At 43.9% G+C, this 60948-nt stretch overlaps 3 protein-coding genes across 4 annotated transcripts; all 3 read right to left on the bottom strand.

Annotated features, from left to right (window-relative positions):
* Positions 1-5047: 5047 nt before the first annotated feature.
* On the bottom strand, positions 5048-13327 carry ripk4 (receptor-interacting serine-threonine kinase 4). Its single transcript, XM_087847048.1, has 8 exons — positions 12951-13327; positions 10572-10863; positions 9718-9866; positions 9338-9387; positions 7855-8013; positions 7552-7667; positions 6796-7036; positions 5048-6703 (listed from the first exon to the last, which is right to left on the bottom strand). Exons 1-8 carry the CDS (start codon positions 13136-13138, stop codon positions 5454-5456), a joined length of 2445 nt encoding a protein of 814 aa, XP_087703174.1. The 5' UTR covers positions 13139-13327; the 3' UTR covers positions 5048-5453.
* A 16392-nt stretch (positions 13328-29719) lies between these two features.
* On the bottom strand, positions 29720-39247 carry LOC148100774 (uncharacterized). The gene is made up of 2 exons (XM_087847049.1): positions 38954-39247; positions 29720-37073 (listed from the first exon to the last, which is right to left on the bottom strand). The coding sequence occupies exons 1-2, from the start codon at positions 38991-38993 to the stop codon at positions 36433-36435; spliced, it is 681 nt and encodes a 226-aa protein (XP_087703175.1). The 5' UTR covers positions 38994-39247; the 3' UTR covers positions 29720-36432.
* Positions 39248-40138: 891 nt separating this feature from the next.
* On the bottom strand, positions 40139-59350 carry prdm15 (PR domain containing 15). Of its 2 annotated transcripts, none has more exons than XM_087847051.1 (24): positions 59282-59350; positions 58666-58705; positions 58473-58566; positions 57531-57684; positions 57294-57446; positions 57095-57203; positions 56925-57008; positions 56470-56679; positions 52966-53175; positions 52781-52872; positions 52609-52696; positions 52363-52530; positions 50112-50206; positions 49898-50029; positions 49218-49358; positions 48950-49113; positions 48535-48614; positions 48088-48207; positions 47848-47979; positions 46361-46444; positions 44754-44929; positions 44580-44660; positions 42362-42583; positions 40139-41178 (listed from the first exon to the last, which is right to left on the bottom strand). In XM_087847051.1, exons 2-24 carry the CDS (start codon positions 58694-58696, stop codon positions 40642-40644), a joined length of 3357 nt encoding a protein of 1118 aa, XP_087703177.1. In that variant the 5' UTR covers positions 58697-58705; positions 59282-59350; the 3' UTR covers positions 40139-40641. The 2 variants fall into 2 exon arrangements, with proteins under 2 accessions (XP_087703177.1, XP_087703176.1); XM_087847050.1 differs by having other exon boundaries at positions 52778-52872.
* Positions 59351-60948: the final 1598 nt, after the last annotated feature.

Below are 60948 nucleotides of genomic sequence, written 5' to 3' on the forward strand. Positions count from 1 at the left end.
ATGCTGCTGAGTGACTGCTGCTCGTCAAACACATTTCATTGCAATGTTGACCCTGTGCTAACTTGCATATGACAAATAAAACTGAAAACTGAAACTGAAATGATTTAAGTGACAGCAAAGTTTATGTGAAGTTTAAAGGAACTAATGGATATAGTCACACAAACTGTGTGAAACAAAAAATAATTTGACAGGAAGAATCATTAAATCCAAGTAAAACTACAATTATGCGATTCTCTAATTGTAACACACAAGTTCAGATACATATAGATGACGGGGACAGTGGCATAAAATAAGCTTGAAGTTTCATAAAACATCCATAAAGTTCCAAAAGGCATTTCAATATCAAGTTATGGACTAAAGCAAAACACATTCTGGAGCACAAATCACTCACGTTTTCTGTTTACCGGTTTGACTGCCTGAATTATTGTGTATTTTTATCTATTTCCTCATAATTTTCTAAACTCTTTTAAAGCAGATGCTTACGGAAGAGGATTAGGGCCACTGGGAAAAAAAAAGAATTCTGACTTTTTTCTCAGAATGCTGCAGCAAGAGTACTGACAGGGACTAGAAAGAGAGAGCATATTTCTCCTGTTTTGGCTTCCCTTCATTGGCTTCCTGTTAAATCCAGAATTGAATTCAAAATCCTGCTCCTCACATACAAGGTCTTAAATAATCAGGCCCCATCTTATCTTAATGACCTTGTAGTACCATATCACCCTATTAGAGCACTTCGCTCTCGCTCTGCAGGCCTACTTGTTGTTCCTAGAGTATTTAAAAGTAGAATGGAAGGCAGAGCCTTCAGTTTTCAGGCCCCTCTTCTGTGGAACCAGCTTCCAGTTTGGATTCAGGAGACAGACACTATCTCTACTTTTAAGATTAGGCTTCAAACTTTCCTTTTTTCTAAAGCATATAGTTAGGGCTGGACCAGGTGACCCTGAATCCTCCCTTTGTTATGCTGCAATAGATGTAGGCTGCCGGGGGATTCCCATGATGCATTGAGTTTTTCCTTTCCAGTCACCTTTCTCACTCACTATGTGTTAACAGACCTCTCTGCATTGAATCATATCTGTTATTAACCTCTGTCTCTCTTCCACAGCATGTCTTTATCCTGTCTTCCTTCTCTCACCCCAACCAATCACAGCAGATGGCCCCGCCCCTCCCTGAGCCTGGTTCTGCTGGAGGTTTCTTCCTGTTAAAAGGGAGTTTTTCCTTCCCACTGTCACCAAAGTGCTGCTCATAGGGGGTCATATGATTGTTGGGTTTTTCTCTGTATCTATGAAGCGTCTTGAGGCGACTTTTGTTGTGATTTGGCGCTATATAAATAAAATTGAATTGAATTGAATTGAATTGAATTGAATTGAATAGAATTCTGACTTTTTTCTCAGAATTCTGACTTTAATCTCAGAATTCTGACTTTTTTCTCAGAATCTCAAAATCTCAAAATTCTGAGATTAAAGTCAGAATTCTTTTTTTTTCCCAGTGTCCCTAATCCTCTTCCGTAGATGCTGGATACAGTTTGAGAGGGAAAATCAATCTAAAACACAGCGTGTCCTTACTTCACTAAAAACTTTGCATCTCTGTGTGAGGAGTGAAGCTGTGGACCAGATCGAGTGATAAACTGAAGCGTGTCCAAGCCTGACCCAGTTTAAAAGCAGCACAAATCTTTCTTTTTGCAACGTAGAATGACCTTTGACCCACTACTTACACACTACATGTGTGTATATCTGTAAATACAGGCTTTGCTTTGGTTTTGGTATTGATTTAACATGTTCATAATTAAACCTCATATCTATATTTAGCGATATCTAAACTGGTGTACCCAGTAACACTATACCGGTGCTGCGAAGGCTGTCCCACCGGTTCATAAAGAAGACAACGATGAGTCAGAGACTTCTTCTTCAGAGACTGCTTCTAGAAAAACACGGTCAAAGCTCTTTGCCTGTGAGTTTCCTGTCCAGGCCTGTGAACAGGAAGAGGTTGAGCACAACTCTCCTCAGAGCTCTGATTGTCTCCTCTGTTTGAGCAATTCAACTTAAATTCAGAGGCAAAAAAATTCCCAAAAACCAATAATGCAAAAGAGTCAAAATTCACAGTTCAGCCAAGTATCCCAATAAAGTAACACAAAGATGGATAAATATCAATCTTCCTATCAGTCGTCCTTGTTTGACTGCAAGTGTGTCATCACTGAGATGGATTTGGTTACGATCTATCTCGGCGTTCTGTCTCTGACAGTTAAGCGGCATCCTGCCAGTTCATAATCTCTGTTTAGGGCCAGATAACGTTCTAATCTTTGGATTTTAGTGTCTTTTTTCCTAGTATTTCAGATAGCTTTCTTTGGATTGTGAGGAAACCGGGGTGTGTCAGACTGGTCAGGGGATATTTGAGGGGAGGCATTTAATCAGTCAGGCAGTTAGTTTCTCTTTTCTGGGCTCGACTGCAGCGTTTTGAGGACTTTAGACTGGAGGGTGCACTGGGACAAGATTTAAGGTTAAATAAAAACAAATCGAGGGCTCTCCTTTGAATGTAAATGATCGCTGTGTATCTGCAGGTTATGTTAGGAATTTGTTGGTGTTGTTATTTGCAGAATGCTGCTTCTTTCTTTATTGCTCGCTCTTTAACCTGGAGTCAGCTCGTACGGTTTGATTGCCTCGTCAGCATTCAGTAACACCAACAAGAATAGAAAGCTTATTGCTGTTAAGTAACTGAACATGAACTAATTTAGATTAAACACACATTGCTTGGGCATCATGAAGGTTACTGCCATTGCCTCAGTCCTAGTGTCACAGTCTGGCGAGGGCAGACTGTAGGGGTTGACAAAAGGACCCAAAACGCAGACTCCAAGGAACAGGGAACAGAACTTGAAATGTTAACTGAAAGCGAGACGTTTAATATGGCTGGTAAAAAAGGTACAAACAAAGGGCAAACTGAAGCAAAATTAACACAAACCTAAACTGGGAAATCTAAACCAACAATAAGAAAAACCTAGACAAGAAACTTGGAAGCGTGGCATAGGAAACATGGCGTGGACAACAGACAACCTGACAATGACACACTGAAAACAGAGGACTTAAATACACAGGAGGTGATTAGGGGAAGTGGGGACACATGGAGGAACAGCTGACTGACATGAGCCTAATGACAGGACAAGGGAAGTGAAACTAAATACAATGAACAAAGAACACACGACTCCTTCAAAATAAAACAGGAAACATGAGACAGACATGATAATACAAACTTGATAACATAAGACACGCAGCATGAAATAAAGGGTGAGGGAAACTTAAACACAGGGGAAGAAAACACAAGGAGTCTAATAACCAAATGAACTTCGCTAATCTAATGAACTTAAACATAAACAACATCCAAATAAACTAAAACTTAAAACGCTGGGTCAACAGACCCAGGAACCTGACACCTAGTTTGAATCTGCCGTCTGACCAGCGCCGTTCTGTGTGGAGTTTTGTGTGTTCTCTCCACGTACTCTGGCTTCTTCCCACTGTCCAATGACATGCAGTTAGTGGGGTTAGGTTAACTGGTGATTCTAAGTAGATAGGTCACATAGGTGTGAATGGTTTCACACAGAAGCCTCTTGGCCTTTGGCAGCTGGTATAGGCTTCAGCTCCCCTGCATCCCTGAACTGGATGAGCAGAATAAAGTGGATGGCTAGACATCTTTCTCTGATCTGAATTTGTTCTGAATGAACACAATAATATATGTTTTAGTGCCGTAGATGCTTACAGGTCAGACAGTTTTGGGTAGTGTAATATTATTCCTCGTCCAAACATTTGAAGCTGGCTTTCCTCACATTTGATGTCACCTTATGAAATTTCTGCAAACCTACTCGGGGTCACTTCTTTGAACAAGTTGAACACGCTGACAGCCACAAAGCTCAATTCAGCGAGTTATATTCTTCACATAACTACACACATTGCTTAATGCATGGGCCAACAGAGAACACCTACAGAACAAACTCAGCTAAAAATAGCCGCTCATTGCTAATAGTTATTTTGAGTGTTTTATTCTGTACTGCAGAGTGGGTGAAACAGCAATACTGTAAGTTATCGTCTGACACAAACCTAACTGGATGCTGCGACAACAAGAGAAGATTATCTGAAGATGCGACGCATCACCAAGCAACGCATAAGAGAGTGCTATGTACACAAAGCAGAGACACCATATTGCAGATATTTAACATGCTCATTTCCTGGGTCTTTAAAAAAAACAGAACAATTATAAGCATCAGCCGCCCGCACTGTTTCTCTGGTTACAAAAAGCTGAGCCCTTGAGGCATCAGCAGTGGCATGTTAGCTTTAGAGTACGATGAAAAGTTAAAGTGGTCTGAGGAATTAGCCAACAGGCTGGAATTGCAGGTAGCACATCAGCGCCCCATCTCACTCATTCATCATCTAGGAGCCTGTGATCCCCCTCAGGGGCAGTTCCCATGGTCTGCGCCAAGCTGAACATGCTCCTCAGCAGAGCTGAGGCATAAAAATAATAATAACACTCCAGGTGAGGCTGCAGATGCAGACACGCCAACTGCGCCTGACATAAAGGCTTACAATGCCCGCACACGTGCAGCCGGAGCAGTCGGCAGAGACACGCCGGCTGCGAAACACGACACGAGCTGTCGAGAGAAGCTTCTCAGAAAGCACTTCTTGAATTTTGCTTTAGAGGAACAAGACTGCACAAAAGATAAGTTGTGGCGAGGAGAGTGAAAGGACTTTGTTGCACAAACACTCGTGTTGATGCTATCACAGTTTCGTTCCCATTTTGAGTGAACGAGTTAAATCTGTGCTTTCTCTCACTGCAAAACATTTAAGAACATGGAGATAAATTGGGCTATTGCACAAGCATTACCTTGAAAATTATGCACAATTTAGCTAACCATTAAACATGAGGAACTATAGTTAGTTTGTTCTTACCACGTCTGACTTTTCATGTCGTTTTCATTTGATCTTCTTTCTTACAAAATGCAAAAAGGAAACGAAAACTTTTGCACACCAACATCTTTGAAACAAACACCAGGGTCCAACGAAAGATTTTCAGATGTTTAATGGATGTTGCACTGATATGTAACAAGTTAAAGAACACTGAATGCTTTTTTCCTAAAAGCTCGACGAGTCAGTTTTTGTGAATCTATTAAAAATAACTTACAGGCATGCCAGCTGCAGTAATGATCGTGTAAAAGGCTTCCAGGAGGACACATGCTTGTTACGTACAAAGAAAACAAAAGAAACCAAAATGTGTTTGATAGGTACAAAAGAAGTAAACAACATTTTTAATTCAAACACAAAATGGTATTAACACTTTCTATTTACAGTTTGTATTTACAACAATTTTACAGTGCTTGTAGGGCACAATTAAAAAAAATAAAAAGACTGCCTATTGGTGAGGCAGCAGAGGATTAGCATGGAAACAAACCAAAACAGTCCTGTACAGTGTTTTTGCTGCTGTTAGCAGGGAGCGGAGGCACAGTGTGCACTGATGGATTGTGGGCAGTCTTTGTCGCCGTGCTCCGTCAGTTTGAGGATGACAACTTTCCTCTGGAGGTGCCTAGCTTCTGCTGGTGCGGGCTCTTCGGCTGCTGGTTGCACAGAGCTCTCTGTAACTAAGTCCTGGCAGTCCTGCGGCAGCAGCATAGTAATGATGTTCGAGTGTCCGCCCTGCACCGCCAGGTGTAAAGGGCTGAGGCCCTGCTCATCTGACAGGCTGCCACCGTCTGGACAGTGATTGAGCAGCTCTTTCAGGACTTCACAGTGTCCACCCTCTGCCGCCATGTGGCAGGGCGTGCGTAGGGCGCCGTTAGCTTTGTAGGGGTCTGCCCCTTCTTCTATCAGCATCTTGACTGTGGGCAGGTGGCCCCGCTGGGAGGCTAGGTGGAGGGGAGTGAGTCCATTGGCGCTCTGAGCATTGATATCTGCCTGGTGTTTGACCAAGAGCCGAGACGTGCTGGTGTGACCCGTTTCAGCCGCCACATGTAGCGGCGTCTTTGATCCAGCTGATGTCATGTGCACGTCGGCTCCCAGCTCAATCAGGATCCGTGCCACTCGATACTGCCCCCTCTGAGAAGCCAGGTGCAGCGGCGTGCGCCCGTCTGTCGTTTGACCATCGACGTCGGCGCCGGCTTGCTTAACCAGCAGTTTGACGATGCCCAGATGGCCTTGCCAGGCAGCATAGTGCAGCGGCGTCCAGTTGTCCTTGCCCTTGATCTGAACGTCAGCACCACGGCTCAGCAGCACCCTGAACACATTTTCCTGGCCGTGCTGGCAGGCCACGTGAGCTGGCGTGCGTCCCTGTCCGTCGGTCTCGTTGATGGCCGCCGCCCGGTCGAGCAGCAGGCGCGTGATAGCCTCGTCGCCATTTTGGGCTGCCCAGTGCAAAGCTGTGTACTGGTCCTCGTCTTTGGCGTTCACGTTGGTGCTGCGCCGGCCGAGCAGAAGCTCCGCCAGCGACTTCAGGTGCTTCTCCGTGGCCAGGTGAAGGGGCGTGGAGCCGCGGCCGTTGGCGAGGTTAGGATTCGCGTTGTTCAGGAGGAGGAATTTGACCGCCTCCTCATTACCCAAGTTGATGGCATGGTGGAGCAGACTGTCTCCTCCGTCGAGGAGAAGGTCGACATCCTGAGGCTGGAGGATCTTCATCAGCTTGGCCGTGTCTTTGTTCCTGATGGCCTCACACAGTTTTCGTTTCTGGACCTCAGCAGAATCTGAGCAGTAAGGAGGAAAAGTGATAAATAACGATACATTTTTTCGTGTTACTTTATAAAATCCACAGGAGAGGTCTTTGATGCACGCTTACCGTACGTGCCTTCTTTCTCAAAAGACAGCGTGATGGAGTCTTGGGACGAGAAGGCAGAATCTGCAGAGGAAATCCCAGACAGTCGCTTGCAGGTGCTCTCTTTGCTGTGACAGCTGTCCTCCTTCACGCGATCAAAGCTCCTAGAGATCCCAGAATCCACCTGGCTCAGGAGCTCAGACAGGCTGTAATCCTTCTCGGGCAACATGGCTGACTTTGGACGCACTGGCTTGTTGTCATTAACCTGTAGAGCAGAAAAGCCAGGTAGGGTAGTGCGGTTTGACACAATGTTACAGTATCACAATGTTACAGTATCACAATGTTACAGTATCACAATGTTACAGTATCACAATGTTACAGAATCACAATGTTACAGAATCACAATGTTACAGTATACAGCGTGTAACACAAACGAGATGGGTGTGAAAGTTCACACAGCTGATTTATCTAAACACTGCTGATAGGAGCCATCACTTCCTGTGAACAGGATGTTTGTTTCCAGTCACGTACACAGCAGCACAGAGTTGTAACAATGCCATCAGTCTACATTCCTCATATGTGATGCAATGATTGGTCAGGATCAAACATACGAATTATGTCTGGAGCTCTGTAAAGATAAGCCTCTCATTGTCTGGACGAGTAGTTAAATATTAATGGCAGAACACGTCAGCTGAGAGAGACTGAAGTATAGAACCACTGAGTGGTCACATTTTAGCTTTGTCATGTAAAAGCAGTAAAAGCTTCACCGTCGTATCGTACCTGGTCACCCGTGAGTGCTTTAGGGGTCATGGGCTCTGGGTCAGATGTTGATAACCTGGGTGATTTGGGTTCCTCCTGAGGTTTAGAGCAGAGCTCCTCGGCTTCAGATGTGATTTCTGGAACAACAACGTCTCAAGGTCAGGTTGCGTTAACAGCAGGGATGGGATTATGCAATACAAAAAGGAAGAAGAGCGCCATAGCGCTGCCTTTCACACAGCCAGTGAGGGAACAGAGCGTGCAGTTCAAGGGACAAGCTCGTTCCTATAGTGCTAACGACGGTTAGCAGGTAGAGGCACAACCTACCCTGGAAGCTGGGTCTGGCTTCGGGCTTTGTGGCCCAGCATCGCTGCATGAGGGTCAGGAAGCCTGTGCAGGCTGAAGGTCGACATCGTGGCACCGCTCCCAGGTCTGGACGCACCCCTTTCACCACCTTCACCATGATCTGCAGGATATTGTTCTCTCCTGAGGGGCAAAATCATGCACTTCAGTTTCTAAAAGTCCTTTTTGTTTCACTCAAAAAGCACGTGGTCAAAAGTCTGAGTCTGCTATAGTGCTTTTTACGGTAATGACACATAGAACCAGCGTCTATCGTTACGCCATCATCGCTTCTTTATCGTCGCCTTTCTGTCTCCTCAGAAAGAGAAGTGCGTGGTCTGTTGTTTCCCACGGAAGCACTCCGAGCTCCTCGCCATTTCTATCTGAATGTGGGATCAGCCAAGTCAGTGATTCAGAGCAAACAGGTGGAGGCTTTACAGCTACTTCACCTCCTATTGTAGCCGTAATACCCTTTGCAGGTGGAGGAGGAAAACGGGAAGGGATGGTAACCAGGCCACTTATCACTTTTTAATTATATCTGGATCAACAGAGGCGGTGCCAGTGCCAACCCAGCTACCTCACCTTGGCACCGGGCTTCAGAAAGTGAACTGCTACCTGATACGCCTGGGAAAAAAACATCGTGCTTGCCAGTCCGGCCCTGTCCACCTGCCTCCTCTGGAATTTACAGAATAAACACACACTACAGCTTCTGTGTGCAGAGCCCCACACACACAAACACGCCTTGAAGGGTGCAACTATTTTTACCTTGTGTTAACTGGAAATTTAGAAAGTCGATTCCAGCAAGTAAAAGGATACAACTGGACTGAGTCGATTTATTAAGTAGAAGATTGTGTAGAATTTAGAGCTTCTTTAGCTTATTTAGCCAGTTCAGCCATCTCTTGTGGCCAAACTACAGAAAAAGGTATTTCTATTGAGTACATTTATGGCCCATCTGTCAAGCAGAGCCACTCCAGTGGAAAATGGGGAGACACTAAGTTAAAAAAAAAAAGGTTTTGGTAAATGGACTGGTTCTTATATAGCGCTTTTCTACTCTGTCCGAGCACTCAAAGCGCTTTATACAGCTAAATCAGTCACCCAATCACACAAGCACTTCTAAGCTTAAGTGCTAAGTATCTAACATTCAAACACACTCCAGTGGATGCTGGAGAGCAACATGGGGTTAAAATCTTGCCCAAGAATATTTGGCATGCAGACTGGAGCAGCCTGGGATTGAACCACTGACTTTCTGGTTAGTGGCTGATCCGCTCTGCCACCTGAGCTACAGCCACCCCCTGATTTCTGATGATAACTCATCATGGACCTTTTATTTGTTACTGATTGTTTACAGATGTTACAGAGGTAGGGGAGGCATGCCACACGAACTATTAGAGCTGCTGTTCTAGCTAAACTATCAGACTGACATTGGTGATCATAAAAGACGGTTGGATGGACATCTTGTTGGCTGGCTCACCTTGATAGGGTTTCTTCTGTGTGAGAATCCCCCAGATCACGATAGAGAAACTGGAAAACAGGCAAAAATATACATATAAATATAAATATATATATAAATCTTTCATGGAATAGGTCTGAGATGTCAGGTTGTGCAGCAGTCTGTAGACGACAGTGTGTAAATAAAGTACATTTATCCTACTCTACAGGTTCTACGTTAGGGAATGAAATTTGCATTTCCACTGTAGGAATAAGTTACTTATTTCCTTTAACAGACAAAGTATCATACCAAATCCATGTGATTAATCTTAGTATGAGTCAGAGCTTAACTGAACACACAACAAAAAACCCCTGCGTTCACACAAAAAGCTTGCATGCAAAGTGCATGAAAAAAAGCCCAACCTGTAAACATCGTGCTTGGTGTCCGACACTCTGTCCTTCTCTATGATGCTCTCAGGGGGGAGGTAGGCAATAGTGCCGCAGAAGCCGTCTCTACTGATGTCATCAGCCCGTGACAAGCCGTTCCAGCGGGCCAGCCCAAAATCAGATATCTGAGACAGAAAGATCAGATAAGACCCTCCAACAGAGCAACCCCTCTGCCTTTCTCATGAAACGCCGCGGCAGTGATGACTAACTTTGCCCGCTGACTATGACAGGCTGCTAAGCTCTTATTATGTGCACTCAGCGGTATGATGAGGGCAACCCGGCCATGTCCCAGCCTGCAGGAGAGGAGAGGCCCTTCAGATTTGTGTTGGGGAGTGCACACCCACACACACACACACACACACAGACAAGGAGATTTAATAGGAGCTAAATTAATCCTGTTGGGACAAGCCCAGGTGAGGTGTTTACATCCAGGTATTAAACACTAGAAATGACGGTTCCCACCCATTAGTCTTAGTACAGCTTAGCTGTTTTGGTTGGACAGAGGTTGGAGACACCTGTAGACAGAAAACATGTGCAGGACTAATTTAAGAACATGAAGGGGAGCAGAAAAGCACCTCGTGACTGGGATTCCTCCAGTTTGAAAACAAAGAGGGCTGTGGTTTGACTTCATGTCTGATCTTTCTTCTAGCATTAAAACATGACATCATCACATTTCCATAAACATATTGCTTATCCCATTACAACTTACAGAAAGCAAAAGGATCGTGCAAACAACTAAAAACAAACACACACCTGGGCCAAAACTAAAGATCACAACAAACGGTGTGCGTGTGTTTCCTCCCTTCTAAGCTTCATCACAAACTCTCTACCTTGACGTGATAGTGAGCATCCAGCAGGATGTTGGCCGGCTTCAGGTCCAGATGGAGCAGCGGTGGGTTCATGCAGTGCAGGAAGTTCATTCCCACCGCGGTCTCGTGGATGATGCGAAAGCGGAGCTCCCAGGGCAGCGGCTCATTGGCCAGCAGGGTCTCCAGTGAGCCGGTCTCCATGTACTCCATGACCAGCCCCTGGGGGTCTTCGCAGATCCCGTACACGGGCAGGATGTATCGGAACTTGGCTGCCTCCATCTTTTTAGCTTCCTCGAGCAGCTCGGAGCGATCCCTGTGTTCAAGGAGGGAAATAAAAATATAAAATCACGGACTGCACAACACTGCATTTTATTGCGTTTCCTGAACCAGGCTCTGTCGCTGAGGGTGACCCTGCAGTTTTTAACAGTGCAAAAAAAAGCGGAGGGTGGGGTGCTGCAGCTGAAATCTGTTTTGTTATTTGGGTCATCGCTTTTTTAAAACAAAGGCTCACACATTCCTCGGCTCATGGTTATCTATCAAACCTCCCATAAAACATTAACATGACTTTGCTCATTAAGCTGCAATCGTTGGCATAACTTTTTGTCCTAACCTAAATTCCTGCACATCACACATCATCCTTACTGAGCTCTTCGCTATGCCAAATATGTCTGAACATTAACCTTGAAGGGTGTCGAGGCGTGACCTCTGTAAACAACTATAATCCGGGTCTTCCCCGGCTGGTGGTTCTGCTCAAGACAGTCCACCTCGGTCTGCAGAGCAGCTCAAACCCAGCTCTTGTTCTCTGTCGCTCAACCTTTGCGCACAGTGCCCCTTATCAGTCTGCCGGGCCTGCTGACATACCTCAAACACAATCGTGTGGGCCATTCATGACCTCACTGCGTGCCTTAAGCAAAGGTTGCTTTTAAAATGGAGCCTCTTGATGAGAGAGAGATAAATCACTGTTCATGAGTTTATTTGTAGGAATGTGCTCCAGAGGCACCTGGAGTAGGGCTTCTGTTTATCTATCATCAACGAAAAGAAATTAGACAAACATAAGAAAGTTTGAAGCGTAGTTTGTCATTAATTTAAATATATATATAAAGAAGTGTGTGTCTGGTTATAATAGTTCTTTGTGGCAGGACAAGTGAAGGAGGTACGGACTCCCCGAATCTGTCTGGTAGGAATAATCAAACATGTCATGGAAGAATGGGCTAGCACTTGTTTGCTAAGCACTTCATCGAATCCAAAGTGCTGCTCAGCGGCTCCGCTGAACCAAACAATGTCCCTGTTTTAACAGAGAGGCCCGGTAAGACCGGTTCTGCGGCTTCTCGTATTGTCTGTGCCACACAGTGGCAGCCTGCGACACAGGCAGACAAAGGTGGCTTTGAGTCCTGGCTGCTGGATGTTATGTGTGGCTGAGCGACAGCCAAATGACTGTTTATGCGCTCTGCAGATGTTTGCGGGTGATAGGATCTTTGGTTCAGCCTCATCGGATGCTAGAAGTTGCACCACAGGTTTGGGGGGAAGTCGTCACAGTTCCTGTTTTGGTCGCGGCAACTAGATAAGAAAATCTGACGGTCTTTGTTGCATCAGTGTAGCTGAGGATTGATGTCAGTGATGATTTATATTTTTTTAAATGAAGCGGTCTTATCACCAATCAGCTGCTGGGCTAGGCTCCAGCCCCCCTGTGACCCTGATAAGGGGAAGAAAATGGATGAATGGATCTTGTCAGTTAATATTTCTAATGTGTGGCTGATGAAGTCGGTTTGTGTTTGCAGACTTACATGGAAATGGAAACTTCCATTCTTCCAAAGCTGGTTTGAGGCAGGTCAAACACACTCGAGAAATGTACAGCTCACTAACTTTCCTTTCATTTGTGAGATCCCGGCAGAGCAAACGAGGGATTTATCAGCCTGAAGTATGAAGGAGAATTCTAGATGGTGTAACTTGTAGCATTTCCTAGAGACCATTCTGCCCACCACACTGTTTATTGGGGAGATCAGCAGTTAAACTTTCATAGCAGGAAAAGCAAACAGCTCTCAGCTGCCCCAGAGATCAATCAGCGTGCCAGTGCTCCCTCCAACACAACTCAGAGTGTCGAAATATCCAAACATGCCCTCTTGCTTAGCGTTGAGGCACCTCTACAGCCCCCATAGTGTTTCTAGGCTGGCGTAGGATGAGTCACACGTTATCTGGAGCTCACTTTCTCATGCCTGCGTCTACCATTTGCCAGATTTCTTCAAACGATCACGCTGACATAAAAGGACCTGGTTCAGACTGATTTCTACATCCGGGACTTAGAAAGACCAAAAACACAGGAAACATCTGAACTACACCAGAGGACAATACTACTTTTTTCATCAACCAGGAAAAGATGAACACTAAACAGCTGAGACTTACTTATCATCCACATGAAGGCAGGGAGGGCACTTGATAGCCAGCCATGTTTTCCACTGTACATGCCGGACTTTGTATACTTGTCCAAATCCACCTGAGCCTATTTTCTCCCAGCTTCCAAACTCAGAGGAATCAAAGGTCCTTAACAGCCCCATATTCCCGTGTGGAGAATCCGGGATATCCATATCCATGTTGAGAAACCCGCAAGCAGGGTAAACTCCTTTTTCTTCTTTGACTCCAACCACAAAATCAGGGGAAGTGTACACTCACACACCACCTACCTACTTGTGGGCTCTTCCTTGTTTTTCCCGTCGTCTAGCTCAGCACAGCTCCTCCCTCTGTTCAGGTGAAAAGGAGGGGCTGGGCCTGTGTTGCTGCACTGTGACATCATAGCCTGGTTTTGAAACACAGGGCAGAGGTGGAAAAGTTCACCGGAGGAACTTGACAAGCCACCGAAAGGCTTTACACATGTGCTTTCCAAATGTCCCCACGCTGTCTCATGTATGCTCCAAGAAAGCAGGAGAACAGTCTCTGCAACAAAGCCATGAAGTCAGGAAGCCATGTCATAAACACACCTTTGTCCCGCCGTGGTCCATTTTACTGCTAAAGCCGCCTGAGGTACAATTTGTTTGAACAAAAGGTGATACGTGATATTGACCCAGCGGTTATAGAATGTGTTCTGTTACAGCTGAGGTAAGTTACTACAGTGACAACGATCTGTGTTATTTAATATATTTCATTTCCATGCAGGTCTTTAATCTCCACATTCACTGCTGCTCCATACACATACTTTCAATAATTCATATGTTCATTAAATGCCTTCAGTAGACAGTGTTGGGAAGGTTACTTTTAAAATGTATTCCATTACAGAATACAGAATACATGCCCCAAAATGTATTCTGTAACGTATTCCGTTACGTTACTCAATGAGAGTAACGTATTCTGAATACTTTGGATTACTTAATATATTATCATGCTGTTTACAACTACATGAATGTACTATTGCTGTGATTTATTACTGTTACTGAAGGTCCGCGGCTCCGAACCGTAGTAAAGGGACCTCTGGCTAATACGGTGGGTTCTGTGTCGGGCTCGTAGCTGAAAACTAGCTTTACTTTGTTGTCTGGGTCAACTTTGCTAGCAGAGACAGAGAGAGGCGTTGAAAGGCTGCTCCAACGGAACTTATTGTTTCAGAGGAAAACACGAACACGGTGTACAGTCGAGTCTTAATAGCTTACTTACAACTGGGCTCGTCAGGCTCTCTTCTTGGCTGCAGTGGTTATTATTATATTTACATGCTTCCAGCTCCCGTTTCTGCTCGATGACAGCTCGTACTTTTCCTTTTTCTCCCTCCCTCGCTCACAGACACATAACGGGTATGGCAGTCCATTCTCCCTGCAGCACGGACTACACTGCCCATGATGCTACATTCTTTAGAGCTATACCGGTAGCATTCTGCCTGTTAGCTTAGCACAACAGCAACAAAAAGGCCTCTCTCACCCAGGAAACACGCAGAGAGAGAGAGCGTCACCCTGTAACCATGACAACCGTAACGCTGCCGCCTGGAACAACAGAACGTAGCTGTCAAACAAAACCCAAACAGTCCTGACCCGCCACAATATGAAACAGGGAAGTACCGCCGTGTAATCCATTTATTTCAACAAAGTAACTGTATTCTAAATACCACCTTTTTAAACGGTAACTGTAACGGAATACAGTTACTCATATTTTGTATTTTAAATACGTAACGACGGTACATGTATTCCGTTACTCCCCAACACTGTCTGTAGATACACCGCATCGATCTAATTACGCACACACACAGGAGTTTTGTTTCATATCTGTTGTGTGCTTAAATTTAAATTGTATTCATTTGGGTTGCCAGTTAATGAGTGTGACACTTTTCCCTGTGTGCACCTGTCCTACAGGTGTGTGTTGGATTTGATACTTTTTAAGTTCAAGGTCAGAAATAAAATATCAGCTGTGGAGCTGACAGAGCTGCAGCATATCTATTCAAGGACACCTCCTGCACGCAGGAACCTGCTGGTAAATTATTAATTCTTGTGCTATCAGAAAAAGAACATTAGCCCGTTACCTGCGACTGCTCTGTTTTAAAAACGTTCTTACATATCGTACCTTAGACGGACTTTGGTTTTTTGAAATCATGGAATTATTTTCTGTGAGGTTGGTTCAGGGAAACATTTTGCCTCAAATCCCAAACGCCGGATTATAACGTCTCTCGGATTAAGACCTTTCTGCCCTCGTCCCCATTCTCTGTCCTCCCACCTCTCACAGCAGACGAGTGTCGTTCCTTAGCCTCATTCTGCAGAATGACTCTTCCTGTTTAAAGGGAGTTCTTCCTCACCGCTGTCACCAAGTGCATCCTCATAGGTGACATCTGATTGCGCTCTCTCTCTGATATAGTAGCTTCTTTACTTTACTATATAGACCAGCGGTCCCCAACCCCCGGGCCTCGGACCGGTACCGCTCCATGAGTCGTTTGGTACCGGGCCGCGCGAGTTGAGGCTCAGGTGTGAAATGTATAGTTTTCAGGGTTTTTATCGGTTTTCAGCGTTATTTTGTTATCGTTTTTATCATCAACTTGGTTTTCCTGGGTCTTTTCACGTGTGTTATGAATAAATCTTCTTTTTTTCGGTACCGGTACTAGTTTTATTTTGTTGTATTTATCCGCGACGCCTTAAAGGCCGGTCCATGAAAATATTGTCGGGCATAAACCGGTCCGTGGCGCAAAAAAGGTTGGAGACCGCTGATATAGAGCACCTTGAGGCAACTGTTGTTGTGGAAAACTAAACAGAATAAACATAACGAGCCCCTTCCTCAAATTATTATCTAAACTGTTAGATAATAAAGATGATTAAGCTCTCAGGCAGCCTCACAGAGTGGACAGAAGGTGCATGGATGGGGAGGAGGGCTGAATGTAACAAATACAAATAAGACACAATTTTCCTAAAACATGTATTGAATTCATGACAGCGTAACAAAACGAAGACTGTTTCAGCCACTTCAGTTTTGTCACGTAAGTCTACCTCTGATTGACCTCAGCACTGCAATATTTTCAGTCCCAGAGTCCTGCCAAATAATTATGTGTGAGCTAGGTTAAACTGGAGCCCGACACGTCGTTGTAGTTGAACTATTCCAAAATTCCCTCTCTTGGACTTTACCAAAACAGTGCTCTTCGGCTTGTGTGGGCGACGGTACGCGACTGTAAAAGCATGATTTCTCCAAACGTGTGAATTTGTTCTGTGTTGCCGTTTGCTGTTAGTGTCTGACAAACCAACCTCTCTGTTTACCTCTGCTTAAGACGTGATATCACCTCCCTGCACCCCAGAGTTAATGAGAAAACTGGAATGACCAGGTAGGAGGTATAAATATGTTATCTGGGAGGCTGCTGGGACAATAAGCAGATCTTAGTGGTATGTGAGGAGCCAGGCGGCCTGCTGGCTCCCATCACTGCAGCAGTTATCAGTGTTCAGCTCCCTGAGGCTACAGCTCTGCAGAAAGACCAGAGGAGCAGTTACTGTAGGAGGGGAAAGCTGCAGGGCCTTTTGAGTGCGTGTGCACTCTGTCTTGGTCATTAGACTCAAAGACAAACACGTATGAAATGGTATTAAACGTGTCTTTTTACCTGCTTTTATTTATCTGATTAAAACCAAACCAATCAGGACGTCTTCTGTTAATTACAAACACAACTAAGCCTAAACGATCTGCAACAGGGAGCGCGAGGCAGCGCCAACAGTGTAGGAATACAAATGATTGTCTAATTGATATTAAAACATATTAATGACTGCAGTCTTATGGTTTAGGAATGCCACAGAGGAAGTGTCAGCCTGCGACAGCCTGTGTGTGTTGGCATTGTGTTTGCTTCTGACATCTTTCCTGTATGTTTTGTTCTTCCCATCATGCACTTTGTCCCCTCGGGCTGTGCGTGGGCACACATATTACCATAGATGCAGAAGGTGGTGGCGTGTTTATGAATGTTTTAATGAGTGAACACAATGGGTGCGAGGGATTCAAAGTCGTGAGCGGAAAATCAACATCAAATAGTTGTCGGTGAGACTTTATCGCCATCTACTGGAGGTAGTTTCATATTAACCCATTAAGCTTGGGGATGAGATATGAGACCTCATGTAAACAGAACAAAACAATGGAAAGCAAAGCTGATTCGACCTTTCTAAATACTGGAGAATCTGTTTTTTGTTTTCTAGAAGCAGGTCAATAATCCTGTACCCACGTCAGCCATGTTTAAACAACATCTGTGTGCTCGTGATCCATGTTTATTAAAGTTTACATACTATAGCCTGTAAATTATAACCTTCCTCTCTAACCCTCATCCAACCAATCACACACACACTTGCTTCCTTCTGTATCTAAACATCTTGTCTAACAACCACGTGAAACTCGTACTCTTGAGTGCGAGTGGAATCGGGGCCAATTCACGGTTCAGTATCTTGCCCAAGGATACTTCGACGCAGTGTTGCCAACTCCTCAGTAAGGAAAATCGCTATTGGCTGTCCTAAAAGTCGCTAGAAGTCGCTAAATGACGTCATCACCTAATTTGCATAATTGGTCATGCTAATGTAATTGTAACCTACGCTGCTGGAGAGAGAAATAACATCGTGGACGAGACATAAAGTGAGCAAAAAACGTCCTAAATGCATTTAGAATTTATTTAGAACTACAAATTAAATTTCTTTTAGCAATTATTGTTTCTTGTAATGTCACGATTCCGACCCTGCTCCTTTATCCGGGCTTGGACCGGCAAAAGTGACCTGAAATAGGCACTCTGGTGGAGTTACTTTGTGTGTGTGTTTATAAGTAGTTTTAAACCTGATCCACAAAACAGCATAAGAGTAAAAGAAGAACTGACTGCGTTACAGCACCCGCTGCTTGTTGAGAGTAAAAGCGATATGCGCTTTCACGTCTTTTTTTAGCGACTTTTTTTTAGAAAAAACTTTTTTTTAGAAAAAAAGTCGCTAGGGGGTCTGAAAACTTGCTAAATATAGCGACAAAGTCGCTAAGCTGGCAACACTGCTTCGACGTGCAGACTGGAAGAGCCAAGGATCAAACCACCAACTTTCTGACTGGACTGCTCCACCTCCCGACACACAGCCACCCAGTGTGTAGGCCTTTTTTAGAAATTCAGAAAAGTAGAATGGAAGGAGAGTCTGCTGACAGACGTGCTCTTTTAAGATTAAGCTTTTAGCTTTTGATAAAGCATGTAGTCAGGGCTAATTCTATAAGCCACTCTGCATGTCATTAGCCTTTGTCTCCTGTAGTTTGTGGTCTCTACACTCCTTCAGTCTCAGGCAGCTGCCTCTCCTCAGATTGTTTCTTAGGCTACGTTCACACTGCAGGCGAAAGCGCATCAAATCCGATTTTTTTGACCCTCTGCGACTCATATCTGATCATGGTGTGACAGTGTGAACGGCACAAATCCGATATTTTCAAATCCGATCTGGGTCACTTTCGTATGTGGTCCTGAATCTGATACATATCTGATGTTTCAGAAAGCTGCTGTTTGATGGTCATGTCGCATTAAATCCGTCTTTTACGTCACCGACACAAGACAGACGCCAATTATCAGCGCTGGAGAAGACATCGTGAACGCTTCCTGGCCATCCGGTGAAACTGCTGGGAAGACAGCGTTGGAGAAACGTGAACATTTTATTTGTACTGTATAATCTACAGATTCTGACAGAAATCTGCAACTATCCTTTGAAGCAGCGCTCCTCTAAAACAGCAATAAGGATCATTATTAGGTTATTTATATTATTATGTAAATAACAAAATAACTTAAAGCAAAAATTGGGAAACGTGAAGTCCTAAGTCTTTATATTAACGGCCATCAGTCAAACAATACTGTTGCTCTGGGTCTAAACTGAGCGCGTTGTGTGTGACGTCTTCTTTTGCGCATGCGGCCGCTTTGAGCGTTCACACTAGAGCGCGTTTGCTGTCGCATTTTATTTGTAGTGTGAACGAGCAGACAAAAAAAATCGGATTTGATCAAAAAATCGGAATTGAGCATCAAGACCTGCAGAGTGAACGTAGCCAAAGTCTGAGAGGCTGGAAAGTGTGTAAACACTGAGCCAGTAACATGAGTGAGTGCTTGATTAATCTACTAACTACTGACAAAACATTCATATTCCACTGACTCTCAGTTTCTAAATAACAGTGAGTTAGTCTGTAAATCAAGAGTCAGAAAAGCTCAAACTAACCTGACTAACCCTGAACATAAGACTGAGTATTTATTTTAAAAAGAACATTTCAGAATCAGAATCGTGAGTATATGTGCAGACACATACAAGGAATTTGGTTCCGGTGGCTCTCAAGCACATTTAAACTTAACATAGTTCTGTAACACATAATTCTGTAACTCGTGTAAGTAACATGGATCTCACCGGGTGTCCCCAGGAAGTTGATTCTGTTGTATATTCAGCAGGAGAAATGTTTCATCACTGATCCAAGTGACTCCTTCAGCCTCTCCAGTGTTAAAAACAGTACATTTGCCTAATGATTGAAACTAACACCACTGACTAACAACGGGCCTCGAGGTCAGTTTCATGACACGATGTAAATTCATGTAAATTCATGTAAGTTGTCATGACAATCAATCAACGGCTGCAATCACAGCATTGCAAGATGATGAAAGAGGTCACCTTAGGTCCCCTCCTCGGTTCAGAGACGCTCGCTCACTTTTTGTGTAGGTGTTGTCTCTATCACCTTTTTTATCCCTTTGAAGAAGTGACACTCCATAAATGCTAAAGAGGTAAGTGTTATTTCTCAGTTGCAGTGAATAGATAGAAGAAAATAAGCTGTAGAAAACTGAGAAGAAAGAAGAGAAATAACAATTTAACATAAACCAGTGACACTCCGGGGCCTGATCAGGCAGGGCCTCCTTGGATGAGGGTGTCTAGTGATAATGGGCGAAACACCTGATGAATCCAAGGTCCACTACTGACGATGTGTCCCAAATTTAAAATGATAATGTAACACACCCAAAGAAAGATTCTAGGTCCGTCTCAGTCGTGGGCAAAAAGATGACAGTCAATACAATTCTAAAAGATAATTTATTGACAAAAAAAAAATATCAAGAGATAAAAGATAAAACAGTCCAGTGTCCCATTTATCAATCAAATAAAAACACACAGTCCCAAGGCCAGAGCGAGCTATGCCACACGGCCAGTTGCACTCCACGTGTTGCCTTCAACAGGGTTAGAAGTTGTCCTTGGAGACCCACCACCCTGCAAGCATATAGCCAGTGGTCACTCCAGCTTCTGCAACTCTGCTGCCTTTAGGCTGTGGTATTTAATAGGCCCTGGCCTGCACAGAGAGACAAAACGACACAGCAGTGTTTGTAGTGTGGGCTATAAGTAGACCAGTGTATAGTGCAATCAAGTACACCTGCCTCTAATTAGTCCAACCCCATTCCAGCCATTGGCTCACCAAAGATGTGACACACACACAAAACCACTCCCAACCCAGTGCAACTTCACACAATAATGTGGAGCTGAATTAACACAGGCACATTAGTCTACCATGTTACAATAATTTAGATCAGATCTCTAATCTGAAAGAGGAAAATGGCAGATTAGCCTGGGTAAAAGACCGAAAGTTGAGGCACACAACGATGTGTGCTGCTGATAAAAGCGTCTGGCCTTTCCTCATAACAGCCATCCCTCAAGATTCCCTCTATTTAAAGTAATGCATTATCAGGGACTGTAACATCCTTTTACTCAATCATGACAAGATGTAAATTGATGTAAGTTGTCATGACAATTGATCAATGGCTGCAATCACAGCATTGCAAGATGATGAAAGATGTCTCCTTAGGTCCCCTCCTCGGTTCAGAGACACTCGTTCACTTTTTGTGTACTTGTCTCCTCGACTCTCCCGAAACTAAAAACACAAATATTCTCAATAAGTACCTTTATTAACCAATTAGCTAATATCTTTGTCATGATATGGTAACTCGTAATCAGTGTTGGTCAAGTTACTTGAAAAAAGTAATCAGTTACTAATTACTGATTACTTCCCCAAAAAAGTAATCCCGTCACTTTACTGATTACTTATTTTCAAAAGTAATTAATTACTTAGTTACTTAGTTACTTTTTAAAAACACGATTTACAACCTGAATAGGTGATAAAGCGATAGATCTTTCAGCCCAATTCTACTTTTTCTGCATAATCATCATACAAAATGTAATCAAATGGAAAAGTCTCTTTTTAAAACTTGTTTTATTAGTTTTATCTTTTAACTTTATGCATCAAGCAAAAATGTAATTATCTGCAACATTCTCTGACTGGAAGAAATTAGTTTAACATTTAAACCTATTTTCACTCACTCTTTCAAATAGATGCAAGTAAAACGCAGCAGAAAATAAATAACATCAAAGACTAGCGGTCCTGTTGCTCTATTTTCACCTGTAAAGCAGGAGTGGGGTAGGCGGAGGTTTACCCTGGTGCAGGTGTGCAGCGGTCAGTGGAAGAATCCGCGAGTTTCTCTGTGAGTTTCTCATTACGTCGTAGCTACTCGGTGCTTGCTCGGAAGTTTAGGGGTTTTTTCGCTGTAAAAAGAAGTTTTCTTCCCACGCACAACGGACACTAATGTTTTTGTCACTTTTTATGGAATCAAACTCAAAGTAAGGTCAGTACTTCCACGCTTTAAACGCTGCACGCTCATACTCTCTCTGCACTCGATATATGATCCATTGTTGATCTGCACACAGCTGTTGTCACGAACGTCGCACTCGCTTACGTCACTGTCATGAGACATTCTCGCAAAAAAATCACGGTTTTAGTAACGCAGTAACGCAGCGTTCCTACGGGAAAGTAACAGTAATCTAATTACCGTTTTTGCAATAGTAATCCCTTACTTTACTCGTTACTTGAAAAAAGTAATCGGATTATAGTAACGCGTTACAAGTAACGCGTTACTGCCCATCTCTGCTCGTAATCACTTCATACAGTGTAAGCTAACCTTTGCGCACTAACTTTAAGCTAGCCCAACAACACTCCTGTTGTTCTAACAATCACTGTTTAAATTATATTGATTTAAATGGTCTCACCTTCAAAAATGCCGACTGGCAGAAGTCGGTTTAGTGTGAAGCGAGCTTTATTGGTTCCCCTTGAACCAGATCTGGAGCATTCGTGTGTTCCTGGGTTTGATAATAAGTACTTATCAGGATCAAGCTGACTGTTCTCATCAGGCCAAAACCACTTTCAGACTACCAGACGTGTCCTGGTGTTTCCAGTACAGGCTGCACCGCTGCATGGAGGCTTTGTCCTCAAGAGAAGGGGAATGTTGCTCTAATTTCTTTTAATCCTAAAGAATTTGGCTTAATGTGATTTAAAGAAAAGAAACATCAACCTCAAAGAAATGTTGAAGCTGAACCGTTTAACTGTTAATCTCTCACTCAAGAAAACGTTTTACGGTCTCTTAGCAGCAAATAACGTAATCCTTTGCAGAGGATGTAGAAGGTAAATAAATGATGAGCCATTGTCAGTGCATTAACGGTGCCGGCCTGCAGAGGGCCAGGAGTGACAAAATGAATTAAATAAATGAATAATTTATTAAATGTTTTGAATTAAATGAATGGGCATTTAATTAATTATCAAGTCACACTAAATGCAAATAAGAAGAAATACTATGTGAAGGTAAAAATATTGCTTGGTGATTGTTGACATGCGACAGCACAGAGCCCAGCCTCGGCTCCGAGCTCTGGGCTCCTCTCCTCAGCTCTCACAGGGCTCCTCACAAACCCAAAGCATCTTGAGCAGCGAGGACAAACTTGACTTCATGTGTAGTTCGGTGTAAGCAGAAATGTGTCGATTGCCTGCAGCTTCATACATATTCAGATGCAGATATTTGTTTCTAGACGACATTTTTAAAAAGTCGTTACTTATGGCCCTTGAACAGAAAGTAATCCAAGTTTGAAGTCAGTTAAGTTGTTGCTTAAAATGTGTTTTGAATCTTAAGAAGAAGGAAGAGAACAGGCTGCATTTCCCTGCTGTCATGCCTTCTTTCATTTTAGTAAACAGTCGCACACACAAGTCTAAAGAATCACGTCTGTGAGGCACCAGTGAACAAAAAGGCTCTGGGTTGGAGGGATTTTGATGGAAACATTTTCTGCAGCTAATAAAAGACAAAGTGTCTGAGCTGATGGTTGATACAGTGTTATCAGTGTGGAGTAGTCAGACACGAACGTCAAGGAAGGTAGTAGGGAAGCAGACTACGCAGACATTTCAGATTTCCAGAGGTGAGCAATTTATTTACAGTGAACTTAATTTAATGTAACTTAACAAAACTTCCTCCCCAAATAAACTTTATTAACATAACATGGACCTGGTGACACAGCTCACCTCTCCTCTCTCTGCATCTGGTAGAGACTGGCTTTAAATAGGGCCATCAATTTCCCTCCAATTGCCCAGCCAGTACCACTCACTCAACTGAGGGATCTAAAGCTCTACACAGATTATCCAAAAACACAAAACCTCTACACACTTCTAACATGCACATTTACACAACTAAATGGCTGTATTAACGAAAGGAAAAACATTCAAATCCCTTTAAACCTTAACACAAACAAAAGGAAGCATCTCTATGGACAAAGAAACCCCTCCACTTGGTTTGACCTGCTGATGTCATATGTCATCATCAGGAGTGTAAAATGAGGAAATGGCAGGCGGGTGTTTCCCCACACCTGACCCTTACAACGACTGAAAAGACAAACAAAGTAAGTATGAACAAATGACTTAATCTGTAACATAATAAAATATAAAGAAACATAACTGAGTATTTGTCCTAATTTTCAGAATGTTTGATTTGCCGCTTACACAAACAAACCCGGGATAGTGAGTGAAGCAATGTTACTTGACAAATAGCAAATCATAGCAAATACATAGAAACAGAATAATGTGTATAATGTGCAAAAAAAGGTAAACACATATGGGACAAATGGAGAGAATTACAACTGCTCCTCCACTTTGTCACAATCAGTCGTGATGAAATATTTAAATGATAGTCTTTTGCTGCAACCACCAGTTCCTTAGCAGTGTAACACACACACACACACACACACACACACACAGGGCAGATTGTTTAATCCTTGCAGCTGAGCTGTATTTACTAAAAATCTGAGCGTTAACAAGCTTGTGTCGCTCAGCCTTTAATGGAGTTCTGAAACTCCACAGGTGCAGGTTCAGGTGAGCACAGAGCCTGATGCATCAGCAGAAACTTGAGGACGCCGCGTGCCAAGCCCAGAAGCCATGGGCACGTCACCATGACGATGAGGATCTTGACAGCATGTTGAACAGGAAAGAAAAGAAGATCTATGGCTGCTATGCTCAGGCGAACAAAGCACCGTGGCACAAAAACACAAAGTATTTAACATTATATGTTTTATTTATGACTATTTTACTTCAGCAGGTAAATCACTCTAAGAAGCTTTTCAGCTCCATGAGAGTCTCCAGCAGCAGTTTGTATTTGTGGAAATGAGCTTCCTCCGAAGGGTGGCTGGCCTCTCCCATAGAGATAGGGTGAGAAGTTCGGCCATCCGGGAGGGGCTCAGAGTAGAGCCGCTGCTGCTCAACATCGAAAGGAGCCAGCTGAGGTGGTTCGGGCATCTGACAAAGATGCCTCCTGGGTGAGGTGTTCCGGGCATGTCCCACCGGGAGGAGGACCCAGGCCAGCCAAGAGCCGGGAATGCCTTGGTGTTCCCCCGGATAAGCTGGAGGAGGTGGCTGGGGAGGGGGAGGTCTGGGCTTCTCTGCTTGGGCTGCTGCCCCCATGACCCTGCCCCGGATAAGTGGAAGAAAATGGATGGATGTTTGTATTTGTATGTTTTGTTGTGTAGAGAAACGTCCATATAAAGGCCCTGCTCCACCTCCAAACAGGTTCAATATTCCTCCTGCTGACAAGTTTGTGCATCAACAGAAGAAAACTGCTGAGGACAGATTTACAGTTTAATATTGAATGTGTTTAATACACACATCAGTTTGTCGTTCATTCTATTCAAACACACTTTGTGCCATTAACTGTAAAGCACTTGTGATCATATTTTCGCACATCTACATCAAATTGGCCACTTTGTTGACTTGTTCCTTACGTACACTTTAGAGCTTTTATTGTCATTGTGCAGTTTCTTGCACAGCAAAATTGGGTAGCTGGACTCAGACTTTTTATCAGCTCAGATAAAATAATGTAGATGCTAAAAATGGCAGCCTCAACACAGCATTTAATCTGTTGGAACTGATATTTTTTATATTGTCATTTGTACTTAGGAACATATAATCATTTATCCTTAGAAATACATAATCATATGTATGCTGATAAAGTATCTTATCCTTATTAGGTCTGATAAAAGTCTGTTTGCACTTGTGTACCATGAGATGAGAGGAAGTGGCCTCGATGTTATAATTTCCATTATAGCTTTAGAAACCAGACTGTCCTGTTCTGTTTTCACCTTTAAATGTGCATTTGAGATATGACCTATTGCAAGAACCTGTTTTTATAGTTTAGCAAGATGCTTACTTCTGCTTTTCTGCATACAGTTTAAGCTCATTGAAAGGTCATACTGTAACAGCAGTCTGGCGAGGAAGGAGCGGCTAGCAGGTCCAGTGGGCATGTGGTGTGGAGGTTAGCCGGATAACTCGAAGCCAGTCAGTTAGGTTAAACAACAGACCTTTATTTCTTAACAGCAACGTAAGACCATACGAGCCAGGTCTCCACGGCTCTACTCTGTCCGTACATACATGTCCGGGGTTCGGTAGTCGCCGGTGCCAGGTCGTTACAACATTAAGGTACTTCCTCGTAGAATTGAACATGTACAGCATGAAAAATGGCCGCTGCTAACAACAACAACACCCACTAGGAGACTCCCGCAACTACTACAATAATAGGGCAACCCCCCCTAGTGGTGCTATAACCCAAAAGGGTTGTTACATCACGTCTATGTAAAGTATGGCTGGAAGCACACACACACACACACACACACAGACACTGATGCCTGTTTAAGAATGTCACGTGTATTTGTAATTGCATATTCATGAATGATTGCTTGCTGACAGTAAAAAGAGCTGCAGCGAAGGAATCAGTTGAAGTTGGCTAAGGACAGGTGAAGGACTGGGCTGACTTCCCTCCGAGCCACAAAGACAAAGAGCTCTGCCTTGTCTTGTTTTGTCGTGCAGTTATTGAGTGTCTCGTGTTCCAGCGGGGTTTGTGCCGAGATAAACTCAACAATCTGTTATTAGACTCAACTGGCTCCTCTCAAAATGTAAAAGAACCAACCCACCACTTTAATCACACTCTAGATCTTGTTTTAACATATGGCATGGCTATTAATATATTAAAAGATGGAACTTAATACCGATCCTAAAATTCGAGTCACGTATTGATACAGTCAAAATGAAGGTTTTGCCTAGGATGCTTTATTTGTTCCAAACACTGCCAGTTGAAATAACAATAAAACAATTTCAGGAGTGGGACAAATTAATTTCCAGGTTCATATGGCAGGGAAAAGACCACGAATTAAATACCAAACTATGCAGCTGGCTATGGATAAAGGCGGGTTGACGTTGCCGTTGTAACAACCCTTTTCGGTTATAGCACCACTAGGGGGGGTTGCCCTATAATCCGGTTGTTCAGTCTGACGTCACTAGCCGTGTCTGGGCCTAAACTCCGCTGCAGGTCCATATATCAAACGATCACTATGGCATTACTGAGAGTTGAAAAACTGTCTAAAGTCTTTCATCTTTAATAAAATGATCAGCGTTCTGCTCTACCAGGTGTAACAATTGAGTTTAACATCCAGGCATCCATGAAAACGGAATTTATGATATTTAACGGAGTTAGAAGTTAGCAGGAAGTTAGCTCGCTAGCTTCAATCTAAATACAATATATCATGTCCTGACTGCGGGGTTTTGGAAACAAATTAAAACGTACAGCTCTGTTATCACTTCCAACATAAATGAAGACAGAAAACTAAACAGCAGTGACGTTTGTAGGGTTACTGAAGTTTGGCTAGCTGGTATATAATGATGTGTTACGAGATTGCTAGCTACACAGCTATGTTAGCATAATATAAACAAGCTAACTTTTTTTCCACTCGATAAAAGTTAACGTGAGTGTTCTCGGTGGTCAGGAACAAATGTAATCGCATGGCAGGATGCTGTAAAAGGACCAAACTTCAGCCAGGAGAACAACTGAGATAATCCATCCACAATACAAGGTTAGTCATTCATATACTGCTGCATGGGCTGGGCTGTAGTTACATGCTAAGGTTTTAAAAACTGAGCTTAAATAAATGATTAGCGGTAATAAAAGCCGAGGGAGGTCAACAGTGATCACTGACTGTTTTAGGAGCTTTTTGAGATTAAATAGAAGACAATACAAAACATTAAACATGTTAACAACACAAAAGTCATATTAAACGCAGACTACTTTAGGCCCGGAAGTAGGATTCATCGCATCATCACTTAACAACCGGATTGTAATAGCTGTGGGAGTCTCCTAGTGGGTGTGTGTTGTTAGCGGCAGCCATTCCATGCTCAAAGAAAACCGTACTGTTGTAACGATCTCAGCGCATGTATGCACGGACGAGTACAGCCGTGGAGACTTGGCTCATAAGGTGTAATGTTGCTGACAGCGAGTAAAGGTCTGTTATTGGATTTAACCGACTGGCTTCGGGTTTTTCGGCTAACCCCCACACCACACGCGCGCTGGACCTGCTAGCCGCTCCTTCCTCGCCAGCCTGCTGTTACACCATGTATGAAAGATTATTATGTTTCAGCTCAACCGAGGACCCTAGTGTGCTGGTGTAATGTAGATTACCAAGCAAGATGGATAGAAATACAAAGAGATGCCTCAGGAGTTTTTCCAATTCAGGCAAGCTTAGGGGACGTGACACTTATTAAAAAACAAATTAATCAAGGAAACCAATGGATTAACCTGGCTTTAAAACTCTGGTTACAGTTTCTTAACAAGAATGATTGGAACGAAGAGGCCAGGATCTTAAGATGGTGCGCTTATGATCTTGATTTTTTTACCCAATAAGTTAGATGTGAGATAGAAAAACTGGGCAGGACAAGGCTTAACGGCATACAGTATGTTTTATAATAAGGGAACTCTTAGGGACCAGTCAATAAAAGATCAATACCAGTTAAGCAAGACTGATTTTTTCAGGTTTCTCCAAATTCCGCATCATTTACATAACTTTATACCCAAGAGAACAACTCTTTTCTCTCTTCCTGTTCTGAATATATTTGTTAAGGCATACCATGTGGATCCTGGTCTCAAAGTGATTTCTAGACTGTACAAGGTTTACAGGAGGTTAGGAATTTGAATACAATTTACATCAAACAAAAATGGGAAAGGGAAACAAATATGGTAATCTCAAATGACATTTGGTATCAGCAATGTGCTTTATAGTGGAGAATCTCTAGCTCTAATAAATGGAGACGTTTTGGCTGGAAGAGTCTTTGCCGATCTTTTATCGGCACAAAGTAAACATTATTCCAACTCCTCCAGCAGCTGGAGAAACTGTGGGGCCCAAGGAGTAAAGCACCTCCACTTGTTTTGGTCCTGTCCATTGATAAACTCTTTTTGGGTTTCGATTCATTCTGAGTTACAGACTATTCTTAGTATGCAACTTCCCTTTAATTGGGATGAATTCTCGTTTGGATGTTTATACTCAGTATTGTGGATAAAGTGATCAAGCTGTTATATGGCATTTTGAGTGTGGCTGTCACTAAGAAATGGCTAAGTGTAAAAATTCTGTCACTAAATGACTGCCATGAGGTTTTCTGTGGTTGTTTAAAATGGAAAAAATTACATTCTCTAACAGATTTCAATATGACACATTTGTTGAGATTTGGGACGAATGGAAACATTACCTTTTTGCTCTCAGAGTGACCTTTGTATTGTAAGCAATACAAGGTCAGGAATAACACACCGTTGGTAAGCACACATAGAAAGTGGCAACTAAAAAATCTTTATTTACACAGCGCCAAATCACAACAACAGTCACCTCAAGGTGCTTTATATTGTACAGTAGATTGTACAATAATAGATACAGAGAAGACCCCAACAATCATATGACCCCCTATGAGCAAGCACTTTGGCGACAGTGGGAAGGAAAAACTCCCTTTTAACAGGAAGAAACCTCCAGCAGAACCAGGCTCAGGGAGGGGCGGGGCCATCTGCTGCGACCGGTTGGGGTGAGAGAAGGAAGACAGGATGAAGCACATGCTCCAGAAGAGATACAGAGGTTAATAACAGATATGATTCAATGCAGAGAGGTCTGTTAACACAGAGTGAGTGAAGAAGGTGACTGAAAAGGAAAATCATGGGAGTCCCCCAGCAGCCTAAGCCTATTGCAGCATAACTAAGGGAGGATTCAGGGACACGTGGTCCAGCCCTAACTATATGCTTTAGCAAAGAGGAAAGGTTTAAGCCTAATCTAAAAAGTAGAGATAGTGTCTGTCTCCTGAATCCAAGCTGGAAGCTGCAACTCCCCAAATCTTCTCACTGTAGGCATCCTGTGGGGGTTAGAGTCAGCTGGTGAATTATCTGCATTTACAACTCTTCTCCTGTCCTGTTGTCACCACAGAAAACGATTTGTAAAGGAAATTGGATCAAGGTGTTTTGATCTTCTTGGCTCACAACCTCAAGTGTTCATGATGTAAATGTAGACAAAAGGCTTCTCTGTTTACATCCTTCTTGCAGAGGACAAAAAGAATAGGTGATGTTGCACAAATTCCATCATAAATCTCCAACTTGGACTAATCAATTGCCCTTCATACACATAGGTAACTGGCCTGTTTCCAGTTGGTTTAGCTGTTCAATGTCCTGCAGCGAGTCAGATACTTTGAGTCAGACGAGCAGGTCTGTCGTACCAGAGCAGTTCACCTTCCCAGCTACTGGTGAATCAACCGTCCATTCAGGTTCAGAGGAGTTGAAAAGTTGGCAGTGTTCCAAGTACGTTTACTCCTGGATGTGTTGCTAAGGCAACCAAACAAACTGTCTCGCTCTCAGTGATGCTATATGGCCACAGTCCAGAAGAATGTGTAGCCAGTGGCATCACAAGCATAACCATTGGTCTCGTTCTTTATGTGAGCGGTTGTGTTCTTAAACTGCCACCAGTAGTTAGTTGAAAACCCATGCGGGTACTGGGTGTGGTTTGCTCTGTCCCAGTGCGCTCCCTGTCATCCCACTCTGGGTCCACAGGCTCAAGAAGGCGCACAGCACATTCCCAGCCATTCTGATGAGTACCTGTGGCTCAGTTGGTTTCTTCACCGGATTGAGACGAGGGGCCCTGGAGGCTTTCCCCCCCCTTTGTACCCGGTCTTCCTGCCACTTACCCCGAGCTGGCCTGGATGTGTGTCACCTTGCAGTGCGCTTGATGTATCCGAGTGTTTCTTCCAGCAATCTTCACTGCTGTGGGCGTCGTCAGCAGCACCTTCCCATCGTGGACTGGATCAGCACTTCCTCTCCATGGCCTTATCAACATCCAATCTCCAGACTTCAGACTCTGCTCCTGCGGAGAAACAGAATCATCTGGCAGATCATTTGTTCTCATGACTTCTTTACTTTTAAACATTTTAAACATCTAATCTGCTAACATGCTCTCTCTTCTGCTTTCCTATCATCACTACAGAAGACTAGAACTCTAAATGCTCTAACATAGATAATCTCAAAGAGTCAGACCGTTCTCTGTTGGAGTAATCCTCATGTACATCTTAACTAATTCTATACAGTCTAACCATGTCCTGCCTGTCTTCATAAGTCTTAACTTTACTCTTCCATTAGTTCTCTCTACCTGCAAATTTCTTTTTAAAGGTATTTAATCCTAGAGTGAGTATGAACTACTGCTGCCATCATTACTCTCCCTGCTGTGGAAACATGGCAATCCCCATGGCTCAAAATAGCAGCAGTCTTATACAAATTCTAAGGCAGTATTGGTTTATCACACAGATAATAACACCATCCTGCAAGCTCGCTCCCTTGGTGAGCCACAACTGTTTCCCTGCAGTAGGTGAGTGGCCCTACATGTCTACCAGTGCATTCAGCATAATAGGCAACGTCTGTTGGTGTTGCACTGCTAAAATATGAACACCATGTTCTCCTAATGCTGCCTCTCTTGCGATGTTATCTGCAAAAGCATTCCCTAATGCAACTGGATCTTTCCCTCACATGTGTGCTGCACATTTACAAACGGCAATTCTACTGGGTAATAACACTGCCTCCAGCAGATTCTGCAAGAGTTTGGCGTGTTCTACAGGCTTCCCTGTAGATGCTTTCACACCTCGTCTCACCCACTGCACTACAAAGAAATGTACTGTAGCAAATGCATACTGGCTATCAGTGTATATTGTCTCTCTGCAGCTTCACACGCTTCCGTTAAAGCTAGCATCTCTGCTGCTCAAGCAAATATGAAACTAATATGCTAGTTGTCCTGCACAGATATTATATTCCAACAAACAGTGAATCACTCTGAAACAAGTTATTAGGACCATAAGTGACATCACTGTAAGGTATAATGATCAGTCAAGGCAGCATACCTGCAGCTGGTGGCTGATGAGTTTGAGCCCCTCTGAGCAAGCATTTGATGACAGTGGGAAGGAAAAAGGGGAGGAAGACGGGCAAACCATATGAATGATGATAGGAAGGCCCCAACCCCGCCTTCCTAATGTGGGAGCCAACCAATAGAACCACTCCCTCCATAACTGCGACCAGTAAGAGCACGATCATCACCAAAAAACCCATGCGGATACTGGGTGTGGTTTGCTCTGTCCCAGTGCGCTCCCTGTCATCCCACTCTGGGTCCACAGGCTCAAGAAGGCGCACAGCACATTCCCAGCCATTCTGATGAGTACCTGTGGCTCAGTTGGTTTCTTCACCGGATTGAGACGAGGGGCCCTGGAGGCTTTCCCCCCCCTTTGTACCCGGTCTTCCTGCCACTTACCCCGAGCTGGCCTGGATTTATTTCTGTGCCTTCTGCTGGAACAGCAGCCTCTTCCTCATCAGCCTCTTCCTCATCCTTCTGAGGATTGTCCTCCTCAACATCATAGGTAACTGGCCTGTTTCCAGTTGGTTTAGCTGTTCAATGTCCTGCAGCAAGTCAGATACTTTGAGTCAGACTAGCAGGTCTGTCGTACCAGAGTGTTACACCCCTGAAAACAGGGGAAAAAGAATCACGAGAGTGATTATGACTTGCGTCTCTCATGCAGTCGTTTATTGCAGTGAGGACAACGCGCGAAAGCCCCCTAGTGGAGAATAGAGACACTACTAATCGATCCCAGAAAAGGCTTACTAGCCAATCACTGATGTATAGATTGTAGTTCTCTTAAGTAACATGAAAGCCATTAATATAACATGAAAAATAATAAACTCTTAACCATTTTCTTACCATATTTACAATATTTTTGTCCTTATATCAACTGATATGAATTTGTATTAACTGAACAGTTTTATATGCAGTAGTCCTTCAACCTGTCACCAGAGCAGTTCAGCTTCCCAGCTACTGGTGAATCAACCGTCCATTCAGGTTCAGAGGAGTTGAAAAGTTGGCAGTGTTCCAAGTACGTTTACTCCTGGATGTGTTGCTAAGGCAACCAAACAAACTGTCTCGCTCTCAGTGATGCTATATGGCCACAGTCCAGAAGAATGTGTAGCCAGTGGCATCACAAGCATAACCATTGGTCTCGTTCTTTATGTGAGCGGTTGTGTTCTTAAACTGCCACCAGTAGTTAGTTGAAAACCCATGCGGGTACTGGGTGTGGTTTGCTCTGTCCCAGTGCGCTCCCTGTCATCCCACTCTGGGTCCACAGGTTCAAGAAGGCGCACAGCACATTCCCAGCCATTCTGATGAGTACCTGTGGCTCAGTTGGTTTCTTCACCGGATTGAGACGAGGGGCCCTGGAGGCTTTCCCCCCCCTTTGTACCCGGTCTTCCTGCCACTTACCCCGAGCTGGCCTGGATGTGTGTCACCTTCTTGCAGTGCGCTTGATGTATCCGAGTGTTTCTTCCAGCAATCTTCACTGCTGTGGGCGTCGTCAGCAGCACCCGATAGGGACCTTCCATTGTGGACTGGATCAGCACTTCCTCTCCATGGCCTTATCAACATCCAATCTCCAGACTTCAGACTCTGCTCCTGCGGAGAAACAGAATCATCTGGCAGATCATTTGTTCTCATGACTTCTTTACTTTTAAACATTTTAAACATCTAATCTGCTAACATGCTCTCTCTTCTGCTTTCCTATCATCACTACAGAAGACTTGAACTCTAAATGCTCTGACATATATAATCTCAAAGAGTCAGACCGTTCTCTGTTGGAGGAATCCTCATGTACATCTTAACTAATTCTATACAGTCTAACCATGTCCTGCCTGTCTTCATAAGTCTTAACTTTACTGTTCCATTAGTTCTCTCTACCTGCATTTTTTTTAAAAGGTATTTAATCCTAGAGTGAGTATAAACTACTGCTGCCATCATTACTCTCCCTCCTGTGGAGTAGGAATGGGTACCGGTATCCGGTGCCATGATGGCACCGGTTCTGACATAAACGGTAGTAACCAGACCGAAAAGCAGCGCACATTTCGTTGCTTTTTTTCGTTGCATTTTTTTCCTGAGCTGTGATACACTTTAGATTCTAGCCAATCATTTTACGTTTCCGAGGATAGTAGGCGGGTCCAGGTACGTACGTTCTTTTAGAGCAGAGCTACAGATTAAAAATGCCCAAGGTGAAGTGTCAAAGTCTGGCTGTACTTCACAGCAAAAGATGCAAACTCAGCAGCTGCAACAAGTGCTTTAAGCTGATACTGGGATGCTGTCAAAGGAGGTAACACCTCAAATCTGATGAAACACCTGGCGATGCATAGCGTTTTTTTTAAAAGCCGAGAAATGCGTCGTATTTGATAGCTTGCTGCGAGACCTCACACCGAGCACATCTACTGCGGGTGTGGTGCCTGTTATCGACCCGGAGTTAGCAACATCCCCCAAAAACCCGAAGAGGAGAGTCCTGGCCCCTAGCCCTGCCAGTGTAGCAGAAATGATGAGGATGATGATGCAGCAGCAGCCGTTCTTCTCTGCGTGAGTAGCTTAATGTTGTTCGTGTGTAATTTACGTTGAGTAGGCTAACCACGTTATTACATTAATGCATGTAAGGTGAACTAGCAAACATCATCATAGCTACATGCAGCTGTCTTCTTGTTTGATGGCAGATACTCCCTTCACCCTGGACAAAAAGGCTAAAATGACCAAAGAAAAAGTGGGAAACAGTTAAACATGAGAGGTTTTTGGACAAAGTTTGTGTTTTTTCCATTGTTTAAGCTGCTTCCAGCCAAGAGTGATACCATATATGCCCCATAGCTGCAGAAAAGGCTAACATTGTTATCTTTTTACAAAAAAACAGCTGAACATGAGAGGTTTTTGGACCAATTTTGTGTTCTCCATTCTTTAAGCACCGGTTTGAGCACCGTTTAAGCACCGGCACCGTTTCAAAAGTACCGGTTTGGCACCGGTATCGGATAAAACCTAAACGATACCCATCCCTACTGTGGAGACATGGCAATCCCCATGGCTCAAAATAGCAGCAGTCTTATACAAATTCTAAGGCAGTATTGGTTTATCACACAGATAATAACACCATCCTGCAAGCTCGCTCCCTTGGTGAGCCACAACTGTTTCCCTGCAGTAGGTGAGTGGCCCTACATGTCTACCAGTGCATTCAGCATAATAGGCAACGTCTGTTGGTGTTGCACTGCTAAAATATGAACACCATGTTCTCCTAACGCTGCCTCTCTTGCGATGTTATCTGCAAAAGCATTCCCTAATGCAACTGGATCTTTCCCTCACATGTGTGCTGCACATTTACAAATGGCAATTCTACTGGGTAATAACACTGCCTCCAGCAGATTCTGCAAGAGTTTGGCGTGTTCTACAGGCTTCCCTGTAGATGCTTTCACACCTCGTCTCACCCACTGCACTACAAAGAAATGTACTGTAGCAAATGCATACTGGCTATCAGTGTATATTGTCTCTCTGCAGCTTCACACGCTTCCGTTAAAGCTAGCATCTCTGCTGCTCAAGCAAATATGAAACTAATATGCTAGTTGTCCTGCACAGATATTATATTCCAACAAACAGTGAATCACTCTGAAACAAGTTATTAGGACCATAAGTGACATCACTGTAAGGTATAATGATCAGTCAAGGCAGCATACCTGCAGCTGGTGGCTGATGAGTTTGAGCCCCTCTGAGCAAGCATTTGGTGACAGTGGGAAGGAAAAAGGGGAGGAAGACGGGCAAACCATATGAATGATGATAGGAAGGCCCCAACCCCGCCTTCCTAATGTGGGAGCCAACCAATAGGACCACTCCCTCCATAACTGCCACCAGTAAGAGCGTGATCATCAAGAAAAAACCCATGCAGGTACTGGGTGTGGTTTGCTCTGTCCCAGTGCGCTCCCTGTCATCCCACTCTGGGTCCACAGGCTCAAGAAGGCGCACAGCACATTCCCAGCCATTCTGATGAGTACCTGTGGCTCAGTTGGTTTCTTCACCGGATTGAGACGAGGGGCCCTGGAGGCTTTCCCCCCCCTTTGTACCCGGTCTTCCTGCCACTTACCCCGAGCTGGCCTGGATTTATTTCTGTGCCTTCTGCTGGAACAGGATTGTCCTCCTCAACATCATCTTGTTGCAGTTGATTAATAACTTGGCCCAGAACACGGAGATTTTCTTAAGTCAAGAGGCCGCGCAGCAGACCGATTTGAAGCCAGTGGACCATCGGGGGAACTGCTTCAAAATCTTCACTGTACTTGTTCTCTGGATATTGTTCCATCTCATTTACTAAAAGATGTTATGACACTGTGGGTATGAGTTTGCTGTCTATTGTCCATAGCAGTCTTCAGTCTGGGTGTGTCCCTGCTGACTTTAAACATGTTGTGGTGGAACCTATTCTTCAGCTCCAGACCTTTCTAGATAAAAATGGCATTAGTGAAGTAATTCAGTCTGGTTTTAAAGCCCACCACAGCACTGAAACTGCGTTTTTAAAAGGTTTTAATGACCTTTTCACTTTTGCTGACTTAGGAGATTCTGCCATTTTAATACTATTAGACCTCAGTGCTGCCTTTGATACCGTAGATCATAGGATTCTTATCTCTCGGCTTGAACACTGTCGGAGTCAAAGGGACTGCATTGCAGTGGTTTAAATCGTATCTGTCCAACCAAAGCTTTTCTGTTAGACTGGGGGATACATAATCCTCAAAAACCTCACTCGCTTGTGGGGTCCCCTCGGGGTCCACTCTTGGCCCAGTTCTCGTTTCAATTTATATGCTCCCTATGGGTTCAATTTTTAAAAACATGGCATCTCATTTCATTGTTATGCAGACGACTCACAGATTTAGCTGCCACTGAAACGTACATCTTTGAATCCTCTGAAGGGTTTGCCAGATGTCCAGGAGCAAAATTCAGAGTTTGAGTTTTTTTCTAGGTGCCCCATTTTCTTCTTCATCATCTTCCTCCTCCCTTGGTCTGCTCCTTGAACCTCCCGGTACTGGGCTGGGGGGCAGTGGCACAGGAGCATCCTGAACATATTCTCCACCATCATCATCGTCATTCTCATCAGTGTCATTGTTATCATTGTTGTTGTTATCAGTGTCGTTGTCGTCAGTGTCACTGTCAGGACCACTCTCAGAGATACTTTCGTTGTCACTCTCATCCTCCTCATCATCCCAGAACCACATCATTTCTTCAGCTATGGGATCTTCTGCTTGCTGGGCCGGGTGTATTTCAATTTCTCCTGCTGGGATCTCTTCTCTGTTATGGACCCAGGGTCCTTCTACTTGAGGAGGATTTATTTCTATCCCCGCTACTGGAACATCAGCCTGTTCCTCCTCTTCATTATCAGCCTCTTCATCATTGTCCTGAACTCTGTCCTCCTCCTCATCATCTTGTTGCACTTGATGAATAACTTGGCCCAGAACACGGAGGTTTTCCTCAGTTAAGAGGCCGTGCAACAGACCGAATTCAAGCCAGCGGACCATCGGCCGAATCTCTTCAAAATCCGGACGCTGTTGCAGTTCAAAAACCAGTTCATCAGCTGGTACCCCTACAACAACAAACAGAGAAATATATTATTGTTATCATTCATATGATGCTAAAACTGTCCACAAATTCCAATTTATGCAAAATAACTACAGAGGGAACATACAAACATACGCCCACTACACTTATTACACTTCAAATAAAAAAGGCTTCAGTCGATGATTAGCAACGTGTAAACGTCCTCATGTCACTGTTTTCCTCAGCCCTCCCTCACTGTTGTAATCCACTATTAAATTCAATTATTATGATTTTGTTACAATTAAGTGCAAAGTCTAAATCATTTTTATAAAGAGACGTGTATTCCCAGTGCACCAGGAAATACACAGTACCACACGGATGTTTTCAGGGCTCAGAGCAGCCTCTGCGTTTGTGTGACTGAGGCCTTAAAACTTCAGAAATTTTCATGTGTAGAAACAAACTGTCAGATAATCCACGAGAAAAACTGCAAAGAGAGACCACACTCCTGTCACAGCCCTGAAAACAGGGGGAAAGAATCACGAGAGCGGTATTTAGTTCTCTCTGTCATGCAGTAGTTTACAGCGGTCCCTCGTTTATCGCGGGAGTTACGTTCTAAAAATAACCGGAAGTAGTCAACTTTATTTTTTACAATTATTATAGATGTTTTAAGCTGTAAAACCTCTCACTACACACTTTATACACTTTTCTCAGACAGGCACGAACATTTTCACACTTTTCTCTTTTGTTTAAACTCTCAAAGTTCAAACCTTGTAGAAACATAAGTCCAGTATTACAGAATGAAACCAACGGCACCGCAGGAGCCTCTGACGGTGCAAAACGACTTTTGGGACGGTTTGGGACGACCGTGGCTGAGGGGGTTGGGAAGCGCATCTGTAACCGGAAGGTCGCCGGTTCGTTCCCCGGGCTCTCTGTCCTGGTCGTTGAGGTCCTTGGGCAAGACATTTTACCCTACCGCCTACTGGTACGGACAGAGGGGCCGATGGCGCGATATGGCAGCCTCGCTTCTGTCAGTCTGCCTCAGGGCAGCTGTGGCTACAACCGTAGCTGCCTCCACCAGTGTGTGAATGTGAGAGTAAAAGTGCTTTGGGTGCCTTGAAAAACGTTTCGTCGGCATTGTTGTGTTTGATGGGAGAAAACTTACAACATACAGTACAGCACAGAGTCACACTGCTAGCGATTGCAGATGTATGTAAGCAACAAGCTAAACGCATTCTGTACTGTACAGCAGCGGCCCCCGTCCTAACACCAGTTTAATGTCAGACGGTGTTTTCACAGACCGGCCTTTAAGGTGTGGCGGATAAATACAACAAAATAAAATGATACGACCAAAACAAAAACTGTGGTATTTTATAAATATAATATATAATAATATATAACTTTATTAGCAGCGTGCTCCTGAAATGCACCAACAACACTGAGAGTAACGTCCGATCCTCTCCGCGCCTTAACGCTCTCTGGTCGCTATGGTAACGCGTAAATAGTTATTTCAAAATAAGACAACTACACCAGGGGAAAAGACCCAGGAAAACCGATAAAAACCCTGATATACATAAATTTCACAGCCTCAACTCTCGCGGCCCGGTACCAAACGACTCACGGACCGGTACCGGTAAAGAGGAGAGCGCGAAAGCCCCCTGGTGGAGGATGGAGTCACTAACAACTGATCCCAGAAAGGCGATTAGTAATGGACTAATAAAATGACAACCATTAATGCAACATGAAAATAATAATAATAATTTTCTTATCGCATTTACATCGTTTTCATGCTTATGGCACCTAATATGAATTAGTATTAACTGTATGCACCTTTGCTTTGTTGTGAACCCCATGAATAACAGCTGTATGGAGCTGTTTGGTACTGCCTATGGGGAATAACAGCAGCCTTCCAACCTATCACGCTCTTACTTTGAATCGGGTTGTCTCTTCGTCCGTCTCCTCTGTCCATTCTTCTGGGATGAACACAATCTGGAGGAAACTAAAGCAGCACAGCTCTCAAACTTTACGGATTCAAACTTATCCAGAGTTATGACACAGTCCTTAAAATGCTGTGAAATCTTTTAGCTCTTTAAAAACGCGGAGTAAATGTAGACTAATCGCTACTGAACGCTGCCAACTGTTAACTGACGTTTCTCCACCAACTATCCAAATAGAATGATGATGATGTCATAGGTTACCTTTGTAGTTTTGCGTTCTGACTCTTCGGTGACGTCATCGATTGACGCTGCTCAACGTTCTGCTGGTGAAAAAACGTCACTTTGAAACTTTTACAGGTGAAACATTTTTGAAGTTATTGTAGTGACAGAAAGAGGCCACTAGATGGCGCCATTTTTCACGTAGTTGATACCGTCTGTGGCTGTTTGGTTTCTGTTCACACCCCTCCACGAGTGTTTTGCATAAAGTATTCCTCAGGCTCATGATTTCTGTTTCCTCTCTGGCTGAATTATATTATATTAAATTAAATTAAGGAAACTAGAGCGAGTCTTTCATCAGTAATAAGTTATTTTAAACACTTTACTACCTAAAGTGCATTTTTGGTGCTTTACATGTTTGCTGAACTGCTTCATGGGCGAAAAACCTTCTGATTCGTTAGACACTGACTCTGTTCTTCAAATAAAATCTATACTTCCTGGATCGCCAAGTTTGAAAATCAAAGCATTCAACAGAGTGTCAAAATGTGTTGTGTAAGTGTAGAAACACTGAACAAAACTATAAATGCAACACTTTGGTTTTTGCTCCCATTTTTCATGAGCTGAACTCAAAGATATGAAACATTTTCTACATGCACAAAACACCCATTACTCTCAAATCTGTCTAAATCTCTGGCAGTGAGCACTTCTCCTTTGCATCCCACCTCACAAGTGTGGCATATTAAGGTGCTGATTAGACAGCATGACTATTGCACAGGTGTGCCTTAGACTGCCCACAATAAATGGGCCCACAGGAGGGTGAGCCCATATGGCTTTTTCAGGCCACATGGGCAAAGGCCAGCCATCAGGCTCTCTCTGCAGCTGCAGTCACAACTGACAACATACAAAAAGGACGACGACCTGATGAATTTTCTTTAAAAATATCATTTTTAAAAATGGCTGCCAATATTTATTTCAGACAGGTTGACAATAATTACAGTTTACGGCATTCAAAAATCATGTTCAGCACTCAGCTGTTTTAGGGAGTACACCAAATACCATGTGTTATTATAATGTGGTCAACGGATCTTCACTTTGTCACAAAGTTCATCTGCTTTTCATGTTGGTGCATTTCCACATCTCATTGTTCAAGCAGCAGGTTTATCTCAAAAACATGCATTTCCCCCCCGAGGCTGGTAAGGCGTTAGAATATTCAACAGTTGCTTTGGTTTCAGACGTCAGTGATTGTGGCTAAATGCACATTTTTTCCTCATTTTCTCAAAAACAGATTCACTAACTGTCAATTTGTTTCCCGTTTTACTCTTAAAAAATATTACAATACCATTTGCTTCCATTGGGCTGGAGAGGCATCTGGGTGACAGTGATCACAACTTTGTACAGTTTGTTAAAAATCTACTCTACTATGTAACAGTATCTGTGTGAGGTGACCTGCACCCCTAGTGTCTATCAGTAGCTGAACATCTGTTGCGCAGAACTGCTTTGCTGCTGAGGGGTGGCTGGCTGGCTCTGGCTGGGCCGGCCTGGATCTGGGCCCTGGCTCTGGGCCTCCTGACTCTCCCCCTGTGCACCCTCCACCACTGGAGTGACCTGGCTGCCCTCAGCTGCAGGTACAGGCCTCCACGCCAGAGTCGGGGCCTCTAGCTGGTGGCCCATGGGGTTGACCAGAGTGGCGAGGTTGATGAAATGGGCGACGGACTGGGGTGTCCCGCCTCCAGCAGGACCTACAGTCTCTGGGATGAGTTCTGCAGACCGGTTGTGCAGCATAGCGGAGCCACTGACTGTGTCAAAGGTGACCGTGAGGATGGAGTTGTCCAGTGTGAGGGGCCGGTCGCTGGCTGTCAGGTGGCCCACGGCGACAGGCTGCAGGCTGGTAAACTGGGCAGGGGCGTGGCTGGTGATGGGCGTGACTGTGATGTTGGTCAGTCCCACTGAACTGTTGGGGGAGGAGGCTGACGGAGCACTGGGGTCGGTCAGAACCACCACCTGAAACGACAACAATGGAATCAATTGCAAGTCGATGATGAAAGCTGCTCATCTGCCGCTAAAGCACAAAACTGTTGTTATGATCTGAGTTTGTGAGGAACAGCAGCTGGCTGAGGTCGTGAGTCAAGCTCAGCCAGCGATCCAGGCAGACCAGCTGACTGAACTGAATCTTATTGCATTCACACAGCACCAAATGACAACAACGGTCACTTCAAGGTGATTTATCTTGTACAGACTTTACAATAATGCAGAGAAAACCCCAACAATTAGACACCACCCAGTGATCAAGCACTTGGTGACAGCGGGAAGGAAAAACTCCCTTTTAACAGGAAGAAATGTGTTGTTGCTGCTGCTGCCGCTCTCCTGGCCTCTTGGCTGCACATGTTAGGAAAGTTCCAGAACAGAGGCCAAATATAAATGACTGCAGCTGGAATAAAAGTCTTATATTGACTCAAGTGGACAGAAATAATGTAGTAAACACATCTGAAAAATGGAAAATAAATAAATAAAATTAGAAACTACGTCTTATTTCACATTTTTAAATCAAACTATTTAAGCATCATGCCACTTTGTGTAGTTATATTATTAAAATTGTTAAAGGTGTTTGAGCACATCTGTAATCACAAAGCCTCAGCTGTCAGTTGTGGCTTCAAGCGTTGCACTGCATTTGTGTAATTTCATAACACCGTCTCAACAGTAGGAAAACAATTGTATATTATAAATGGAATCATTTTGTGGTTTGACTGTGTGTTTTACACCTGCTTTACTCAACAGATCCACATTTTATCCTACGATTCCCAATGAAGTCATAACTACTAGGTCAACAATTACCAGAGTCGGCAATTTATTCGGTTGTGTAACATTATAGCCCATTCAAAAAAAAACTTTATTAGACAACTGCCACGTTTTTAGACAAATGCCACAGTTATTAAATGATGACTTCATATCAAATAATCAACAAAACAAGTGCAAATCCAGATTTATTCTGCCTTTCATCGGCAATGTCGAGCCAGCCGCCGTGGGGGACTTAAGGGCTCCTCAGGGAGAAAAACTTCAGTCTGTGTTTTCCTTTTTAATCAGGCCGCCTGCCTTTGTCCACTTATCGTGGTGTTCGGGGGAAAGAAATTGGACACGTTATTGTAGCGACAAAGCAGAATCTTCTGGGGGAAACGTGCACACGTACCTGCTGGATGCTCTGTACAGCAGAGCTCGTCTCAGTCTCGTCACCGACAATGACGGCGTTGAATTCTGACATGGCTTCGTGCCTTGGTTCAGCAAAGTCAACGTATTCATCGGACTCGGAGAGCTCCGGCTCAGCTGAGCTTCTCTGCTTCTTCTTGGGGTGTCGGGAAGGTCGACTGGGCCGCTCCTGAGACATCCCGTCTTTTTCCATGGTCAGAGAGGGCTGCAGGAAGTGAAACATCTTTAGTGTGCAGAAAAATGCAGATTTTAAGGCAGCTGACACCACAGACATACTTAGACAATATGGTTTCTTGTTGTTTGTCAATGTTTCCATAGCTACGCCTCCCTAAAACCACCTCGTTTGTCAATAAGGTCAAAGGTCAAGGTCAAATTTATTTATATAGAGATTGAAAATGTGACGTCATTCAAGGGTAAAACCGCAAAGAATTCTGGGAACTCGTGGCAAGAGGTACTAGCGCACGCAGGCTTTCAATTGAAATCAGTTACACAGCGATAAAAAGAAACACAAAAAACTGTCAAGAAGCTGTTGTATTATTAACTGCAATAGCCGGTCGCATGACAGCCACGGGAAGCCGACGGGTAAAGAGATCGTTTTTTATCGGATTACGTCGTTGAAGAGAAATTGTTTGAGCCATGTTTCCGAAGTAACAAAGAGGCGACGGATGGCCTGGATTGCAGCCATTCAAAGACCAAATATAACGTCCCAGAACACTCCAGCTCACAGGTTAGTCTGCTCCAAGCATTTCCACAAAGGTCAGTCTTCTGTTGTAGTTAATAAGTCATTTTTCATAACATAATTGGTGATATAGGTTACAAGCAAGTCTGGCGCTGAACAGAAATTGTGGCGCTATGCTCCTTTGTTTATTGTGCATAAATAGTGAATTGTCCTGACACAATATTGCGTTTCGCTTCATTTATTACCATGGTACATTGACAAAAACACATACTTTTATTCACAGGATAAAACAGTTCTTTTGTATCACTAATTGCCCAGTACGATTACAGCATACAGTATTATTGTCACTGCTACATTTCTGTAACGCTTACCAGAAATTATTTCCACTACTAATTAATTACCGTTGAGCTCAAAGGTCCTATTAATAAACGGTTAACAAATGTGTATTTATGAAGACGATTTGTGAGACTGGTGAACTTATGATACGTACGATGGTCTTTCATTCTACACGGTGCATTTCATGGTCCTGTACCCATCCGTCGGTAAACTGTTCCTGGGCTTGTTGCAGTGACCTGAAGTTACTAAACTTCATGAGTGTATGCACTCACTCCAAGAACCGTATGATTATAAATATGAGCGTGGTGAAAGTTGGGCAGCACGCTGACGTATTTTGTCCACTCTGTGTAAGGGTATAACCCTTTCACTCCTCTGATTTTTTTCCTCGTATCTTTTCTTTGCCTTTTCATCAAGTCTGTCTTTGTACAGACCGGCATTGTTATCCTTCGTTTTGTACATAACTTTTTTGGGGGGCAAAGAAAAAGCAAGAAGGTATTGGAACCGGAGAATGAACGTTTTGCGGTGCTGCAAATGCTTGCATTTGATGCGGTACTTGGATTGTTTTGCCACGAGTTACCGGCATGCAATGCGCGAAAGTCACGTGGTCTGTCAATCTCTATAGCACATTTCAAACAGCCGATGCTGCACAAAGTGCTTAACAATATAAAAATGGCATTAAAAAGCAACAATGTAATACAATAATAACAATAATAGGACAATAAAAGAATTAAAACAATAACTAAAACTATTTAAAATAAGAGCAGAATGCCTGGGTCATAGTGAGTTAAAAGCCAGGGCATAAAAATGTGTCTTTAGTAGTGATTTAAATTGTGTTTGTGCAGATCTCTGGGACCTGTCACAGAGAAGGATCTATCACCACGAGATTGGAGACAAGTCCGTGGGATGGACAGCATCTATTTTGAGCTCGACCTCGTGGTTTTTCCTGGAGCATAAACAGAGCGGAGCTCAGACAGGTAAGAAGGCGCTCGGGCGTTGAGAGACTTAAAAACAAAAAGTAAAAGTTTAAATTGGATCCTGTAGGAGACAGGAAGTGTAAAGAAGCTAAAACTGGGGTTATACGCTCTCCGTTTGGTACCAGTTAGCAGGCGAGCTGCTGCATTTTGGACCATCTGAAGACGATGGCTGGAGGCCCGGTGGTGTCAGAAATCCAGAATTTTATTCTAACCTGCACAATGCTGATAGATGACTCATTCATTGACAAATTTTCCTGAAGATCATCAAACTCGTCGAGTCTCACAGACACCACCTGTAGGCATATAGAAGGACAGCATTTCAGGTCGAGTCTGCCTTTCGAGTGCTGTAATGTGGGCCGTTTCCTCTCCGGTCTGACCCCACTCACCTCGGGATGTTTGCGTCGCAGGTGTCGGTTCATAGAAGCGCGAGTGGACACCTTTGTCCCGCAGAGGTGACACGACTGGGCCTCTACCTTTTCGTGGGTCAGGTGGACGTGCTTCTGCAGCATGTACTCGGTCAGATATTTCTTATCGCATGTGGGACATGTCCACGTCTTACCCACTGCAGCAGCAGAGAAGGAGAGGTCAGCTCAACAGCATCAGCTAGCATGAAGCCCCGAATTAAACCTTATCATATTCAATGTTGTGTGTAATGCACTCCATCTTTGCTTTGTGTTGTTGGATTTGTGTTCAAATCTCCAAGTCCTTCCCTGTCTTATTAAACTTTTGTTTAAGAAAGAAAACATTTTCCTAAAAATTGTTTGTAACTTTGCTTCATAGGTGTAGCTACTACTCTGACTGGCTGCATCACCACCTGGTACGGCAGCTGTAACGCTCTGGACCACAAAGCTGCAGAGGGGGGTGAGGACAGCACAGCGCATCACCAGGACTGAACTGGCAGCCATGCAGCATCTCTACAGACAGCGCTGCACGAGGAAGATGCAGCGGCTCCTCTCCGATCCAGCCAGACTTTTCTCAGTCCTGCCGTCCGGCAGGCGGTTCAGGAGCATTCAGACCCGCGCTCGCAGACGCAGAGACAGTTTCTACCCACAAGCCATCAGGCTTTCGAGCTGCTGACGTTCTGCACGCACCATTACACGCTCACTACAACTACAGGACTCTACACACTGTCACTTCAACAAACGCCACTTAAATGCTCGTTGCACAAGTTTTGCACAACATGCACATACCAACTTGTCTTAACTATTAAATATTTAGAGAATTTTTTTCTCTTTTATTATCATCATCATCATCATCATCAGTATTATTACTGCTATTTTCTTCTTAATATAACAGCACACTTTCTACATGTTCATGTAAAGCTGAGGAGCACGAGCCAAAGAATTTCATTATGTTTAAACGTGGCTACACTGTTTCTCCGTACATGACAATAAAACTCGAAACTACTGTTTAGTTAGCACCATGTAGCTAACATTACGCTAATCCAAAAATAGCAGGCGTTTACACGAAAGGATACAACGTGCTTCTTAAACCATAAGGTCCTGGCAGCAGCTGCATGTCACAGCTTTTTGGCAAGTTTACCTTTGGACCAAACTGCTTAGCTGTAACCACACGATTTTAGCCTTTATGCTAACTTAAGTCAACCTTCTTATTTTTGGGATCAAACAAAAGTTCCTCTTTCCTCTATTCATCAACAACTAATAAGAGCTAACTTACGTTTTCAAACTACAACAGTTAACATTAACAGCTAAAATTATTTTTGGTAAAATCACTTTAAATTATGACTAAAAGAAGATATTACATTACTACATATTACATTACATTTGAAGATTATAAGTAATAAGTTGCTTTCTGTGGGACTTTATCAGCCTCTCACTTCATTATGAAGGACTTTGGTCCAGTCCTGTTTACAATGTTCTGATTTAAATGTAGCAGGAAAGTAGATTCAGATGAAAGAGTTTCATGTTCAGTTTGTAATAACCGAGCAATGCACAGCAGTCTGGTTTTATGACGCCACAGTGACATGAAATACCTGTGTGGATGAGCTTGTGAGTCTCTAGTGTGGTCCTCTCACTGAAAGTCTTTCCACACAACTCGCACATGAAGTCCTTTATACCTGCAAGCACGGTGACACAAAAACAAGCACTGAGGGACAATGATGTGATTCTGTTAGGTGTGCTCGGTTCTTAGTGCTTTTTTTGCAGTATACATCCTTCATGTCTGTGACACACAAACACTTTTTCTTACTGCAATAGAGACAAGTGAGAACAATCGAGACAATTAGGGTAAAGACAGTGTGGTGGGGCTACACAGACAAAAACAATTACAGCGGCTGTGGGTGTATGACTGAGCATTAGTGCAGGTGTGTGTTTGTGTACATGGAAAAACAGAGTAACCAACCCATCATGCTTATGCTATATGTATGTGTGTGTCTGTGTGTGTTACACTAAGGTAATGCATTAAAATGAGCTCTATGTGTATACACTAGGGCTGCCACGATTAGTCGATTAGTCACGATTACGTTGACTATCAAAACCGTCGACGACTGATTTAATAGTCGACGCGTCGTTTGAAGCTTTGTAAGATCCCAAAAGACGCAGGAATAAGTAGTAGGATTTAAGAGTGTAGTAACGGACTGAAACAGAAGATGGCAGCACTGCATGTACAAGGATGCCAGCTGCCGTTAAACCCCGAAGAAGAAGAAGAAGAAGTTGTGTCCCAGAATTCATAGCGCAGCCCAGCTCAGTTTCCAACAATGGCGGCAGCTAGTTAGTTTTAATATTACTCTTATTATTCTTTCTGGGTCACAAAATAAACGTTTAACATATTTTCAGGCGAGAATGTAGCTGTGTAAACCTCAAATATCTGCTCAGTTTATCAAGACACCACATATTTTCAAAAGCGCTCCGACGTTTTCGGAGACGTCTGTTAGCCACTAGCTCGATAGCTAGCCGGGGGCTAGGCTAACTAGCGCCGTGAGAACACCGGACTCCCGGCAAATCGTTTTCAAACCCACCACCGTCTTTCGCTACTCAGGTTAAATATATACAAGACACTTAGATAACTTAAAAATGTTATTGTTTGGCTTTTTTTTGTATTTTATTTGTTCCTGAGTAAATCGGTTTGGCTGAGATTAAAGTTATAGTTTTTACACAGCTGAATAAACGTCAAGCAGACAGCTGATTATCAGAAGTGTGAGATGCTCCAGAATTTACTCCGGTGTCCTGTTATATTTTAGATAGCAAGGAGTTTATTAAACTTCACCAAAACAATCTGCAAATCTCATTAAAATTTAATAACTATCATCTTGTCTTTATTTTTAGTTAGCACATACCTTAAACACTTAAAGCTGTAAGCTAATGATAGTTATATAAGAGCAGATGCAGCTGGTGCAATAAGCTGTACGTCCAATGGATGATGATCTGACTAGTCGACTAATCACAAAAATAATCGGTGACTAGTCGACTATCAAAATACTCGTTTGTGGCAGCCCTAGTATACACACACATTCTCACTTACCTGTGTGTCTCTTGTAGTGTTTCAGCATGTTGACCTTTTGGGCAAACTTGCGCTTACACTCCTTGCACTCGTACTCTTTGATGCCCTTGTGGAGCTTCATGTGGTGCCTCAGAGCATGTTTGGTCTTCATACCTGGGCAGGCAAACGTTGACACAATCTCAGAAAAATTCAACCACCACCAGTTCAAGTCTACGTGTTCAGTTTACACGGTGGGAAAAGAGCAATGAGGCGTGCGATGACCTTTCCCGCACTCGGCGCACAGGTACTCTCGGTTGTCGTCGTGCACCCTGAGATGCTCCTTCAGCATGTCCTTTCTTGCAAACGATTTGCCGCATTTATCGCAGCCGTGGCTCTTCACCCCTGGATGAGTGAACAAACATCTTTTTTTTATTGTGACGTCACCTTTGCACAAACTCGCCCTGTGAGAGTTTGAGCCAGCGTAGGAACGTGCTGCCCTTGATTATACTTTCAGCTGCTTTGCTGAACAGAGGAACATTTTTATGCCATTATTTTATAAAAACACACATTTTAGCATTAAAAATGTGACTTCAATTAAAATCTTGTGGGATTAGCGTTTGGATGAAACATTGCAGAAACATAAAAGATTTTGCAGATTACCAGTAGTGTTCATTTAAAAACCTTACACTGGGTGGTAGGCGAATAAATTTGTTAGAATAAACATTTCACCTGTGTGGATGATCTTGTGCCTTTCCAGATTTCCAATGCTATTGAATATTCTCCCACAAATCTCACATGGATGGATGTACCTTTAGGAAAGAGCGAAACATTTGAAAATGATTTCTGCACATTTTTCTGACTTCATAGTTATTTAGTACCTTTATTTTGAAAAATACACAGTCTGTGCTAAAAATGACATCATTTCCTTTTAGGTGCAAGTCAGCAATTTCAGCTCTCACATGCATGAATGATTAGTAACTAGCACTCAATGGCTGATGCTATCTTTCCTCCTGTGAACATATTTAAAGGAATCAGATGATTTCTTCTCATCACCAGATTTCAAAAGTACTTCTTTATACAATTATACACAAGACCCACAAGACTGTGACTAGCATTTGTACTTGCTCGCTTCCTACAGTCTTACTTCTGCACCGAAGGGTCGGGCAGCTGCTCTCGGTGGATGACCAGGTGAGCGTTGTAAGTGGCTTTGAGTGCAAAGCGTCGGTTACAGATCCCGCAGCCGTAGGCTTTCTCCTTGTGCTGCTCCATGATGTGCTTCAGGTACTCTTTTCCTTTTGCAAAGGACAGCTGGAGACAAGAAGCAGGACATGTGTTATTTGTGTGGGACACAGGGATGCGTGGTGCTCCATGTGACTGCAGAGTTTCTCCGTGACGGTCGGAAGATTGCTTACTTGGCATTTCTTGCAGTTATATTTATGGTGCTCTGGGTCATCTTCATCTTCATCCTCGTCTGTTTCGTCACTGTCGTCCGCTGAGATGCCGATCTTCTTGATGAAGACTTCCCTTTCCTGCTCGTCCATTAAGGCGATGTCCTGAAATAAAAGGATGTCATTCAACCTGATGAACGGCAGGTATCTGGAGAGCACCTGAGCATTTCTGTGTTTATCTTTTCTTATCTGAGTAGCAGTGCTTCTGATTTTTTTTTAAATATGTCACCTTTTCTATAATTTAGAGAAATGGTGAGATTCTGACTGAGGACATGTAAATGTATAGAATAATACTGAATCAGAGATGGAGCACATTTTGATACCTGATCTGAGTCAAAGTGGCGTCCCTCTAATTCATGTAAATCCTTGTGTGTGTGATTAAAGTGGAAGCCAAGTACTCAAAGGCCCAAGGCCCATAAAGCGTTCTGAATTTGTGCAGCTAGATGTGCAGCGGCGCTGTTAAACGAGTGGAACAGACTCTACATGCGTCGTTGGTCCTGTGGAATAAGCAGTGGTGCAGCTTTCATCCAGAAATCCTGCATTTTTGTAATATACTGAAACACAAACTCTTTGATCTTGTGATGAAGCAGCAGCTTCTCTGTGAATGAACCCTTCAAAAGGTCTGATCATGTTGCAGGTTTCACCTTGAAGTGCACGTGAATGTGGTCTCGGAGGACGTCTACACGGAAGAACTTGCGGCCGCAGATCTCACAGGTGTACTTTTTATCGCCGTGAGTCAACAGATGCTTGTTCATGTTGCTCCTGCAGGAGAACACCTGCGCGCACACAGAAACACACTGCAGTGAAGCAGGTGCACAATGAAGTGATGCCATAAGCCGACATGCGCAGACGGCTTACCTTGCTGCAAATGGGACAGGGTGACGGCTCCTTCCTGTACTTGGTCCCTTCTTCTCCATTGGCCTCCAGCTCCTCTCTCTTCATGTGCTTTGGTCCTGTGCGGATGGATTTTAGGTTTAGTTTAGCGAAGAGCGTCAGGGCCAACAGGAGAAATCCATCTAAACGGTGCAAAAATGCACCAGGCTGCTCAGCTCTGACTTGGTCATCTGTGTGTTTGTCGAATCCTTCTCAGTTTTATGAAATCGTTTACACAGTGAGATTCGATATGATTACCACTAACAATGCCAGAGTAATGCAATCATATGAACGGCTGCAAATAACTGTTTGATATCATTTGTTGCTGCCTGGCTAAACTCACAAAACAACAAATCACTTAATATTTGCTAAACAGTGATTAAATAGCTGTCATGGTACGGTTAAAAGTATTCTCTGAACCCCTACAGTAAAGCATGGCGGTGGCTGCATCAGGCTGTGGGGGATGTTTCTCAGCAACAGATCAAACCAGCTGGAGTCGAACACACAGAACAACCTGCAGAGATCTGACCAATAGTTTTGCTCACACAGCACCAAGTCACAGTTGCCTCGAGACTCTTCCTATTTGCGAGGACCCAACAATAAAACAGAGAAAACCCCAACAATCAAACGACCCCCTATGAGCAAGCAGAACACGGCTCAGGGGAGAAAGACGGGACAAAAGAGACACTGTGGAAGAGCCAGAGATTAAAAACGACTAATGATTAATGCCGAGTGTTGCGTAAGCACACACAGAGTGAAATGAGGTGAACGAAGGCTTATTGTGCCTTAGCTAAGGAATAGCTCAGGGTCACATGACTATAAGCTTTATCAAACGGGAAAGTTTGAAGCCTAATCTTTAGAGCAGAGTCTGGTGTCCAAACTGGAAGCTGAAGGCTCTGTCTCCCATTCTACTTTTAAATACTCTAGGAACAACAAGTAGGCCTGCAGAGCGAGAGCGAAGTGCTCTAATAGGGTGATATGGTACTACAAGGTCTATAAGCAGTGTTGGGAAGGTTACTTTTAAAATGTATTCCATTACAGATTACAGATTACATGCCCCAAAATGTATTCTGTAACGTATTCCGTTACGTTACTCAATGAGAGTAACGTATTCTGAATACTTTGGATTACTTAATATATTATCATGCTGTTTACAACTACATGAATGTACTATTGCTGTGATTTATTACTGTTACTGAAGGTCCGCGGCTCCGAACCGTAGTAAAGGGACCTCTGACTAATACGGTGGGTTCTGTGTCGGCTCGTAGCTGAAAACTAGCTTTACTTTGTTGTCTGGGTCAACTTTGCTAGCAGAGACAGAGAGAGGCGTTGAAAGGCTGCTCCAACAGAACTTATTGTTTCAGAGGAAAACACGAACACGGTGTACAGTCGAGTCTTAATAGCTTACTTACAGCTGGGCTCGTCAGGCACTCTTCTTGGCTGCAGTGGTTATTATTATATTTACATGCTTCCAGCTCCCGTTTCTGCTCGATGACAGCTCGTACTTTTCGACTCTCCTTTTCCTCTCTCCTCGCTCACAGACACTAGTGCAGCAGTCCGTTCTCCCTGCAGCACGGACTACACTGCCCATGAAGCTACATTCTGCATTCTGCCTATTAGCTTAGCACAGCAACAACAACAAAAAGGCCTCTCTCACCCAGGAAACACACAGAGCGAGAGCGTCACCCTGTAACCATGGTAACCGTAACGCTGCCGCCTGGAACAACAGAACGTAGCTGTCAAACAAAACCCAAACAGTCCTGACCCGCCACAATATGAAACAGGGAAGTACCGCCGTGTAATCCATTTATTTCAACAAAGTAACTGTATTCTAAATACCACCTTTTTAAACGGTAACTGTAACGGAATACAGTTACTCATATTTTGTATTTTAAATACGTAACGGCGGTACATGTATTCCGTTACTCCCCAACACTGACTATAAGATAAGATGGGGCCTGATTATTTAAGAAGCTGTTTGAGCTACATGGACACATGAACTTTGGAGTAGTTTGCAGAAAATCTCTCTGTTCTAAAAACCTTAAAGGTTCAGGCCTACAGAGTCTCCAGTTGCAGACTTGACTGCGAGACGTTTCCCGTTTCTTGCATAATCACGGTGACTGATAAGACCAGCGCCATGACTGCCTGGGAGGGAGTTTAACTATCCATACTCTGATTTATTTATTCTTAAATAGCGTTAATAATCAAACGCTGCTCTGTGTTCTCGTGGACTCACCCAAACCGTGCCTCCTGTGGTGCTCCTGCATCACGTCTTTGCGGTAGAACATCTTGTTGCAGATTTCACAGGAGTAGAGCTTCTCGCCGTGCTTCTTCTTGTGCTTGGAGAGGTTGCTGTTGGTGGAGAAGAACCGCGAGCAGATGTCACACTGGAACGTCTTGTCGTCTGGAGTGAAGGAATGAAAAGAGGAAGGTTAGAAATGCGATCAGACACAAGGGGGAAACAGAAAAGAGGCAAACCTACCTGTCCGGCAGTTGTGGAACTTTAAGGCATTTTCCAGGCGAAAAGATTTCTCACACGTGTTGCATTTGTACTTGTACTCTTGGTCAGGCTGTCGGGGGGATAAACACACGACGTCATTAACCGCCGGAGCGGCTGAAACCCTCGATCCGGCCGTTCGAAACGCACTTACCACGTTCTTGCTGTGCTTGTATGAGATGTGCTGCTTCAGGCTCTCCTTACGGCTGAACAACTTGTCACATTCATCGCACTTGAACAGCTTATCACCTGCCGACCACACATGAAGGGACCTTTTAGTAAACACACTCCTCCTGAATTGATCTCTATCTGGAGATGACGCCATCGCAGCCACAACGATACCGTGAGATCGGATGTGTCTGTTGAGGTTGCTGCTGTTCTGGAAGACCTTGTTGCAGCGGGGGCAAGCGTAGACCTTCTTGTGCTCTCTGGCTCTGTGCCTCTTCAGGACAGGCCCGCTGTCTGGAGCGCTCAGCGGGCTGCTGTTCTCTGCCGCTCTCGTTCCCCCCTCTGCCGCTACAGGCTCCGAGCTCACCAGTGGGGGCTTCACATCTGCACACATCAGGAACCCAACGTCAAAGTCGATGGAGCAACCGTAGATGAGCTCATGTTGCACACTTGATCGTTTTACGCCCTTATTGCAAAATTAATCATATTCATTTTTCACCTCAACATCCTACATGCGATGCTCTGTAATGACAAGGTGATGACGTTTGTTTGAAATATAACATGTGCATAAATATTCACAGCCTTTGCTCGATACCTTGGTAGCTTGGAAGCACCTTTGGCAGCGATTACAGCCTCAAGTCTTTTTGAGTATGACGCTACAAGCTAGCACGCCTATTTTTGGGGCAGTCTTAAATAATCAGGCCCCATCTTATCTTAATGACCTTGTAGTACCATATCACCCTATTAGAGCACTTCGCTCTCGCTCTGCAGGCCTACTAGTTGTTCCTAGAGTATTTAAAAGTAGAATGGGAGGCAGAGCCTTCAGTTTTCAGGCCCCTCTTCTGTGGAACCAGCTTCCAGTTTGGATTCGGGAGACAGACACTATCTCTACTTTTAAGATTAGGCTTAAAACTTTCCTTTTTGCTAAAGCATATAGTTAGGGCTGGACCAGGTGACCCTGAATCCTCCCTTAGTTATGCTGCAATAGATGTAGGCTGCCGGGGGATTCCCATGATGCATTGAGTTTTTCCTTTCCAGTCACCTTTCTCACTCACTATGTGTTAACAGACCTCTCTGCATTGAATCATATCTGTTATTAATCTCTGTCTCTCTTCCACAGCATGTCTTTATCCTGTCTTCCTTCTCTCACCCCAACCAATCACAGCAGATGGCCCCGCCCCTCCCTGAGCCTGGTTCTGTTGGAGGTTTCTTCCTGTAAAAAGGGAGTTTTTCCTTCCCACTGTCGCCAAAGTGCTGCTCATAGGGGGTCATATGATTGTTGGGCTTTTCTCTGTATCTATGAAGCGCCTTGAGGCGACTTTTGTTGTGATTTGGCGCTATATAAATAAAATTGAATTGTTTCCCACTTTCCTTTGCAGAATCTCTCAAGCTCCAGCAGTTTGGATTGGGAGTGTTGGTGCACAGCCATTTTCAGCTCTTTCCAGAGACGTTCAGCCAGGTTCAACTCTGGGATGTGACCGGGCCATTGAGGGAAATGTCTAAAGCCACTCCTCTGTTATCTTGGCTGTTTAGGGTCATTGTCCTGTTAGAACAGAGGTGGAGGAACTGCAGGTGTCCTGCAGGTTTTAGATGTGTCTTTGATCCAACAGCTGATTTAAATGGCTAAATGACCTCCTCAACATGTCTTGAAGTTCTCCAGACCTGGTAATGAACTAATGATTTGATTCAGGTGTGTTGACCTGCAGGTTTTAGATATCCCCACCCCTGTGTTAGAAGATGAACCTTCACCCTAGTCTGAGGTCCAGAGCGCTCTAGCAGGCTAACATCCACATCATGCCTCTGTGCATCGCTGCATTGACCTTTACCTCCACCCTGACTAGTCTCCCAGTTCCTGCTTCTGAACAACATCCCCACAGCGCGATGCTGCTGCCACCATGCTTCACTGTAGGGATGAGATCATCCACGTGATGAGCGGTTTCACTTGGCATTCAAGCCAAAGAGTGTAATCTTTGTTTCATCAGACCAGAGAACTTAGTTTCTCATGGTCTGAGCGTCCTTGGGGTGCTTTTTGGAAAACTATAGGTGGGCTGTCATGTGACTTTTACTGAGGAGTTTCTGTATGGCTTCTCGAAAAAGTAGAAAAGTACACGTGAGATCCCTCTTTTCCCCCGGTGGTGATTTGATACAGCGCAGGTTTTGCCACTTTGGAAAAGTAATTGCATGAAGGGACAACATGTTTTTTCCATTAACCCTTTAAGACCTACCATAGAACCAAGTCCGCCAGAGCTTATATTATATGTTTACATGCTGTGGAGCCATTTTTGGGAGCATTTCAAGTTGCTATACATCAATACAACCATTACAGCCCAGATTTTAATAATATGTCTGCATTAAGTGCATAGTAATTACATTAATTGCAAAAAAGTGCAATAAACTACAAAAAAAATGTAAAATCATTTTTGTTTTTTTAACATATATTTCTAGTTAGAGAAATTTAAGAGGCTTATCCCTCAAAACTGTAAATACAAAAAAGTTGCACAAAATAGTTTCCCACCACAGGAAATTTATTTTGAGTGTCTTCATAGTTTTATTTTTGAAATACACCAATTTTTATATACTGCAGGAAAAACGAAAATAAATATTATAATGCAAATTTGCAAAAAAGCAGCATATGCATCAAAATAAACTATTTCCAGCAGTGCAATATGAGTCCTAAGCATCCCAGAAACCACACAGAAAGTCATAAAGTCAAACATAACTTTTAAAAACACCAGTATAGGTTCATGAGGCCCTGATGGTAAAAAACTACATTTCCACAAAAATGACGTCACTTCCGGTTTCGGGCAGGTCATGGCGGACATGCGATAGTTCGTGCTGACGTCTATTCCAACGTAGGAAGTGTTATGAACAGCTGATCGGATCAGCAAAGCGTGTTTCTGGAATATTATGTTTTTGTTGCTGCAAGTGCTTTTTATGCAGTTTTTGCAAAACTATATGTGGAAGGAAACTGTGACCGAGGACAAGCTGATGGCATAAGATGTAAGTACAACTCCTCCGGTTTCATATGCAAAAAAATGATTGCGCTAGCTCACGTGGTTGCAGAGCTACCGGGATTTAAAAATAGTTACGCAAAACAGAGCGTGCTGCTCTGACCGGTTTTAAAGGGTTAAGTAAACCAGAGACCTGAGACGTTCCTGGCTCGACGTGTTTAGTGGGCACACATCTTTGTTCAGATGGACTGTGATTGGTTGGTGACTTTGTGAGCTGGATGGATACAAGGAGCCTCGTCTGCGTTGACACTGGGCGATTCACCTCAGCACTGCAGGATCTTCATGCATTAACTGTCTTTGTGTCTTTTCTGTGTTGTTCTGTGGTGCAGACGCAACTCTACAACACTTGTTGCTTTGTTCTTGGTCAACATTACTTGTTACAGCGGACGATGATCTGCTTCAAAGAACAAGCGCTTCACCTCCTGCTGTGCTACACATTTGAATTTGATCTGTCTTAACGTCGTGATTATATCCAGAAACTTTGAGCTGTGCTGTGCAGGAAACAGGCGCTGACCGAGGGAACACTCGATCTACTTTTGCTTTGTGTTTTAACTGGTGCAGCATGCATTCTAAATATCATGCGATCATCTTCATTTAACCGCTGCAAGCCAGAATATGTTTCACCAAGTTTCTTTTTGCCCAAGCCTGACTCTCTCTTTCTTCTCACCTCTGTTTTTGCTTGCTGCAGCTGCAGCACCGGGCCTGCGTCCTTTAGCCCTCCTCCCTCGGCTGTGCCCTCTCTTGGGGCTGGGCTGAGCTGCAGGGGACCTGCCCTCCTCCTCATCAGGACCAACCAGGCATTCCCCCTGGGGCAGGAGTTGCTCCGCTGGAAGCACCGTTACCGTCTTTACCTCATTGAGGTGGCTCAGCATGTCGCCTGTGATCCACAGAAAAGGGGTAGATGAGTCAGCGTGTGCGATCATGACGCAGCGTTTTGTTCAGCTTTTGAACGGGTGAACATGTGGCGTTCACTCATGCTGGACTCGCTGCCAGAACAAAAAGCTGCTGAAAAATTGATGCAGTTAAAAGAAAAAACAGATTATAATCACAAACTTAGCTAAAATATGGGAAAACATTTCAAAGACGTGAACTGGAGGTGGTGGGTGTTTTTAATGATCATACCTGTGCTGCTGTCTTCAGCCGCTGGAGGCATGTGGGCTCCACTTTTCTCTGAGATCTCAGATTTAGCAGATGGAGCTGTTGCATCTGATTGAAAAAGAGAAAAACCAGAAGATGTAACTCTCACAGTTTCCATGGTACCCCAACAGCATCCGTGCTGTAACCAAATCTACCAGGTGGAGGCAGCGGTGGCTGAAGCGGGGGTTTCAGCATGGGCTTCTCCATCTTCTTGGCGTAGAACGCTCCATACCAGACTCTCAGCTCTGTTCCTGGCAGCACATCCTGGGAAACACAACAGCGGCAGGTGGATCAACAAATCAGTCCGCTTACAGAGGCGAAGGAGCCACACAGGTTTCAGGTGGAGGAAGATACCTGGGAGGTGTTGAAGTACAATTCGTCATCCTGCTGGTAAGCCGTCAGATTCTGGTGCTTGTGGTCGCTGGCAGGTCGCACCAGCATCATCCAGTTGCAGTCCTCCTCACTGCTGGAGTCGAAACACACCACTACACCGTCCTTCTTGAAGATCTGCCCAACGACAGAGAGAGGACCAAGAAGGAAGTTAAAGTTAAAAACCACATGCACAGTTTAAAGCAGGGGGTTTAAGTGCACCTTCAGGGGGAACACTCCTTCCTTCTCCAGGTGGGGAACCCTCTTTGCTTCAAAGGGCCCAAACCGAGTCCTCTTGACCAGCCGGTGCAGGACAAACACCCCCTCCTCTCCATTTCCCATCTCTCTGATCTCCAGGCTGTCCGGAAGAGACGACCTGATCCAAGGAAAGAGCAACATGGCATAAACTCCTGATTGCTGTCTGTTCAGCATGTAAGCTAAAAGCATGATAAAAGCTCAAAGCGACCTCACTCTTTACTCTCAACTCTCCATCATCACCAGTCACAACCCCCAACCTGCTACTGCAGACTCCTCCCAGAAGCTTCTTCCTGTTAAAACAGGGACTGTTGCTGCCGCTGTTGCTAAGTGCTTGATCACAGAGGATGATCTGGTTATTGTAGGGTCTTTACAATAACAAGGCCAGCCTCCTGCCTGTCTGCCTTCTTGTGATCCCTTAGTTTCAGCATCACTTGATTCAGTATGCTGACTACTTAAAATGCTGAAAAATGGTGTGTCCTCCCCTTTTGAGCAATTTTGTGCAATATTATAGACAGAAGCCCCAATGATGCAAAATATCAGAGAAAGAGAGAGTGAGAAACTGCAGGCTGAGGCTCGAGGAAGGCAGCTGTATGCTTGTGAGAAGAAAGCATAGAGTGAGAAATCTATTATGTTTAAAGGGTTTAAAAAGTTCCACATTTAGGATGAAGCTTCAAGTGGCAGAAACACAACCACCCACAGTGGGATACTTGGACAATCTAAAGGTCTAGAACAGCAATAAGGTGACACATGAATGGGGTTTGTAATTTCACAGGTCAGGATGACGTCAGCGCTAGCAGGGATCGATGTTTCTCCTTCTTTGGTTTTGCTCTGATTGAATCTTTAAAAAGAAACTTGAGTTCAAAGAATGGCCCAAACCCCCACCTGACACCTCCAGCTGTCACTCACCGAGCTCGGCTGAGGACGAAGGAGTCCTGGACAGTCACCACCGGCCCAAGTTCAGGACACTCAGAGTCATGGTACTGGCCACAGTCCTCGCACCCTGTCAGATACACACATCACATCTGTCTTCATAGTGCTTTAACACACACACACACACACACACACACACACACACAGTAAGGGCTGGAGTCATACTCACAGATGAACTCATCTGGTGTCTGTTCAGCCATTATGCCAACCTACAGAGAAGGAAAGTGTTTGCATGTTTACCAGAAAGCACGCAGAGAGCAGAGCAGCAGCCGGGTCGCGCTCAGTTTTACTGCATTTACACGAAGGAAGTACTTTAACGAGTGTTTCAGGATGTAACTGAACTTCTGAGCCTGCTCATCGCTTAATGTGGGACCCTTCAGGTGTACGTGAATGCATCAGCCCTACCGGCTGCACACTAGTGTCTTATGAAAACATTAACTGGTTTTTGGTCTACGCGAAACAGTTGACGCGTGTATTTGAACATATGCAGCCCGGAGAATAGACGGGATCCAGGATTTGAGTCGTTCCCAAACTCTAGCCGGGTTTTAACTCCGATCTGAGCGGCTCCTCTTTGCTAAAATGTAACAAAGAACAGTCGGCATGGCGGATGGACCGGAGACGCAAACCCCCAAACCGGAGTCAATGCTATTCAACGGCCGCCAGTGTGTGGTGGAGGCGTTTCGGGTAAACTCGGACCGAACCGGACGGATCAGCTGCACCTTTACTACCAAACTGCGTCTCCATTTGGTAGAAAGGCGGCGTGTATTGGTCGGGAAACACGTTACCTTTTCTGCAAAACCCCTTCATTTACCAAATCCTGACTCCGGGTTCCAATCCGCTCCAGAAACGGCGCAGGACCGGAAACGAGCTGCCCCGACTGCATTATGGGAAATGTAGGCGCAACACAATGGCGCCAACCTAGGACCTACTACCTCATACGTGTAACAGTTTTTAGTCTTATAGAAACTACAGAAGTTAACAAAAGTGTGCACAAAATACTAAAAGGCAGCATGTTAGCGTATGCTGCTGCTTAGAACTACTTTATCAAACGTTTCGCTTTGTTTCAGTCTAACAACACATTCAATGAAAATTATATTTCAGTGTCAAGAAGCTTTTTACAATGTTGTCTTTGTACCAAAACGTCTTTCTATAAGCAAAGTGATGAAACACATGGAACAGTGCCAGCTTACTAAAGTGTACTAGTTAAATATTTGGAGTTTCTTTGACATTTTCTCTCTTTTGAATTTTTGATTAATATGGACTCTTTTTTGAGATTAGCCCACTTATTATATTTGTTATAACTTCACAGTTACTAAATTCTAATATGATAAACTATATAATAAAACTGTAACTTTGTCTCCTTATGTTAGCACTCAGAGTGGGCATGTCTGAAGGACTGTACTAACAGCTGACAGATAGCCTGTCATAGTTGTTGCATGAAGTTGTGATAGTCTGGACATGTGCGGAGGACAGATAGTGAAGGTTGGACCATTGAGGCAATCAGTTGCTGTAATTGTTTGAGGTCTGACAACAACAGACATTTACTCGTTGTTCTAGGGGGTTAGAAAAATATCGACATAAAAGGCACGATATACTCACCAGCCACTTTGTTACATCCAACTGCTTCATTCATTTATTCATGCAAAGATCCAGTCAGCCAATAACATGGCAGCAACTAAGCTTATGCTTCTTCCTGCTCCTTTTTGAACATGAAAGTTTTTTGTAGTTGTGGTTGCTCGTTTTCCTTTTGTTTTGCTTTGTTCATTTGTCTCTTTTAATTCTATGTTGTTGTACTTTTTCAACATGTTCAAAATAAAGATTCAATCAAATCAAACTCAAGGCGTTGAGGCGTGTACAGATGGCTAAGACGGTCTGTTGAAATTCAAACCAAACATCAGAAGGAGGAAGAAAGGTGATTAAAGGGACCTCCATAATTGTGGCTTTGTTGTTGGTGACAGACAGGCTGGTCCGAGTACTTCACAAACTGCTGATCCCACACAACCATCTCTACAGTTTACAGAGAAAAAGTCAGAAAAAGAGAAAATATCCAGTGATGTTTATTTTAGGTTAAAGCTGAATGGCCAGACTGGAAAACTGTAAATCAAATCACCACTTGTTTCAACCAGAAGAGCATCTCTGAATGCAAAACCCTGCGGCAGGTTGGCCACAGCAGCAGAAGACCACACGGGGTGCCATGCTGTCAGCAAAGAACAGGAAACCAAGGGTACAATTTGCGCAGGCTCACAAAAACATAGCTTAGTCTGATGAGTCTCAGTTTCTGCAACCACGTGTGGATGTGGAAGTTAGTATAAATAACACAACAGCATGAATCCACTCCGTCTTGTATGGTTCAGGCTAGGGATGCACCGATACCGATACTGGTATCGGGTATCGGGGCCGATACTGTAAAATGTGTGTGTACTCATACTCGTAAAAGTTAACCGATACCATG

Source organism: Neolamprologus brichardi, chromosome 10, assembly GCF_056152115.1.
Source record: "Neolamprologus brichardi isolate AB-2024 chromosome 10, ASM5615211v1, whole genome shotgun sequence".
NCBI lineage: Eukaryota > Metazoa > Chordata > Actinopteri > Cichliformes > Cichlidae > Neolamprologus > Neolamprologus brichardi.

Bases quoted from the DNA above. Each gene is read 5' to 3' on its own strand.
- ripk4 (XM_087847048.1), bottom strand. From the start codon at position 13,138: ATGGATATGGATATCCCGGATTCTCCACACGGGAATATGGGGCTGTTA. The intron at 7,037-7,551 runs GTACGATACGAC...TCTGCTCTACAG, and splicing joins AAGCACTCACGGGTGACCAG to GTTAATGACAACAAGCCAGT. The intron at 6,704-6,795 runs GTAAGCGTGCAT...CTTACTGCTCAG, and splicing joins TGAGAAAGAAGGCACGTACG to ATTCTGCTGAGGTCCAGAAA.
- LOC148100774 (XM_087847049.1), bottom strand. From the start codon at position 38,993: ATGGACAGAGGAGACGGACGAAGAGACAACCCGATTCAAA. The intron at 37,074-38,953 runs GTAAGAGCGTGA...TTGTTGTTGTAG, and splicing joins AAGAGACAACCCGATTCAAA to GGGTACCAGCTGATGAACTG.
- prdm15 (XM_087847050.1), bottom strand. From the start codon at position 58,696: ATGGCTGAACAGACACCAGATGAGTTCATCT. The intron at 57,685-58,472 runs GTGAGTGACAGC...TCCTTGGATCAG, and splicing joins TTCGTCCTCAGCCGAGCTCG to GTCGTCTCTTCCGGACAGCC. The intron at 44,930-46,360 runs GTATTTCATGTC...CTGCTGCTGCAG, and splicing joins TCACAAGCTCATCCACACAG to TGGGTAAGACGTGGACATGT.